The sequence below is a fragment of the Lygodium microphyllum genome, chromosome 23, assembly GCF_053477565.2.
Source record: "Lygodium microphyllum isolate KBCC chromosome 23, Lygodium_microphyllum_v1.1.10, whole genome shotgun sequence".
NCBI lineage: Eukaryota > Viridiplantae > Streptophyta > Polypodiopsida > Schizaeales > Lygodiaceae > Lygodium > Lygodium microphyllum.
In genome coordinates, this window is record NC_141157.1 from 37,751,527 (window position 1) to 37,823,615 (window position 72,089).

The 72,089-nt window shown below is 39.0% G+C and overlaps 1 protein-coding gene across 5 annotated transcripts; it reads right to left on the minus strand.

Moving 5' to 3' along the window:
* Window positions 1–2,674: 2,674 nt before the first annotated feature.
* LOC148016074 (bidirectional sugar transporter SWEET4-like) lies at window positions 2,675–30,910 on the minus strand. Of its 5 annotated transcripts, XM_087664243.1 has the most exons (8): window positions 30,784–30,910; window positions 5,981–6,158; window positions 5,828–5,864; window positions 4,713–4,769; window positions 4,553–4,619; window positions 4,062–4,223; window positions 3,761–3,880; window positions 2,675–3,456 (listed from the first exon to the last, which is right to left on the minus strand). In XM_087664243.1, the coding sequence occupies exons 1-8, from the start codon at window positions 30,829–30,831 to the stop codon at window positions 3,076–3,078; spliced, it is 1,050 nt and encodes a 349-aa protein (XP_087520369.1). In that variant the 5' UTR covers window positions 30,832–30,910; the 3' UTR covers window positions 2,675–3,075. The 5 variants fall into 5 exon arrangements, with proteins under 5 accessions (XP_087520369.1, XP_087520368.1, XP_087520373.1 ...); XM_087664242.1 differs by having other exon boundaries at window positions 4,553–4,769; window positions 30,784–30,909; XM_087664247.1 differs by lacking the exon at window positions 30,784–30,910 and having other exon boundaries at window positions 5,828–5,869; window positions 5,981–6,642.
* Between the last annotated feature and the right edge of the window lie 41,179 nt (window positions 30,911–72,089).

The window sequence follows — 72,089 nt, forward strand, 5'->3', positions numbered from 1 at the left end:
TGCGAGAAGTTGATGGGGACGCCTGTCCTTTTCGGGCGTTTCATTAATTTAGTGTGTACATGGGTGATTCCATAGCGGGTGATTCCGTAAAATGCATATTAAATTAATAAACGTTTATGAGTTTAGAGTGCACACTCGTAATAAATTAAGGTTAGGATTTATTTCTAACCAGTTGATTTATTTATGTAGCTGAAGACTGCTAGGTATTCACTTTTGTCGGTTTAATTGTATTATTTTACTAACGATTGTGAATGCTTCAGTTGATGTGTAGAGATAGCAGCAGTAGAGGAGGAAAGCATTGGAGTCTAGCGAGTATTCGACCTATGGATTATATTTTGATAGGCGCCACACCTATATTTTGTTATGTCTATTGAGGCATCGATTATTTATTATTATTTTGTATGCGCCTATGGGCACGGATATGTTATTTCTATTTGGGACATTGTGTTGGGTGTGCCAGACTCTATGGGCACCGTCCATTAGCTTTATTTCTATTTTTGTAAAAGCAAACTCAAAAGCTAAAAGCTTGTCATATTTTTGTAAATTGTGCTATTATTGAGCATGAAGATGGAAATATACATAAAATACATGCTTTGTGAAGCGCTCACACAAGGCATGGGGGGAGATTGAACCCAATTGGTCTCTTGCTCTTGTCATTCATGCTTTTTACATTGTATTTTGTGCAAAAAGGTAGAGTTCATTGTTCTTGGGGACCTTCCAGGATTCACTACGTGAGCATACTGCGACCGATCTGCGCACCAGCTTGGTAGATAGATGGGAAGGAGCTAATGCATTTTATGTTGTGGTGAGCTAATTATTGTGTTGAGTTAGGTAAATTAATATTTTTTAGTAGAGTGCATCATATGCATAAGTTTTACTTATTTTTAAGTGATTCATAACCAACATGAGAGTATTATATTTTTGTAGACACTTCTCAATGCAAGATCATTGCATATACACATGTATAAGTTATTTACTTGGTTTTAATTTGTTAAAATTAAATCTAAAAATTCTAAAATGTTAATCTTTTGGTAAAAATCTTAGAATAGATCTATATTTAAAATTTTTAGTGGTGTTATATAAATCTTAAAATAGGTTTGTAGTTAGATGTTTCTAAGCAAAAGTATGGCTCTCAAGGGGAAGAAAAGAAAGAGCCCAAAAGGGATGTCATTCAGTATATTTTTTAGCACAAAATATAATTAAAAATTCACAAATACATGAATGGGAGAGGTGCTCACCCATGCATGGTGAGAGATTGTACCCATTGATTGTATTGTGTAGTGTGTACTCTTTCTATATTATTTTCTTTCTTGCAATTTGTTAGTTGATTCAATTAATCTTTACTAGTGTATGATGAAGAACTACAACACATTCTTTTAGTGCAATGTGTTTGTATGCTTTACATTGTATGGTTGCTATTAACAGAAAATATTGTATGATTGTTGTTAACCAAAATCTATTATAATAATTGTTATTTAATAGCCTATGTAGATTGCTACTGATAGATATCATATTGATTTATTGAGTGTTCATCATCTATACTTTTTTCTTCTTATGTATCACATGAGAATACATTGTTTTGTCATTATTGTGGAACTTTCCCTATTAACTAGAAAGTAACATATAATGGCTTCCCAAGTTGCAACAATTGTGCGTGTGTGTGTGCATGCACGCGCGCATGTGTGTGTGTGTGTGTGTGTGTGTGTGTGTGTGTGTGTGTGTGTGTGTGTGTGTGTGTGTGTGTGTGTTCTCTATTGAATATGCATACATACATACATATATACTAGAGAGAGAGAGAGAGACACACAGAGAACATCTTGCATGTGGTAGTGGGACTATGTCTCTTTTTTGAAAATGATAAGAACAAATGGCTACTTTAAAAGAAGTTCTTTTGATGTTAGAATGCTTTATGTAGTCAAATGTCATTCTTGTACATATCGCTTGGGCTAAATGTCATGCTTGTACTTTTTGCATACACTCGAAATACACTCAAATGTCCTTTTTGCAAACTCTCATTGAGTATTTCTTCCATTTATGGTTTGATAGCTACATACTTAGATTGAAGCGATGCTCCTCCTCATGCCAACTTTTCATTGTGTTATCTAACATGGAGTTTTGGTAGCTTCATAAGAAAATGTAGTTTTCACATTATTGCTACAATTGTTATGACTATCAATTTTTAATAAATGGATTTACGTACATGACATGAAAATGTATGGAATCAAAGAATGCCTCGTAATCTATTTTGGTGCATGTGTATCAAACTTTCCAATGGTTGTTCATCTTTAGGGGTCTATATCATTTCCTTATGCTACCGAATGTGTGTGTGTGTGTGTGTGTGTGTGTGTGTGTGTGTGTGTGTGTGTGTGTGTGTGTGTGTGTGTGTGTGTGTGTGTGTGTGTGTGTGTGTGTGTGTGTGTGTGTGTGTGTGTGTGTGTGTGTGTGTGTGTGTGTGTGTGTGTGTGTGTGTGTGTGTGTGTGTGTGTGTGTGTGTGTGTGTGTGTGTGTGTGTGTGTGTGTGTGTGTGTGTGTGTGTGTGTGTGTGTGTGTGTGTGTGTGTGTGTGTGAGAGAGAGAGAGAGCTCTTTTGGTGCCGAAAGGTGGTCTTAACTGAAAGGCAGTTTCAATTGCAATGGACACTATTTGAATATGCATCAAAATGAAAATGACTCCTCTTAAATTGAACTTGCATAAGAAAATTATTTTTTCTCTTTCTATTCATGAGTGACTTACTACATAGGGAGGTGCACATGCACCATCATATTGCCAAAATTTTGGTATAGCCAAGAGCACATTGTGGACTTTTGTGTTTCAAAAGTAAGAGGCATATGTGTGCAAGCATGTCAACTATGCTCCGTGTGTGGTCTTTTTGGAAATTTAGTTGTCACAAAGTGGGATATGAGAACCAAAAGTGTTTGCTAATTACAGTAGGGTGAGTTATGGATTCATATAGTGTTAATATGTACAAATTTGAAACTAAAGAAAGGGCTTCAATGGAGAAGAGATATAAAGATCCCATTGGCCACTTGCAACATAGGCACAATGCTTCTACTTAATGATGAATTGAAGGTGATAGTCACCTAGGATTCACTTGATGTGCTTCTAGATCTGTGGATAATGATACGTTGAAGGATGAGGGTACTCTTGCATTAACTTGATGTGCTTCTAGATCAACATTAATCAACCCATTAGTGGCACGAGAATCAATCATGTCAATTGGAGCCACTTGACTAGAGTTTCTTCGAGAGCGAACTTTATCATCATGAGGATCGATTGTGTCGATTGGAGCCACTTGACTGGAGTTTCTTCGAGAGCGGACTTTAGGCCCTTCACAAAACCCATCATTTTGGCCACTGATGATGACTGATGGATCCTCTTTTCTCTTCTTATCTTTAATGAGAATAACCAACATTATAGCTTGAATCACTCCAATCAAGACACCAATTCCATTGGGTATCTGTAAAGGGAGTGGAAAATTTAAGAATGGATAGCCATTATTTTAAATCTATGGAAATTTTTGAAGGGTTTGTGAACTAGTCATAGAGAAACTGAGCATTGAAAGCTATTATCACATGTTTTTAGAAGAATATACTTTCTGATTCATACTATGTATCCATATTTACAATTTTTATTTGACTGACTTAAATATATAAAACACACTTTGTTTCATGGCTGATATTTTAATAGCATGTGTCCTAATATAAGAATCTCTTAACATCGAATTCTGCATCTTAAATCATTGGGAGTAGTAGCTTGATCACCACTATGAAGATGTCAAGGTTGACTAATCCATATGTTGTCCATACTGCTCCTTTCACAAATGCTGCAATCGATGATGTAGGTTGCAAGTAGAAAATCTCCTTAGATTGCAATGCTAGTCCCTATACATATCAAACTCAATCATCCATTAGAAAATTCACAAATTTATGCAATCAATCCATATTTTTACTAAGCTCAAAAAAGAAAAGCTTTTATGATTGAAAATAGTCAAGAAAAGGGACAAAAGCAAGCCCAAGTTCATTTAGTTGTTCATGCTATTTGAATGAAACATAAGAAACTTACACATTGTGATAGGAGAGTCATGTGCATGGCACTACTTATAATTGTGCACAGAATACCCACGACCAAAATCCTATTATGTTGAGAGTGATCGATAGTCAAAAGCAACACCACCATTATGATGAAAATAGATATAATGGTAAAAAGCCTCCAAAGCATGCTTAGCTGCACAATAACCACAAAGGAGTGTATTTATAACCTTTATCTTAACAAAACATAAATCTACAAATGGGAAATGCTAGGTGGTGCTATAGTAAGCCAAATTATCATTCTTATTCCTTGCACGTACATCATGGACCTTTATCATCCTAATTCCTTACCATTACATTTTGTACTAAAGTGAGAGGGACAAGATGATGAAAGTGTGCATGGTTGTGTTAGTCACTTGGGTTTTATGCTGTTAAAGGTTTCTTCATAATTATCAATGACTTGGGTTCTATGCTCATGCAACCCATGCTTGTAAAGATTTGAATTTCAGTCAAATAACTACTTACTCTCTCACTCCTTGTTGCATAGAAAAGGTAAGGTCCCATGTAGAGTAGAGCAAATCCACATCCAAAGCTATTGGTGAGGACCACCCAAAAGTCATGTGGGTGAACAAAGGGAAGACCATAGAATGCCCATAACAAGCAATTAAAAAGCTTGAAGACATACAAGTTTCCTGATAGTCCCCCACTCGACTTGAGCCTTACTATGTGAATGATAGTTGGCCTACACATTTAATGAAGTTGGATGAGTCAAAATATAATGTAAATGCAATAAGCTTAAAATTACATGAATGACCTAGCCAAGACTTGCCCTAGTTGTTTTATGGGACTAAAATAAACCAAAACCATAGGGATAGAGCTTTCATTCACTTTAGTGTTACTCTAGACGTTTTATTGAGTTGAAAAGAACTCGATGCATCTGATGAACTCCAAATAGGTTTTTCAAATTTGCTACTTGTTTGATATGTGTTGGATACATTCTTTAATATAATACAACTTCTTTAGGATTAACAAAGTGGTTATAGGTGAATCCAATGACTAGTAAGGCCACTAGTGGCCTATTATGCTTACTTTTCCATATTGCAAACCATAAGCAAAGGTGGGTGGCAAACTAATCAACACATGTTATAAGTTAAGCCAAAATATTATTTTCAAGTATAAAGAACACTTAGAATTACTTGGTGTATGCAGGCCCTTATGTTAAGTATGAATGCTTTAATAAAGTAAAGAACATATGCTATATCACCCTATGGTATAGAAGCTCTACGTAGAAACAAGCAATACTTATAGGATAAAGAGTATGTATATAAGCTCTAAGAACAATACTTATGAGCCATGCTTAAAAGATACAGGGAGTATATATATAAGCTCTAAGAACAATGTCTTGATAAGGAGTATAGAGGCTCTAAGAATTGCAACATCATCTCTAGTTTTATGAGTTCTAAGAGCAAGATCTATTTATAAGAGAGTTAAGATTGGCTCTTTTTTTAGGAACACGCTAAGTTAATAAGAGTTAAAGGCGTAAATAGAAGTGATTAAGTTCTGATGGCTTTCTCTCTAGTAGGGATGTAATAGATTAAGTTAATACTTGATGAGTAAAGACTTAAGTAGAAGTGATTAAGTTCTGATGACTTCCTCTTACAGGGATGTAAGAATAAGTTATGAGATGACTAGCTCTTGTGGGGATGCCAGCAATAGATAAGTTAATACTTGATTGAGTAACTTGAATAAGGAGCAAATGAGATTAATGAAGGAGGTGATAGCTGGAGAGAGATGACTTACGCGGAGGAGAGGAAGAAAAGGCAGGACGCCATGTTACCTGCACTGCACAAGGGGCATCCATGGGGTCAGATGTAGTCTCAGAGAGAGAGAGAGAGAGAGAGAGAGAGAGAGAGAGAGAGAGAGAGAGAGAGAGAGCATGCAATAGTATATCACCTAGTATGCCCAAGACTGATCGAGCTATCTCTGGAGCAGCTGGAGTCCCGCCAGCACCGTCCATGTCGTCTTCTTCTTCTTCTTCTTCTTCTTCTTCTTCTCTCTCTCTCTCTCTCTCTCTCTCTCTGTCTCTCTCTCTCTCTCTCTCTCTCAATGAATCAAAATTGGTAACTGATCCCTGCAGAGAAGATGATCAACCAGTGCACATCACCATGAATCAGGCGCATGAGCTGGTGTGTTAGGCTTCATCATCACAACCCATCATGCAGCCGCGATACTTAAAGGTTAAACTCTAAGCACCCATCAAATCCCAAATTCATATACATCAATTCCAAGAGTTCCTATTCATGGATGTGGAAAAGAGACTAAGAGACACACACATACAGCCACACACGAGAGAGAGAGAGAGAGAGAGAGAGAGAGAGAGAGAGAGAGAGAGAGAGAGAGAGAGAGAGAGAGAGAGAGAGAGTGTGTGTGTGTGTGTGTGTGTGTGTGAGAGAGAGAGAGAGAGAGTGTGTGTGTGTGTGTGTGTGTGTGAGAGAGAGAGAGAGAGAGTGTGTGTGTGTGTGTGTGTGTGTGATCACAAGGTTTTTTGCTAGGTTTTCATATTCCACATTTATGCTCTGGATTTTAATGAGCCTCTCTTGTGACTTTGATACTATATGGCCATCCTTCTTCTACTTAGAGGTCCTCACAAGCCCACACACACAACACACTATTCATTATGCTCATTCTTTTGTGATGTCTTTATTGATGGCCTTTTAACATATACCCACCTCACCTCCCCCCACCCCTCTTCCTACTAGTGTGTAGCTACCTCTCTTCATCACCACCGCATCCATAGCAAATACATTCAATGCATGTCTTTTCAAGGTGTACATGACAAAAGCTTCATAATTGCCCCACCACCCCCTCCTTTGCCCTCCTTTGAGATCAGTGTGTACATGTGGCCCCTTTTATGTGGAGCATTTTGCCCATATTGCATTTGTGGTTTCCAACATGTACACCCATGCTTATTTCTCCTCCACCTTATTGAGACTACATGTTCTAAATGTCATTATAGACCATCATTTCTCCACGATCACAATATCTTCATTTAAACATGCTTCATTTATTAAAAAGACGAAAGGAATTGGCATTTGATTTCTCATGACTATAGTGTACCATTGCGTCTTTGTGTTGCTAAGCTTGACTTAAAGACCATCTTTTTGTGCTTAAATCATGGAGAGGATTGATATGGAAAGTAAACACATTACTTTGTATCTCACCACTATAGATATGTTTGTTACTTTTGTGGCTTCGAAGATGACACTATCTAATCTAATCATCCACATGGCAACTCTCAACAAGCATAATACTTTGCCTTGGCCCCTCCTACTAAGGAGATAGTATTCTTTACATGACTTAAAACTCTTAGTTTAGCTTTTCATAAGTTTCCATGCTAAAAAGCATGCTAACACATGTGATAAGATATTTAATATGGAAGCCAACAAGCATAATGCTTGAGGCTTGTCTCATCAATCCCCAATCAATCACTATTAGGGAGGTAATATTTTCTACATGCGTTACTTTATCTTGTCATAAGTGTCTATCCCAAAAAACATGCCTATACATGTGATGAGATATTTAACTAGAAGGTACTACTAGCATTAAAATTTTCACCTAAGACATCTTGCATGCATGGCTAATTTGTATTCATGATGCTATGTGATTTGCACGCTAAGAAACAAAAGAACCTCACTTTAGGACTTACATTATTTATAATGTTTTCACAAAACTATAGCAAAAATTAAACTAATAACTACAAAGTTATTATTTAGTTCTTCGAACCATCTAACAACTTTATGCTTTAAGTATTGTTGATGCCACATAGAAATACAAGAAGAATGGAATGGTACCATTGAAGTTGACATTGAAGATTATAATGTTGGGAACTGTAGTTCACTAATGAATGCTTTCAACTCGATGGTAGACAAAAAGATTTCCTTAGGGATGCAATTCTGACACTCAAATAGGCATGGTAAGTTTTTTGAAACTTCGTGAACCATGGTAAGTTCCATGGTTGTGAAAGGGCTCTAAAGAAAGTGAAAATGCTCAATTGTTCTACATGTTTTACAATCAACACATTCCCAATAATGCATTTTTGTTTTACTCAAACTAGACTCGCATATATATGCTCACAACCTTTTTGTTTTTCATCCCTTATAACTTTGAAATGCCATGATTTTGTATGCACATTCAACACAACTTGTATTTTTGACAATGACTTGATGGTGATTTTACATATGAAGTCATGCTTTCATCATGATTACATCACATATGTAGATGATTGACATTCTCTATCTCACTTCTAATTATGAAGGAAATGAAGAGCAATCTTGTTGATGCCACTTAAGAAAAATAGCCAAACAATGCATCACTAGTTTATCAAGAGCTCCTTTTAAACATAATTTGTATCTTAATACCATTAGGGTTGCATATTTAAAAAATTCATACTCCTTTAAATGAAAATAAGTTCTCTTATATTTGGGAAGAAAAGATTTAGTACCTAGCATGCATAGTTGATCCCTTAAGTGAGGACTACTCTATCATAAGTTCTAAATACAACTTCTTAAGGGCTAGTCCAAAAGCTTAAGAAGGCTAGTGGATTTATTGTTATCCAAAGAAAATCCACTTATTCAATCACAAACAACAATAGTTAGTTTTCTTTTTAATGCATTTATCAATCTCGAGGTTCTATAAATGCTATAATTACTAAAAAGGATTATATAGATCAATAAGTTCACAACATGGTGCAAAGAATGATTTGCAAAATTGCCATAACATGGGCATGTTGGTTGAATAAGGAAGAATAGCTCATACATGTTGAGTACTTAAGACATGTAGACCCCTCAAAAAAACTGGAGCCCAACGAATGATTTTGTAGAGTTAAAAGGTATAATAGTTTGTGTTTTGAAAGTTAAAAGCCAAAAAACTCTATGCATATGTACATCCCTTTCAATTCAAATTTTGATACCCAATGTGCACTCCATTAAATAGATACCAATTGTCCTACTATTGGAGACATTCACAAAACTAGAGCCATAAGAGTATCTAAGAAATGCAATTTGGATCTTTTCTTTTCTATTTATTGAGAATCAATATCAAGGTATGTAGATGGGATAGCTTAGTCTTTGTATTACTAACTCATTGGATAGAATAGTGATCTAGTTCTAGATTTTTTTTTATAAGATTAGGGCCCTACAAAAGCACATCTAGATAAAAATAATATTGTTTGGACATTGGGGGTGTAGTTCCCTTGATTGTCATGCTTGGAAGGGCAAAAAGTGTGCTTCAATCATTGATTAATCCCACAAAATTTCAACCATCTATACCTTCGAAGTTTTCATACCAATGCAACTAAGGCTATGAACTACATCATCCTCTTATTTGGCAACATTATTGTCTTAGGACTTAAATTGAAGCTTCAACTTACATAACTTGATGTCCAATATCATGTCACAACTTTTCTTTGACTAGCCTACATTGTGATATTGTTTTATGTATCCATCCTTTTGGCCCTCATCTTGCTTTGTCTATTTCAATGCACACTATTGCTTATTGTAGTAGTAGCAAAACTCCAAATTGATCCCTTAATAAAAAATTGTTAGTGTGCCCTTTCTAGCTATACAGTATGTCTCACCTTCGAGCTCATCAAGCTAAGTTGTAGGTGACTTTTGAGTCTTCTAGGATCAATACAACTATCTAGGTTTGCTTGTTGTAGTGCTTACATCAATTATGAAAAAGCTTGTTGGTAATTACCCTAGCTTAGGGCTCAAATATTCATTATTTTTGTAGGCCAACATATATGGCCTTCATTTTCATGTGCACAATAGGCTTTTGCAAGAAAATTTGGAAGTCTTCTTGATGGAACATTATCTTGCAATACTTATGGCTTATTATGCTCTCAACTCATGCACACTACCTTGATTCGTAACTCATGGTCTCTCTTCATGCATCTCCCATGGTGTTACACTACACACCTTCCACATGAGGCTTAAATTATTGAAAAAAGCATAGTAAAGCCTCATATGTGCATTTTATCTTAGTTTAGATAGTTACAAAGTTGGTTTGAAGCATTACACTAGCTATGCATCACTTTAAAATATACTTTTATGCCTAAAGCTCAATGTGCTTTTAGGTTTGCAACATATAGCACTTTTAGACATGATGATTGTAGGTTGCCTACAGTCTAAAGTTACATGCCATATAAGTTCAAGTTAAAGTCATGTTTTATTTTTCTAATACAGTATTTCACACATGCTTATGATCATGGTTGGCTTCTACTTGGTATTTCATACATGTATATATGTAGGAACAAAATGAATGGTTGCTAGATGTCATGAAGTAGGTATGTGAAGTCTATTATGTACTCCCTAGCTATAATGCTCAATTTGGATCTTTAGTTCACTAAATCTTAGGATTAGAGAAACTCCATGTATCACAATCCTAAACTCTATACTATGAAGATCCAAATGCTTTGATGTTGATTTCAAATTGATGATGAGTATGCTTGGGATGTACATATCTAATGCCACCAAGTACTTTTGACATGACATCCCAAGATTTTGGAGCATGAGATAGGGGATAGATTGTATATTATATCAATCCAAGCACAATGTCATTTAAGAGTAATCCATAAGGCCTTAATTTGAACTACATGTGGAAGAAGATTCAAGAGCATATCAATAAGTGTTCAGGCTACTGCATATTTTGGAAACATAAGAGATGTCATACATGGATGCTTTTGTTAACCTTAAGATTATGATACTAAGGTGGGTTGGACAACATGGATCTCATCAATGAATGTTTGGTATGACAAGAAAGTACTTCAACAATCATATGGATAGCTAAAATCGAAGTACATGACGTGGACAACTTAGGTGAAGATGAGATGGGACTCTTGCTTGTGTTGGCTCAGCATGTGGTCATGTGAGTTGGTTGATCTTCTTCGAGAATAAGTGGTGGTAAGGGAGAGTTTAGAATTACGGATGTTTTAGAAGCTTTCTGTGAAGCTTCTCATCACAAGACATGGCATCCACCAACATGCTTTTTCTAAAGACCTAGTACTTTCTTGAGCATGTTTTTTCTAAAGAGAATATGAACTTCATAAGCACTCCGGTGTTTGAAGCCTTTGAGATGTATGTTATATATTTGATATATTTTATCCTTTTTACTTGAGTGTGTTTTTCCAAAGGACTAAATAGAGGCTTATTATCATATCTTGGGGATGGAAAACAATGCCTTAACATATGAGCCTCTATGAAAGCTTTAGCCATGGAGTGAGTTTAAAGACTTGAGGAGTTGTCATGTGAGAACCAAGCCTCCCCATATATGAGTGATGTCAAAATCATAATTTTGCAAGGTAGCCACCCACCTATGATTCTTAGGAGTGATATTTGAGTGGGTAAGGAAGTACTTTAGAACCCTATGATCACTTTGGACTCTAAACCGGATGTCATACAAATAGTGGTGCCACTTCTTTATCGCATGAAGAATAGCCATAATCTTTTGGTTATAGACATTCATAGCCATCTCTTTGTCCATGAGCTTATGACTCCCAAAGGCAATGACTCCATACTCCTTTAGCAATACAACCCCTATGCCTCTCCCACTAGCATCACATTAGATGGTAAACTTTCTAGAGAAATCTAGGCATACCAAGATAGGGGCAAAAGTGAGGAGTTCCTTCATTAAAAATTTGAAGCTTCTATCTGAAAGAGCGTCCCAAAAGAAAGCTATCCTCTTCAACCTATCAGTCAAAGCAGTTTCTATAGGCACATAATGTTTTATAAACCTATAGTAGAGTGACAATAGACCAAGAAATCCTCTAAGAGAAGTAGTAGCGGTAGGTGTTGGCCAATCTCTTACGCATTGCACCTTCTTAGGGTCAGCATGTATCCCTTTCTCACTAATAATGTGGCCTAAGTATTCCACCTCTATCTACATGAATGAATAATCTTTTTCCTTAGCAAAGAGTATGAGGTGCCTTAACATCAAAGATCTTCCTCATACATGAAAAACAGTTCTCAAATGTCTTACAATAAATCACTAATGTCATCGAAGAATACAAGAACAAACTTAAAAAGGAAAGGTTGTAAAATCTTACTCATCAAACTATGAAAGGTAGTTGGGGCATTAGTAAGCCCAAATAACATCACTAAGAAATGGTATAACCAACGATTAGTCCCAAAATGCGTTTTAATCTCATCACCCTCTCACATGCAGATCTGATGATATCTTGATCTCAAGTCAAACTTGGTAAAGAACTTAGCCCCCTTGAGCTCATCAAGAAAATCGTGCACTCTAAGAATTAGATACACATTCTTCACTATGACCTTGTATGCATTCCTATAGTCTATACACATCCTAAAGGATCCATCTTTATTCTTCACTAACAAGACTAATGAAGCATATGGTGAAGAACTAGGCTCAATGAAACCCATCTAAGCTCCTTTATTTGCTTGGCCAGTTCTTTATGCTCGCATTTAGACAATCTCTAGGGTGGCTTATTAACAGGCTTGGAGTGTGTCTCTAGGCCTATAGGGTGATCCACTACTCTCTTGGGAGGTAATGACATAGGCACCTTTTAAAAATCCATGTACTCCTCAACTAGAGCTTTTAATGGTGGATTATCAATTGAATCCTTAAACTGATCCTCAACCTATTTAATCAAGTGTAAAACAAAAAGCTAAGAGTGCTTTTTATACTCTTTCTTAAGTTGCTTAATGGTGATAAGTTGAAATTTTGATTTACTATGGATTCCATGTAGATGGATAGGCTACCCATCAATGGTAAATTCCATGTAGAACTACGAAAAATCCATAGAAATCTCCCTAAGATCATCAATCAATCACACCCAAGTACTACATCTATGGGTCCCAATTCCGAGGTAATCAGGTTCACCTTTACTTTATGCTTTTCAACCAACTGTATGGGAACCTATGTACACGTTTAGGTTTTGATTTCCTCTTCACCATTGGCTACTTGAACTCTTATGAGCTATTGTAAATCAGTGAAAAAATAGTTCATCCTATCAACAACTGACTTATTTACAAAACTATGTGTACTACCACTATCTATTAGGATAAACACATCCTTTCCATGTTGGTACCCTTCATATAGACTGTATTATGGCTCCTAGAACCAACCTTCCATGGAAATAAACAAAGGGTAGTGATAGTGTTATGCCCTTGGATTTAATGGAACATGTCCACTGGGGTCAAATGGAAATCCATCTACTAGCTCATGAGTTTGATCCTACTCAAGATCCTCATCATGATCTTCAAATTCATCTTATGCACCCACAGTTGGTTCTTCAATTACTTCCTCCTCAACATCCTCAAATACAATCATGTTATAGTTCCTAGCTTTGGCATTCTTATAGGTGCACTAAGATGCATGGTTAGCCATGTAATTTTCACTGCACTTGAAGTATAGACCCTTCTCTTTGTGCTCCCTAAAAAGATCCATGGGTATAAATTTTTCACCATTTGGTGAACTATTTTAGGGTTTATTGTCACCTTGTTTAGGCTCAATTTTATGCCCGAGTGTTGATGGCTTTGAAGCACATTGCTTCCTTGAAACATTAAAAGTGGAATATGTGGGGACTCTAGGGCTACCAAATAAAGTACTAAACCCGCCATAATTGCCACCAAAGTTGGGCTGCCTATTAGCAACCCTTTGTGGTCCAAAAGAAGCCTGCATAGGGATATCCTTTCTATACTTGCAAGCATACCTCTTAGCTAGATCAATAGCCTAGGATAGTGTGGTGGGTTTTTGGGCCATAACATTAGCTAATACATTAAGATCTAGACCATAAATATACTTATCCAATTTTGTATCATTGCTCACACTCTCTACATACATAGTAAGGTTTAGGAATTGGTTGGTATACTCTATAACAAATGGGCTTCTTTGGTCCTACTGATACCATATATTGGCCAATTTTGCTTTCTCAATGGAAAAGACGAAGACTTGAGCCCTCTTTGCTTTGAAATCCTCCCAATTGTCAAACTACTGGTTTTCTCTTTTTATGTATCACCACCATGTGGGAGAAAAGCCCTCAAGGTGAAACATAGCAAAGTGTATCCTTTGGTCGTCAAATTTAGGGAATATGTCAAACTAAGACTCTAACTTTGAAGTCCTCTCCAAATCTGCTGGGTGATGATGAATGGTCTCTATATTTTTTCAACACATTTATCTCAAAGAGTTCCCTCTCTATAAAGCCTTGCTACCCATTTGATGCTTGGGGATGTGTGTCCATATAGCTACCAATGGGATCTGAAATATTAGAAGCACTCTTATGATAATTTGTTTGAAATTTTCCTGGAGAAATAGGTGACTAACTTCCAGCTCCTAGAGGAGGGTTGGATGCATGAATACTCAAAATTGGCTCATCAACCCCAAACAAAGTCTCCCCAATCTCATAAATGGTATGTGGTATACCCTTCTTTCCAATTATACCAAGTTGTGGATTAGGATTGAAGGGCTAGAATGAATGCTTCTCTCTACTCTCTTTGTTTGCCATTTCTGCTACCACAAGCATGGAAATCTGATCGCTAAGCTTATCTAGAGATTATTTAGTGGAAGATGCATTTTTCTCCAAGGAGTCCTTAGTAGATTGGGCCATCTACTCCATGGCTTCCTTGCTTTGGATGTTTGATTGAACCACTTTCTCCACCACTTTATCCAAATTCGCAACATTATTATGCCTAATGGAATGCCTAGTTTAATGCTGACAAAGTGTGGCATTCAACATACTATACACACCATATTCATGTGATTCTTTTTCATCACGATGTGTTTTAGGTATTTTTTTGTGTGTTTCTTTGATAAGTTGCTAGACATCATCATTGGCTTTGTTCTTTCCTTGTTTCCAACCATTTATGCTCACTATCATAATGCAGTCCTAGTAGACCTCTTGCCATTAAAATAGCTATAACTTTTTACCACAATATTAGAATGAGAAAAAAAATTATTTTAAAAAATCTAACAAAAATCTCTTTAGTATAAGCTTTAAGATTTCACTTTAGAATTGAAAATGAACATTCTAGGTATATTTTTTTCATGTTTTCTTTTCATATTGTACAGAATAGTCCAACATCTTGTAAATTCCATGTTTTGATCTTTTAGTACCCGTAGGTCCAAACCAACGTCTTAAAACCCTATAAAACCTTGGATAGGACCTATAGGTATTGAGTACCACCTACAATACCTTATATAAGCCCTATGAAAACTTTGAAATACCTTGCAGCACCTATAACCAAGTGAATAATACTCAAAAATGGCTTATACTACCCTATTTGTTTGTAATACCCTATAAGCAATCTATAAATGGCTTGGAACAACCTATACCACATATAAATGGTTGAATATTTTCCCTAATAAATGCTCAAGTGTCATGTTACTCTTGCAAGTACCTGTATCCTACTATTAAAGGCCAAAGTGACTTAGAAACAACGTGTAATCCTTCTAATCTTATCAAATATGGCCCTATTTGAATGCTCTTTAGCTTGAAATCTTCAAGTCTTCAATTTCTCCACTCATGATACATGTGTGAGGTATAAAACGGAAAGATGGGCTCCAAATCACCAAGAGGTGGGCAAAGTTTCCCACAAGTTGGTTGGTCGCACCCCTTCAAGATCTTCGACAATGAGGGAGGGTTGCCTTCATTTGTCCCACTATCTCCCCTGACATCCACTTTTTTCCTTTGTAGGAATTGCGTTATACTCTACAGAAACATGGATGCTATGTATTACTGAAATAATTCTTTTATCCTTCAATGATATGCATAGATTGATTGATCAAAAGAGAATGGAAAAATGGGGATTGGCTGAGGGTCTTACCGCTGTAAATTTGTGGCTCATTAATTGTAATACTTCCCCTTTACAATTTACTTCTTGGTATAATAGAATCAAAAGTTCAAATCAGAGTTATGCATAAAGAATGCAAAAAAGGGAACCATGATTGAATTCAAATACAATCAATGTTGAAATTCAATTTAGAATATTTGATTTGCCTAAAGAGGTATTAATCTCTAATCTATGGTTAATTCAAGGGCTCAATAAACCATTATCTCTCATCAGCACAAGCGGATTAAGAGAGATTTGAGAGAGTAATAGTGATTGAAATACCTCTTGTAAGTTTGAAGAATATCTAAGATTCAAATAGAATCAAGCTTCAGCCACCCATTAGAGGGAGAAGAATGTTCCATTCAATCCGTAGCTTCATGCTCCATAATCCATATGAATCGGCATGTACTTTGTTTGAAGACCATAAAGCCTTGAAGAATAAGTGCCCTAAGCCTCTTTAAATGCTTGAATACAAGAAATTCAAGCTCTTTAACCAAAAGCCCCAAAATAGAACTCCATTTTGCTTGATAGGCTGAAATCTCATTCAATGTCTATAATCTTGATGGTATTCCATCTCAATTTCCTTCTGAATAATGCCATTTACCTATGTATGCAAGCTTTCTTGGTGATTCTTGATGGCTTTAAAAGAAATTCAACAATACCTTGTTGTCTATGAACATTGAGAGAAAAAAAAACCTTATGGAAGAGAGAAAATGAATCAGTCTTGACATCATGGATAGCCCTTGGCTAATAAGAAAGTCTTAAGGGTAAGAAAACGAGTAATCTCATCATATTCTTCAAGATTCTTTACCATGAACTATTGCCCCATTTTACCATAGCTAGGGGTTGAGGAGGTCAAAGAGGGAACTCAAAAGTTGAAAGGGAAGCTACCCTGCTTCTCAAGAATGCTTGACTTGATCATTGATCACCATAGAAGAGAGTATTGCTTGCTATTGAGGAAGACTTTTCCTACTATATTTAGCACAAATGTCCTTAAAAATGCACTAAACTTACTGGTGGTAATGCTTGATTAATCCAAGCTCCACTAAGGTTGATATGTTGCTCATAACTCATCGACCAATTGCCACAAGGTTGCTTGAAGAGATGAAGTGCTACTGAGAAAGAGAGAGGATTCTTTGTCTTTGCTATCCACCATGAAAACTTCCACAAAATCTTGAAGGAAAGAGAAAAGAGAAAGCTTGTTTGTAAAAAGTAATTAGACTTCTAACCTTGACTAACTCTATTTCCTCTTTCCTTAACCATTTTACCTCTAGAATGGCCTATTTCTTAACCAGGATCTGCCATTTTCTCCATTGCACCTCCAACTTGGCCTCCATCTCCTCCATTTAGCTCTAACTAGGATGGAAAGCTCCTTCATCTCTGTATTTGTCCACCTCAAGACACCCTATCCTTGAGTAATTGGAATGTAACTAGTCTGTGAACAAATTCTAAGGTAAGATTATGACCAAATGGATCAAAGACCAATGCTCTAATAGCAGTTGTTAACAAGACGACTAAGAGATGAGAGAAGAGAGTGCAGAAGAGAGAGAAAAGAGGCGAGAGAATGAGTGACAAGGAGAAAGAAATACTAGAAAGATAGGAGAGAAGAGAGAGAAACCATGAATGTTGTAAACAAGAAGTAAGATGAAGAGACTATAATTGTATTATTTTCAAGTGATCAAAATTACATCTCTCAACACCTTTTATACCTATGTTAGTGTGACAATGCACTATTAATAAAACCCTCTCAAACAATATGTATTCCCAACTTCTTACAGATTCTCAATACATTAAAATATCATATCTTACAAATTCCCACCTTCTTACAAATTCTCAATATATTAAAATATCATATCTCTTAAATAGTACTAATGAGGGAGATTTGATTAAATATAAGAAACAAAGGAGGGAGGAGGAGGTGTCAATTTTTATCGAGTACATTGATACAAGCTTTTAGCTTTTGACTCAAGGAAATTTTCCTTTAGTGGGTAGTGAATAGGAAGTTCATTTTTTTCTCATGAGTTCTTTAAGTTCGTTGCATATAGAGACCCAAGAGTAGAGAGACCTTCTTTTGAAGTCAATAAAGGCAACGGTTATAAGCTTGTGGTAGATATCAAGCACCCCTACTTGTTGTTTGCCCAAAGAGGGTGGCGAGGCAAGTAAGGGGGTGATTTGGGGGAGACTAATGGCATTAGAGATTTTATAGTGTTTTTTCCATTTGGAAAGAAATGCATATCTTAAAAGTTGGTTGACTAAGCAATTTTCCACGGTAACAAAAGAACATTAGATAAAACAATTTTTGAGATATTTATATGAGAAAAATATAAGTCTAACACAAAGTTAACATGTATGCATATAAATTTAGATGTTTCTAGTCATATTATAGGTGTATATTGTCATAATTAAAAGTGAAAAAATATATTATTTTAAATAATATATACATAGAAAATTATTCTTTATATATTTTCATAATTGCAATGTTCCAAAATGACACTTGGTCCAATTACAAATTTTAGCCTTGGGCTAGCAAGTCCAACTCAGATCAACACATGTTTTTAGCAACACAACAAATAGGGTGCTTGATGATGGTAAGACTTGGAATTTATTTGTTGTTCTCCTCTCTATTACTTTCAAATCCAAGGCTTTGGATTGTTTAAGAACATGCACAAGAAAGAAACTATAACATGACGAAAATTGCAAACAAATTGAACTTGTTGAGGTGAGCTAAGAGTTTTTTTTTGTGCTTCTTTGTTTTCCAAGATCAGCTTGGTATAGAGAGAGAGAGAGAGAGAGAGAGAGAGAGAGAGAGAGAGAGAGAGAGAGAGAGAGAGAGAGAGAGAGAGAGAGAGAGAGAGAGAGAGAGAGAGAGAGAGAGTGTGTGTGTGTGTGTGTGTGTGTGTGTGTGTGTGTGTGTGTGTGTGTGTGTTGGTGGTATTCCTTCATGTGCCCACACATACGTGTACCTACCATGATAGTTTAGAGGGACTTTATGTGGCGAGTCTCAAACTGCATCTCAAACTACAACATGATTTGTAGATGATTATTCTCACACAAGAAATGATATTAGAGTAGCTAAATGTAGCAAATGAATACAACAAAAGATTGGCAAAGTTTGTGACCTTTTCCACTTTGCGAAAGTTTTCAAATGCACAAAAGAGTCTCGAAAATGAAGGATCTACTTTATTTTTAGCCCGCAAGTGCCTCCCATGCATTTTAAATAGATATGTAGTAAAGCTCTTGGTATACTAATCTAATACCACAATTGTGAATAGATAAGAGGAAACAGAGGTAGAGGTGAAGTAACCAAGAGCACACACACAATGGAGACTTGAGCACATAGAGTAATGTGGCTAAAAATATTTTTCGTCTTTTTCTTCTTCCACACAAAAAAAACTTAGTCTACAATATGATAAAAGACTAAATGAAAGTACTATAATATATATACATGCAATCACCAAGTATGAACTCACTAAGGATAGATGAAGCATAATAATGTGCCATAACCAAGAGTGGACTATGTGGGTGTAGTCCATCTCTAGATCATTAACATATCCTCCATGTCACTCACCTAACATGCTAGTGAGTAAAGCCCTACCACATCACCAAGGCATATAATGGATGCTAGCTCATGTGGAGCTTGACATCTTAATACTCTCCCTCAAGCTCAGCATGAGCTCATGTACTCCAAGCTTGGTCTTGAAGTGGTGAAGCTTCTAAGCTCCCAAGGCCTTGGTAAAAATATATGTAGCACAATCCTCATTACTAACATACACCAAGTCAATATCACCTGCTAAAACATGCTCTTGAATGAAATGGTAATGGACTTCTATGTGTTTGGTTCTTGCATGATGCATTGAATCCTTGTCTAGCTCAATGCTACTAAGGTTATCATAGTAGATGATAATCTTCTTATCTCCAAATCACCAAGTGATTTGCATAGACAAGCCACCTCACATGCTGCAACTAGTACCCATGTACTCTACCTTGGTACTAAATAGTACAACTGCAAGTTGTTTCTTGCTCCTCCAAGTAACAATACCATAAACCCATCAGTAGACCTCATGTTTGAAGTAGTAGCAGTCTAAATTTTCATTTCTATAACCATGTATGTTCAATGGTACAACTGCAATATAAAAGAAGGCATAGTCAAGTGACATAGTGCAATGTGCACAGCAATACATCCAAATGTGGCTTTTGTGGAAGTTACATAAAGTGACTCTCCAAACCAATTATGTAGTTGCATAAAGTGACCACAATCTTTCTATAGATAGTGACATCCTCAATCACGTCATCCTTATGTGCACTAAGCTTAGCATTGACATCCAAACATATCGAGATTGGCTTGCAATTAGCCACACCATACTTTTTCAACATATCCAAAGCATACTTGATAATCTAGTCATCTACATATATAGTAATGACCACAATACCTGCATCACTCTCATATAGATAGAGTGACTGATCAGCTTTTACTCCATAGACTCCAATGCTAACAAGATATTCCACAATCTTGTCATGCCATGCTAGTTGCTTCAACCCATACAAGACCGAGACAAGACTTTACAAAGCCTGCATGAATATTAAGGATAACGGTCATCCACACAGTTGCTCTAGATAAGCTTCTTCTTCCAACTCCACATGCAAGAAGGCATTTTAAATATCTGTTTGATGCATGATCCAACCCTTTGATGCAACCAGTACTATGACTACCCTTACAATAGAAGTTTTAGCCACATGATCAAAAGTCTCCTCTTAATCAATGCCATTAGCTTGGGCATACCCTTTGGCAATCAATATTGCCTTATAGTGCTCAATAGATCCCTCAAATTTATCATTCACCTTGTAAACCCTTTTCAACTAGTAGCTTTCTTGCCTTTTAGTAAAGGCACCAAATCCCATGTGTCATTTGCCTTAAGTGAATCCATTTTCTTATCCATAGCATTATCAAAATGCTCATTACCCATTACATCCTTAAAACTAGTGGGCTCTACATCTTGCACAACCTTAGTCATGTATACATAGTGATAAGCTACATAGCTATGATATGTCAATTGCTACATTGGCTTTCTTACTTTGGTTGACCTATGTGGACTTGGATCACTATACTAGATACCTTAGTATCCTCTTGTATGTCCCTCCAACCATGTGTTTTAATAGATGGAATCCCAACTTCTTCATCTAAGCTCTTCTTGAAACCATCTAGATCCACATCATTATGAGAGAAACCTGATGATACATTAGTAATAATAGGCAAGTCCCCAACATTGTCCTTTCCTTTTCTTGACATGTGTGATGTAGTTGGTGGAGGGAATTGTGACCATAATCTACCACTCCATGGTCTATCAACAAATCCATGACTAGGAGACCCTTGTGGCCTACTCAATGTTTGTGACTATTGACTTGATTTTTGCATAGCCACACTCTCATGCACATCAACCCAATTGTATCCTATATCAGCTCCTCATTTCATCAAAGATAATATCCCTCCTAACTCTTGTCATGTGTAATAGGGTTATAGGATGTCTATACCCTTTGCTCAAGAGAATATCACACAAATATATATTTTTCTACTTTGGGATCCAATTTATTGAGCAACTCATTAGGAATATACACATAAGAAATACATCCAAACACTTTCAAGTGGCATAGATTTGGCTTTTTAGGTAGCAAACACTTTAGCCCAATTATAATGAGGTAAGTCTCTTTCATACGCCAAGGCTCTATCTACTCTTGCAATATACCATTCTTCTATTCGACAACTCCATTTTACTAACAGAGCATAACTATATGTGCATTGCCTTCGAATATCATTTTTTTGAAAATTTAGAAAACTCATTGGAGGAGTATTATCCCCATCCATCCAAAATTTGGCATTCATATGCAACCTTGTCTCCTTCTTCTCAACTAAAGCTTAAAACTTCACAATAGACTAGAAAACTGGAATTTGATGTAAATAACAAGTCCACAAGTATGAGGTTTCATGTCATGAAGTTGAATGCCTGTGAGTGCTTGTTAGGAATGAATTGGTTAATCCCCAATGATGCCCACATTCATTTTGAGAAAAACCAAGTCTCATTCCGAAACTTGAAAGGAAATCAAGTGGCTACACAAGTTAAAGTTGATAAATCAAAAAATTAGTTAGGTAAAGCTTCACGCATCACATAAGGCTTAAAAAAAGGATTGCCCATCTATCTAATTAAGCTCAACAAAACCAATCAATACAAGGAATTAGAATAAGAACCTTATTGGATGAAGGAATACGTGATCATGAGAGTAAGCTTGTGCCAAGAGTTGGTCCCCTAGTGGCAAAAATGCCTTATCAAATGTGAATTCCTGAGGCAATTGATTTGAAAGAGCAACTCATATTGGATCAAGGCTACATTCAGCCAAGTAGCTCACCATTGGGAACTCCAATCTTATTCCAAAAGATAAAAGACAAAACCCTTCATCTTTGCATCGATTATCTTGGGCTAAATCAAGTGACACTAAAGAACAAATGCCCAATTTCTAGGATTGATGAGTTTCTTGAAAGGCTTCAAGGAGCAAAGATCTTCTCTAAATTGTGTTTGTCGAGTTACTATAACAAATCAAGAAATAAGGATCAAGGAAGTAGATATCATAAAGGATGCCTTCAATACAAGGTACGGGCACTATGAATTTATTGTAATCCTTTGGATTGACTAATTCTCTAACTACCTTTAATAGGCTAGTACAAGATATCTTCAAGTCTTACCTTGATGAGTTTGTTCATGTCTTCTTCAATGCCATCCTAACCTACTCTAAAGAAAAAGAAGAACATGAAGGGAAACTCCAAATTGTGCTTGAAAAACAAAGGATGCACAAGATTTATACTAAGAAGAGTAAGCAAGAAGTAAATAGAATACCTTGGATTCATAGTATCCGAGAAAGGAATTGTAGTAGATACATCCAAGGTCAAAGATGTGCAAGAGTGGCTGCCCCCAAGTTCAATCAAGAAGTGCATAGCTTTTTGGTATTGATGGGATGATATTAAGTCCTTTATGAAGGATCATGCCTTGATTGTCATCCAACCCTCACTAACTTGCTCAAGGAAGAAACCTACATTGTATGGACCCCAATTGAGAAATATAGCTTTGAAATGCTCAAGCAAAGTTTAGTAACAACTAGGATTCTAAAGCTTCTCAATTTGAACCAAGAATTTGAGGTTATGAGTGATACAAGTCTCATGTACTAGGCTATATACTTATGCAAGAGGAACATCTAGAGGCCTACTCCTCAAGGAAGCTAAAGACACATGAAAGAAACTGTGTTACTCATGATTTGGAACTGTTAGCAATGATCCATGCTCTCAAGCTATGGGACACTACTTTCTTAGAAGGAGACTCATTTTATTAACAAATCACAAGAGTCTCAAATGGATCTTTACTCAACCAGCATACCTAGACATGAGACAATAAAGGTGGATCAAAGTTTTATTTTGAAAAAAGACTTCGAGATCAAATATAAACTAGGCAAGGAAAACATAGTTACATATGTAGTAAGTCGTATAAGGAGTTCCTCAATGCTCTCATCTTGGAGGAACCTTCAAGAGCCAAATCATTAGCTACTATAGTATCAATGCTAAGTAACCCTATCATCCAAATGGTGAAGGAAAAAGCAAGCAAGGACCCAAAAAGAGATCTTCAATTTAAGGAGCAAGATCCTAAGTTACGGTTTAGATAGTAAGAATTTCCTATTGAGGAAGAACTTGTGAACTTCAAGACAAGACTGTGCATTCCCACCAACCAAAAAGAGATGTTCAATTTAAGGAGCAAGATCCTAAGTTACGGTTTAGATAGTAAGAATTTTCTATTGAGGAAGAACTTGTGAACTTCAAGACAAGACTGTGCATTCCCACCAACCAAGAACTCAAGAAGAAGATACTTTAGAAAGCCCATGACTCCCCATTCTGAAGACGCCTTGGCTATGCTAAGAGACCCAATGCAAAGAGAAAGATCTATCATTAGGAAAGCCTAAGGGGTTATGTACTTAAGTACATCACAATCGAATATCTAAGCTATCAAAAAGCCCATAATATTCACTCTTTATAAAGGAGACATGTCACCAATGAGCAAAGAATTTAAAAGGTGGAGCAAGAGTGGAAGCACAAGTGGAAGCAAAAGAGATGGAAAAGCTATGGAGGTTCAAGTAAGAGAGAGCAAGATGGTATATGGAAACATTGTCACAATGTGTAACATGCCTTATCTTATCTAGTTGTCATGTAATGAATAAAGAATAAAGTGACAGTGATGGGCGGCCGCCACCTATAGTATATAGGTGTGCTGATAGTAAGTGCAAGTAAATGTAAGTGGCTAGGCAGATGCAGCCTTTAATCCCCAACAACCTCCCACTTAAAGATGAATATACTTGAGTGTGGAGAAAATAATAAAAAAGTGACAAAGTACAATATGTACATATAAGGACAACAAGATGAGGAATAGAAGTCATCTCATCATATGCCCATCATCTTCTTAAGGAAGGCATAATGTTCCACTAAGAGACTTTTACTGACCAAATCTGTAGGATTCTCATTAGTTATATGCTTGTCCCCAATCATCACTCTAATTATGTGATTGCAAACCTCAATGTGCTTGGTCTTTATATGAAAGACCAGATTACGTGCCAATTGAATGGCACTCATAGAGTCCAAATGCAATGTAGGAGTCATAGTCATAGTAAGGTCAACAACCAGATGGCCTAACCATAGGGCTTCCTTGAAAGTCTTAATGGCTGCAATGTACTCAGCCTTGATAGACAAGGCTATATACTTATGTACCCTAGACATCCAAGAAAAAACACCTCCAGCAAAGGTAAAGATGTAGTTAGAGGTAGACTTCCTACTATATCTGCATATCATGCATAATCAGGGTCTATGTAGCTGACAACTAGTATCCTAGACACCATAACAAATGCACATATCTACAATGCTCTTAAGGTATCTCATGATACCTTTCACGGCATCCCAATGTCATCTGCCAGATGTTGCCATATAACGAGCCACAATCCCCATTGCAAATGCCATGTTAGGTCAAGTGGCTACTATGTATCCATGGAATACATCAAGCTTCCCACCATGGATACGAGATCTTGGCTATCTCATCCTTCTCATCATTTGACTGGGGACTTGACTGGGGACCAATCTAGCGAATTGAGCTTCATATGAGAAGGCAATGGGTAGCCAATAGGCTTACCACCCTAGATATGGAATCACTCAAGGACTTTATGAATGTACTTGTTTTGTGTGGCAGGTAGAGGAGTCCTTTAGAGTACCAAGTATAGAGAGGCATGCTCCATGTCCCTCATTTCAAAGCTCTTGCTGAGTTGAGTCTTGAAATTATCTGGATCAAGATAAACTAAAATCAATTCCTCCAATAGAGATAGACTTGATGCACATATTTGTAATCTTAGACCTTCAAATTTTTTCAAATTAGTAAAGATCCATTTGCAAACTCTTAGCAGTTCAACTATTGGCACCTTTTCCACACTCATTCTCTTATCATGCACTCTTGTCTCCATTTTCTCTCTTGTGCAATCATTTTTCATAAGTGTGATATTTTTTATGCTTGAGTTATTTATATTAATTGAGATTGTTTGACTTTATTTTAAAAAGTGGAGAAAGTACATTGAAAATGAAAATTTACATTAACACCAACTGTTATGAGGTATTTTGTATTGTACATGAGACTAATCTCATATAAATGATAATACATTCAGATTGGGCATTTTCCTCATTGGAAAATTCATGGTTCAATCCATCTATTACTATTATTAACAGAAGGTTTTTGGAGGTTGAACATGCACATGAGATTAATCTCATATAAATTATAATACATTTAGATTGGGCATTTTCCTTATTGACAAATTCATGATTCAATCCATCTCTTACTATTATTAACAGAAGGTTTTTGGGGGGTGCCACATGTCAACCTCCTACACCCCCCACAAAAACTCTAAGGGGGTGCTCTATAAGTGCCACATGGTATCATTAGAGCTCTCCCTCCCTCCCTCCCTCCCTCCCTCCCTCCCTCCCTCCCTCCCTCCCTCCCTCTCTCTCTCTCTCTCTCTCTCTCTCTCTCTCTCTCTCTCTCTCTCTCTCTCTCTCTCTCTCTCTCTCTCTCTCTCTCTCTCTCTCTCTCTCTCTCTCTCTCTCTCTCTCTCTCTCTCTCTCTCTCTCTCCCAAACCAACAAGATGGTGTGCAACTTTGGGCCAAATGGTGAGCACACCAATGGGCCAAATGGTGAGCACACCAGTGAAGACAATGGCGAATGAGGTGGCAAGCAATAATTTAGGAGCACAATAAGCGAGAGAGAGAGAGAGAGAGAGAGCTAACATTTTTATTAATTTAGATAATAACATCTTAAAATTAATAAATTCTATACTTATTAATATTTTTTAGGGATATATATATATGAGAAGAAAATAAAAATAAAAATTGAGAGAGAATAAAAGGAAAATAAGAAAAATGAAAGAGAGATGAGAGAAAGAGAAAGGGGAGGGAGAGAGAGAGAAGCTTACAAAGAGAGATAAATGAGAGAGAGGAAGGAGAAGAGACCTTTATAACACTAAGCATCATGATCTCAACACCCTATGGAATTTCTTTGTAGAGAGAGAGAGAGAGAGAGAGAGAGAGAGAGAGAGAGAGAGAGAGAGAGAGAGAGAGAGAGAGAGAGAGAGAGAGAGAGAGAGAGAGAGAGAGAGAGAGCTCTCAATGCAAGTCTCCTTGAGCTCAAATACTACATTTGCCCCTACCTTGAGCATTGTTTGGCTCTTTGTCCTTGCCCTCCACCCTAGATGAAACATAAGCCCCATACATACATACATACATACATATAGAGAGAGAGAGAGAGAAAGAGAGAGAGAATGCAAAATCCATGTAATTAGTTTTTGGAGATATATATAGAATATAAAGCTATATATATACAAATACACACAAAATATAAGGCGAGGTTGGGGGTGGGGCATATGGCATGTGTGGAGCACCTCCCACGTTCTTTCTTTATGATGCCATGTGGTTCTAGCATCACATCCCCCACCTTGCACCTACTCAAACACCCTGCATGTGTGCTCCCGTACAATCAAATCTATGCTCCCACAAATTTTGTGCATGCACATCCACATGCTTTCAACTTTCGCACTCACCCTCTTGACCGATTTTTGAAAAGACAAATTATTAGAGAGTCCCCCCCCCAACCCACACATACACACACATCTATGTGTGTGCATGCGTGCACACACACACACACGTAAAGACCCTCCCACACAAAAAGAAAATATTAGAGAACACCCCCCCCAAAAAAACAATATTAGAGAATAATGTCCCCTTAAAAATATTAGAGAATAATACAAAATAAAAAACTAACTTTTATATATATTTTTAGAGAAATCCCTTAACGATAAATTTCTTGTCAATAATTATAAAAAATAAACAAATTTAAGAAAAATAAACTAATTTTTTCTATTGAGAGAGAGAGAGAGAGAGAGAGAGAATGTGGTAACCAATAGTAAGAGTGGTACTTCAAAGTTTGGAACAAATTGCCAAACTTAAGATGGTGTGTAGCGTGGAGCGCCTAATGTTAGTCTAATGAAACCTTTCAAGGAAATACTACTTTCTCTCTATCATCTTTAGTCTCTTTTTTTAAAGAAGAACTTTTAAGTGTCTTTTTTTGTGAGAAGAGCTTTGAATTCTGAAAAGTTTTTTTTTTAAGAGAAGCTATAAATATTGTATTAAGATGAGTGAAAGTTACATATGCACATATATCCAAAAAGTGGCTTTAAGGAGTAGCCACATGAGAGCCAAAGATTCTTTAGGACTACCTAAGCTACATGCTTGGATGGAAGTTGAAAGAGGAAAAGCCCACTGTATGGAACCAATTAGAGGGCTCCTTCCAATTTAACTATGATGGATGGAAGGGCTTCATAATCTCTTGCAGTAAACTCAAGATATCCCTATTATACTTGCATTGTGTGAATAGATAAGTTAACATTTCAACCTCACTTTTACACCTAACACATTTACCTTCCCCTAGATGCAATTTCACAACCCATTCTCCTATCCACACTCCTTTATGCAAAATGAGCCAATGCAATGTAGATTTTTTAGTAGGGATATTGGGTGACCATATTTGTTGAAACCTAAATTCCCGTTGCCACTTATCCTAGTTTAAATGCCATTTTTCATTGAGTTTTTTAATCAAAATTTGGTTAGATATTATGAGGTTGAGTAAGGGTAGGAGATTTTTCCTAGACTCCCATGTGATGGCTTTGGCTAAGAATTGGCCACGGATTTGAATTCATTTTTCATAGGGCTAGGGTTCCAAAGAATTATTCATTGTTAAAGTACAGCTACCTCTTCTCTCTTAAGTTTGTATTTGTTTCTAATTGTTTCCAAATATCCCCATCTATAGTTATCAAAGTCCCATATGTATTCCCACCATTGTATCCCTTTCTTGTACATTCTTCACCCCTTGCCCAAGCTCTGTGCAAGTGTTATTCCACAACAAAGATTGAACCAGATGGTCAAAGGCAAACCGCATGAGGGTTTTGTTGGGACTGGTCATGTTTTTATGTATAAACCATACTGTCCACATACTTTTAGCTAGGGGGTGAGGCCTTACACACTATTATTAAGACCTTGACAAATGTGGCCAAAATGATTGAAAGTTGTTTCCATCTAAGGAAATCCTATAGGGAAAATTGTGGCACACTTCAGTGTAGCAACAATGCCCAAACTTTTGAAGCATGTTCTATGCTTTTATTGATCCATTTGGAAGCCTATTTATCTACCATTTTCCCAGATCTAGTAGACCTAGACCCCCTTTGCTCTTAGGAAGTCTACAAGTAGCCCACCCAAGACACTTTGGGAATCTTATGATTATTCTCATTGGATCCTCAAAGAAACTATTGAAAAATTGTTTTGAGCTTCTTAAGAGCCGTGCTAGGGGGTCTAAATTATATTCAAAGAGGCAATTAGTATGCGTTTCAGAACGACTATTCTTCCTACAAGGTTGCCTTGGAAACCTTTCTAGAAATCAAGCTTCTTCTTGAGATGGGGCATAATCCATTGCCATCTCTGATTGAAGGAGACCATAAAACCCATAGAGATCCCTAGGAGACAAAAGATTTTCCCATGAAGAATAATCAAGAAACCTTTTTGTAAAACCCAGTTTGGAGGGGGAGTAATAGTGGATTTGGTACCAGTTTTTACTGGGTTGACTAGAGATCCTAAGGCCAGAAAAAATTAAGTTCCAGAAGAATGAGAGTGGTGTATTATCATTACGGATTATGTCATTAGTGTCATCTACAAAAAGGTTGAGAGACATCTATCTATTTGAGTTTGGCAAGTTAATACCCTCGATATTCTCAACCTTTACTTCTACTTGAACTAACTAGGTACCATGTATTTTTTTATCTTCCTGATATATAATAGTACATGTTTGCTAGTATCTATCCTCGATATTTTCAACCATGTTAAAATCTCCTACAAGAATGATGGGACACCTAAATATTTGGAGGGAGGTCCATATATTAGGTCTATTAACCATAGAAGAATAGGCATAGACAAAGATAGTAGCAAATCCTTGCGATAGCTACACCATCACTACCATTTCTATGATTTGTAAAATACCACTCATGATTAATCATTTTTGCTCTTATTGGATCTGAGAGACCCTTAGTATTGTATGATATAATTTTGAGATTCCTCATGTTCATTACTTCTTTTTGTTGATTTTACAAGTGGGACCATTAACTTTAGACTAGGAGGAGGGGGAGGGGGAGGGGGAGGCAACTCCTACCTTCGAATACCTTCACTTAACAATAGCACGTGATTTCCCCAAGCACAGTTGTTTTGTCCTTGTTGGGAGGATGAGGGGGTAATGATTCTTCTTCTTTATGTATAATGAAAATTTCCTTGGGAGCAAAGTTTAAGTCATAATCATTCCCCTCCCTTTCAAAATCTAAGTTAAAATTTTTGACAAATTGGGAACTATCTACAAATTCTTCCTCGTCGTCAGAGGATAAATTGACTGGCATTTTGGCCAAATCAAAGACATCAATAGAAGATTTCCCTTTCTCCTTGTCCTAGATATCATGCTTGGATATGAAGTCCTTGGGGTTGACTAAATCTGAGAGAAGGGGAGTGAACTTGTTACTATTCTTGCTTTTATTGTGTTTAGGACCTACTGGTTTAGGGTTCATCAACTTACAATTTTCCACTATTTGAAAACCATCCCCAGGTGATTCTAGAGTTGCTTCATTAACAAGCTCTGGAGGTTTGAGCTCAAGGCAATCTTTCATGAAATGTCCTTGTTTGTGGCATTTGAAGCAAGAGTTAGGTAGGTTTTTGTAAACCACCACCTAATCCATTACATATTCCCCTAAGTAATCAATGATTACTAGCATGTTTATGAGCTCTTTCACTAGGTCTACTTCGATTAGCACATGCAGATGCCACCTAGGGTTGACAGTATCTACCGGTCTCTACCCTAACATACGATCGATGGGGGCGGCTATTTCTCTGAGACAAGGATTAAGCCACATAGGCAAGTCTAGCAATTCTACCCACATAGGGATTTTGTTAGGTTTAGGACCATGTGGGATAAAGGTGAGGGACCACTTAAATAGCTTGAGTGGAGAGTTCATAACCATCCACTATCCCTAACCCAAGAGTGCCGAGGCTTTTGAGTCGAATAGAAAAATAAAGTAGTTAGTGGGGAGGTAGTGAGGAGATAGGATGTTCCCTCCCAATGTCTCCTAGTTGTTCTTTAGCCAAAGCCTGAAAAGGCTAGACAGGTGGACGAGGGTTATGATAGAGGCCAATAAGGGCATGTATCTCGAAGACATGTTGCCAATGAAACATGCGATCATGAAATAAGGGGTGACAAGGCGCTTACCTTTCGGGTAGACCTTTTGTCCATCGACCTTGTGATTGGCGGCGCCATCCAGGGCAATGTGTAGCTACTAGCCACCCTCACGCACGCACACGCGCGCGCACGTGCGTGTGTGCATCTCTCTCTCTCTCTCTCTCATCTCTCTCTCTCTCTCTCGCCACCCCGTCTGTGGGTTGCGTATGGCTACCTGCACCTTCTTTCCGCTGATTGAGGTTGCGACCCAACGCCTTACGCCTGCCACTCCTATCCTCGCGCCCTAGCTGTGCTAGCGGCCCACGGTCACCTTTATCGCCATCCATTGTCCGTGCCCTCTATCTATCAGCTACCTTTTCTTTCCCTCGTGCACTCTGTCTATCATCTTGCTCTTCCATTCGCCGAGCCGTTTCTGCCACCCGCCCTTTTTTTCTCCTAGCACACATACTTTTGTGTGTGCCAGGCATCTCTCTCTCTCTCTCTCTACCCACCCGGCCGGCGTGCTCCATCTACCCACCTGCTGGGTCTTAACTACTTTGTTTGGCATTCACCAATCGCACGCCAGCAAGTGGGGTGAATAGTAGATGGGTTGGTGAACGCCAAACAAAGTAGTTAAAACCCAGCAGGTGGGTAGATGGAGCACACAGGCCGGGTGGGTAGAAATCAGAGGAGCGGCGAGGACAACGTGCAGCCAAGGAGAGAAAGAGAGAGACAGAGAGAGAGAGCTCTCTTCCAACATCCACTACTGTTTCCCATGTTTGCATACAAACAGACAGAGAGATAGAGAGAGTGTGTTCTGAGGAGTTTGGGCTACGTGTCCTATATTTTTACACCCACTTTGGGAGAGTAAGCGAGCTTTGTGGCCATGCCCCTGGTGTTCGAGCTACATGCACAGAGACAGAGACACAGAGAGCGAGAGAGAGAGAGAGAGAGAGAGAGAGAGAGAGAGAGAGTGTGTGTGTGTGTGTGTGTGTGTGTGTGTGTGTGTGACCCTTTTGAAGATGCAAAGTGAGAGGGGAGAGTTGGGACAGCTCTCTCTATCAAAGAGAAAGGGAGGGAATTCCAAGTTTGAACTTGGTTTAGGCTATGCTGTAGGTAATATGGTATAAATTTGGAAAACTTTATCTTATAACCATTGAAAAAAACTTCAGCATAATTAGCATGTCTAATTTTGTATATTATTTATTAGACATAAAGGTAACCTAGTGACATTTTTGAAGCATTTGACATGTAATTGGCCATATAATTTACATAACAAGAAAAATGATTATAATAGGTCAAGTAATGACAATGTAGATTATTATCATTTATAGACATCTTTAAAAATGAAAGCATGCACATACTTGATAGATGGGATATTCATTCATGATAAAGGTTTTATTATCGTCCTAATAATTAGTGTTGACACCCATAGTTCCATTTGCATTTATTTCATAGTATCCAATAACAAAAGAGACCAAGCATGCACATACTTGTAAGATGGGATATCACACATGATCAAGGTTTTATTATCATCCTCATCATCAGTGTTAACACCCATAGTTCCAAGTGCATTTGTTTCATAGTATCCATTAACAAAAGAGGCCGAGCATTTGTCACTTATTTCATTATCATGCTCAATTACAATGCATAGGTATCCACTATGCATGCAAGCTTTCAACGAGATGACGTTCATGACCTCCAAGCTCAAACATACGTGAAGGGCTCAAAGCCTCCATAAAGAACAACATGTGTGAGGCACACTTTTCTAATTGGTCACACCAACCACCACTCTACTAATTGCATTCTCCTTTTTGGAATGAAGATGAATAATGATGTATGGCATCTTGTGTTAGATCTTTTTGTAATACCTCCCTAAGCTATGTGTGAAATACATGTGATTACTTAGTTAATAATATTTGCTAACTTCAGAATACATAAACAAATAGTGCTATTGTATCATGATGTATTCTCAAAGATTCTACCTTTGGAGTATCTTCTACATTATACTTTGGGCTCTTTACAACTTTATCAAAAGCTAGAATGTTCAACACTCAACTCTATGCAAACACAAATAATATGAAGTTCCAAAAATAAGAGTCCACAATATAAGGAGAAACATAAAGAATAGGTACCTCAAACAAGGCCTTATATTTTACAATGATGGAATAAGGATTGAACACTCTAATGACCATTGAGAACCTAACTCTAAAGCACATAATGCAATGTTCTCTATGCCTCCTAACCATGAAGAGAGACAAATAACAAGCACCCAACCCCATATCATCCATGATTGCACTAGCCATTGTCTAATGATGATATGATTTGCACACTCAAAAGCCTACTCTAGGGAAGTATATAACCTAAACCTCTCGTAAGTTCACTTATAGGGTGATCAATAACATAATAGTCCACAATCCAAGTACTTGCTTGAATTTATTAACTTATTTCCATCATCTACATGCATGTAGAACTTTTCCACCATCTAGAAGCATATAGAACTTTCTCCTCACTTCAAAATCATACTGGAAATTTCTAGCGTAGCAACTCTTCTCCCAATAAAATATGATCACATGGCCACACTCCTATGAACTCATAAGGGATTTTGTGAGACTAAGATCTGAAAATGCTAAAGGATAACATGGTGCATCTCCAAATTCTTCTTATAATAAAGCACCACTGTAATATTCCCGCCACAACGCTTCATATCAAGAAACGAATTTGGGCTTGAGGCATTTTAAAAATTACTGGTCGAGCTATCACATAAGTGACCACACATAATTTTATTGATATCAAGTCTTGCATTAAATCAATTCCGCAATCTGACACGAGAAGATGCCTCAATGTTCCTAGCCAACAAAAAGCAAAGACGCCTCGTAAATAATATTATGACGGCTTGATCATATAATTTTTCCCGCATTATATTTTATTTGGTATTCCCGATTCCATTTAATGCATCAATAAGGATTGCATTGATTTCATAATTGCAAGACAATTCGCAAAAGCCTCAATCAGTAGGACGAAGAATGCGCAAAAACGAGCATGATATTGAGTAAGTTAAGTATCAAAGACTATGACTTGACTTTATATACTAGATAAGTCACGAAGTAACTTGGCCAAAATTAACCACCAGAAGAAGTCATTTTGAAGGAAAAAAAGATGTTTAAATTGAAAAAATAGGCCAAAATACATGATGTTTTTTACGCCGCCTAGAGGGAGAGAAAGTATTTAAAAATCATCCCCATGCCACCATCCAACATGTAGACAATCAAAATGAATATTTAACAAAGCTCAATTGGCTCTTGACAAGTATCTGAAAGAATCAATCAACTGCATACTTCCCATCATGCCTATGAATACACCCCCTCTCCTTCACAAAAAAAGCAAGAAGGAAGACCTCCTAATGATGGAAAATTTTCTCTACTTCTCTTATCCATTGAATCTTGAGCCTTGAAAGAGGAAAATACCTCCCTTCTATCTCATTTCAATTTTCTCTACCCCTTGCTACTCCTTCATCCCATACAACCATACCGCTACGCCAAATGCTGGCAAAAAAATTTTGAGCAATCATCAACTCTCCCTGAACTACCACATCAATTTCATCTAACATCTAATGGCTTCACGAGGTCGTAGAAATTCAAAAAGCCCATTTGAAGCAAGGGAAGCAAGGAACACAACCGATGGAGAAAATGACACGGTAGGAATTGGCAAGTCCCCATTACATCAAACCTGAGAGAGGTAACATCTAACCTGTTTGAAAAAATTAATATTTTATAAGCTTATCGCTTTATTTGGCTTTAAACAATTATAAACATCGCTTAGGAAAATAACCTAAGTAATATAATAATTAGTTATTCGGTGAAAAGACTCGTTCACTTGGAAAATGATTATATGTCTATCATTAAAAAATATCTTAATTATAGTTTATTTTGTGATATTTATTGTTATTTCATTAATTATGCATATGAATAGCAAAAAAATGGTAGATGTTGTTAGGGAAGGAAATATTTTATTTAAAAAATTTAAAAGTGATTAACTCTATTTTATTTTTCTAATGATAAATAGATACATATGAATTTTATACTAATTTATGGAAAATCATTTAGATAATATCATGAAATAATCAATGCATTAAATCAACAAAAAATTGTATAAGAAAATATATACTAGACGTGCATAAATGAGGTGCGTGGAAATGTAATTCGATGTCTGAAAGATGAAAGTAAATTTGCACTTAATGATTTTTGCATTTCTTGGAATAAAGTTTTCGAAAAAACAATCAACATTTCACTTAGGACATAGCTAAAAGAAAATTGATCTTTCTAGATAATGTTGAAAGTTTGGCAAACGATCAAACATTGTCGATTAAACCATAGAATACGAGTAGAATAAAATAAAAAAGAAAGTTCAAAAAGTTGAGTCCAAGATATTGTGAACCATACAAGGTTCTCAAACGCCTAGGACATAATGCCTACAAACTGCAACTTCCTGATCATGTGAAAGTCCACAATGTATTTCACGTTAGTCTTCTAAAAGCTTATGTAGCAAATCAAGATCATATTCTTGATTACCAACAAATTGTAATGCCTAGTCAAGGAGCCCTTAAACTCCATCCTGATAAGATTCTAGATGTAAAAGAGAAACCTCTAAGAAACAGAACTGTTAGAGAGTATCTTATCTAGTGGAAAGACTGTCCTAGGAAGGATGCCACCTAGATAGAAGAGATAGCTCTAGAAAAACAGTTTCCTGAGTTCTTTTCAAGATGAGAACATCTCGATTCCTCGAAGGAGGAGAGGATGCAATATTCCCACCACAAGGTTTCATATCAAGAAACGAATTCGGGATCAAGGCATTTTAAAAATTGCTCGTCAAGCTATCACATAAGTAATTGCACATAATTTTATTGATATCGAGTCTCACATTAAATCAATTCCACAATCCGACACGAGAACATGCATCAATGTTCCCATGCAACAAAAAGTAAAGACACCTCGTAAATAATATTATGATGGCTTGATCATATAATTTTTTCCACATTGTATTTGATTTGGCATTCTCGATTCCATTTAATTCATTGAGGATCACATTGATTTTATAACCGCAAGACAATTTGCAAAAGCCTCAATCGGTAGGATGAAGAACGCGCAAGAACAAGCATGATATTGAGTAAGTTCAGTATCAAAGAGTATGACATGAATTTATATACTAGATAAGTCATTTGGCCAAAAACCACTAGAAGAAGTCATTTTGAAGAAAAAAATATTACATGACGTTTTTAATGCCTAGAGGGAGAGGAAGCATTTAAAAATCATCCCCATGCCACTATCCAACACGTAGGCAATCAAAATGAATATTTAACAAAGCTCAATTGGCTCTAAACAAGTAGCTAAAAGAATCAACCGACTACATACTCCCCCTCATGCCTATAAATACACCCCCTTTCCACAGCCAAGAAGTTTCAAGGCAATCAGCCACTTTGGAAGAATATGTCTGATCCTTCACAAAAAAAGCAAGAAGAAATACCTCCTGATGATGGAAAACTTTCTCTACTTCTCTAATCCTTTGAAGCTTGAGCCTTGAAAGAGGAAAATACCCCCCCTCTACCTCATTTTCATTTTCTCTATACCCTGCTACACCTTCGTCCCATACGACCATAGCGCTAAGAAAAATGCTGACAAAATTTTTCTGGATGAACTACCATGCTGATTTCGCCTAACATTCGATGGCTTCGAGAGGTCACAAAAATTCAAAAAACCCATTTGAAGCCAGGAAAGCAAGGAATGCGACCAATGGAGAAAATAACATGGTAGAAATTTGTGAGACCCCAGTTACAACAAATATGAGAGAGGTAACATCTCGTTAGTTTGGAAAAAATTAATGTATCTTTTTTGAGTTTTTTATTATGAAAGACTAAAACCAACAGCAAACAACATGTCCATTAATTTTCAGCCCATATGAACATTGCTAACCTCATCAAATGCGAAAAAAGAGCCATTTTCTTTATAAAAATGTCATTTTCATGTTTTTTTTTATTATTTCCGGTTTGGGTCTGCAAACCAAGCCCCATTTGATGCTCAGCCCGCCTCCACACTGCCATCCTCAACCCACCTTTAGTTTGGAAGCAATCTGGTACCACGCCGGACAAGCATTCACCAACCGGGCTTCATTCTTCTTCACATGCAGGAACTGCCCCTTGCAGAAGAGAGAGGGGGGAGAGAGAAAGACTAAAATATTATCTCCACAACTGGGCAACCATTTGAGAAGCGGACTGGAGCAATGGAGAGAGAAGATCAAGAGTAGAACAAGCATGTAATCAGTTGGGGGGGTTACTTGCAACCCCCATAATCCATCTCAATGATTGGCAAGAGGATGGCTCCTTCCTGCACGCTCGCAAAAAAAAACGGTGCCCCTCCCCCCTCAAAATCTTTTTTTTTTAAGGGGCCCCCTAAAGGGATCCCCCAAGGGTCATGCCTTTTGGCTCCCTTAAAGTCCTTTCACACTTGGTCCTGGCCTTGGCCTCCCGGGCGCTCCCATTTCCTCGTCCAATGTCCGTTTCGAAGTCTGAAAAATCCTGGGTGTCCGTCTTGAATCCCTCCACTGCTGGGAATCTCCCAAGGTCTCATCTCACATACCAAATAATTATGAAAATTTATCAACTATCATCCAATGGGTCTTTTAAGCCTTTTTTGGGCATTGTCGCTTAAAATCGTACTGATTGCCACCGTTGCCTTCGACGAAGTCTATTTTTCCCCTGAAATTCAAAATTTTTGGCTATTTATAAGCACTTCTCGACATCAAAAATCATCTGTCATTGGTGACCACGGGAGGGCGACTCAGCCTGCCAAATCCCATGAACAAATCTACACACAACCATAACCATAAAGAGCATCAAGCTGATACAAAAAAGATACACAACAAAAAACAACTCACATCTCTCACCCTACCCCCTGTCAAAACCAAGGCATGAAATCCATGAGGAGTAGGCCTAGCATAATCTGACAGAAAGTCAAAAGTTAGTCACTAACCAACTACTCCAATAGAGTCAAGCCAAAAAGAACCATCAAAGAGGTCATCCTAAGTGGTGGTCTGAACTACCTACCTAACCATTCCAAGTGGTTTCACCCTTTTTTTCGAGTCTTTTCCCTTAACCAATTAATGATCTATGTGCGTGTACGGGTTACTTTCTTTTGTTTGGTGGGGACCGAAAATCGAGGCATGAAGTCCCAGGTTTAGGCTCTGTATGTCTAGGGAAGGTCTGAGTGGTCGTTGCCTCCTGCAAGGCATTGTCAAGCATTGTAAGAACTGTTTAGATGGGAGTTCTAGTGACCCTATTCTGCTGACTTGCTAGGCGACCGTTCTAGGAGTTCCTATTGGTTGTGCGGCAATTAGAGAAGCCTACTAAAATAATGATGAAAAGAGACAAAACCCTAAATATCTGAATGACAATATATGAATATAAAGAGGTGTGTAAAAAGGGGTTCTAACCATTATAAAAACAAAAATGGAAAGAAAGAAAAATCTTTGAGCAGTTGTTCATTGCCTTGCAAAGGCCTGGTATGTTCCTAGGGACGAGACAAGACCCAAGGCTGATGCCTTGTCTTCCTAGGGGTGGCTTCTAGCTAGAAAAATACGAATATAAGAAGGTTGGAGAGAAAATAAAAGTGAGCGTTAGAAAAGGATTACGTGTTGCCTTGCGAGGGCTTGGTAGGTTCTTGGGTACCGAGACAGGACCTAAGGCTGATGCCTTGCTCTCCTTGGGTCACTACTCTCAGCTCACTCCTTTTTACACGCCCGAGTATGGTAAATAAGAGGCTAAATACCCAATGTGCTAAAAGATAATATTTGTTAATCAGGCTATAGGAGTCCTCACCTCGTAGGAGCTCCTAGTGGAGTAGGGTTATAGCAGTTCGATGATACATACGAAGGATAGAATTCCGGACTGTATATGTCCCATTAAGTTGATTTAGTGTCAGCTGGGAATCCCCGTTTACTAACAACCGCCTAATGCCACCTTTCTTGGAAATATTCAATCCCATAATCTCGGCATCATACTCTGCCATGTTGTTAGTGAATCCCACCCCGAGATAAGCAGCCAATTTCATTGTAACTCTACGTCGGGGATCTTGAATAACTACTCCAACACTCCCTTTTCTATGAGGCCCCCTAGATGCTCCATCAAAGTATAACGTGTACATCCAGAACAGGTTTACACAGCCAGCCATCAGGAACTCCTCTATTCATAAGTATGATAATCAAAATTCAACATATTTAGAGGATGAACTGACGGCTCCATCCCACCTTCTTCAATAAACTCAACAAGGATGCTTGTCAAGATTTGTAAATAGTGATGGCAAAAAACTTTAATCTCCCACACAAAGGTACCGTCTTCTTGCTCAACCACTTTGTATCCCTTGCTCCACCAGATAAGTCTCCCCTGATGATAAGTTTGCTCTAGATATGGGTGCTCCAAATAAGGGATTAACCGCCCCATCAACCAGTTTAAGCTCTCCTGCATGTCTCAAATCAGCCCTAGCGTGGACCTGCAATGCATTCAATGCGTTAGCATATTTAGAAATAATAAGGTCTAATCTTATTAAGATTAACCTTATTCTTTAATTCCACCCCTTGTAGATCAGCTAATAAAACCATGGACTTATTTTTACCTAGCCAAACTATCTTGTATAAGTGCCATCCTAGCGAGGTTCCAACTTTCCTCGAAATAGCTCCCTACGCGCATCGTAATATAGAACTAATTTCCATTTTTTAAAGGTATACTTCTTTGCCTTAGATCATGCAACCGCTTCATCCGACATTTAGCTACCTCCTGGTGCAACAAACTCTACAATTTGAGCTCGTCCAAGTGGGCTATAGTCGTAAACTGCTCAAATAAGGCATCTTCATCACCCAAAGAATGATTGATTGCGAATCTTATGGTCGGCAACTCAATTTCTAAGGGCAAGTCACACTCCTCCCCATAAACAAATTTGAATGGGGTGTGGCCAGTGGCTCGTTTAAACGTCGTATTATGCACCCAAACCACCACATATAATTTTATATCCCAGTCCCGTTTCTTTTCAAAGACTATCTTGGATAGGGTGCCCACAAGCTGCTTATTGGTACTTTCAGCCTGTCCATTGGCTTGCGGATTATAGGGGGTCATCTTGTTATGCTTAATGCTCCATGCTTTAGTCAGGCTTCTTATTACCTTATTCAAAAAATGAGTTCCACAGTCCGATATTATCTCCTTTGGGGGACCAAAACGGTAGATGATCTACTCAAGTGAGAAGCTAGCAGTCTCTTTTGCATTGTCCTACCTAATCGCACGTGCTTCTGGCCACTTTGTAAAGTAATCAGTAGCTACTATAATGTATCTTTTCTAAGTAGTAGACGATGGGGTAATAGGTCCCACAAAATCGATGCCCCACTTCTCAAATGGAAGGATAGCCATAATAGGCGTAAGTGGACGCTTCCTATTCTCTCGACTGTCATGTCTTTGACACATATCACATCTCTTAACATAGTCAAATGAATCTTGGAAGATGGATGGCCACCAGCTCGTAAAGTCTTTTGTGCCGTCAACTGCCCAGCAAAGTGCCCTCCACAAGCAGAATCATGGCACTCTTCCAAAATAAAGGGAACCTCATCAGGCATCACACATCAGCGATAGATATCATCAACACCTTGCCGATATAATGTCCCTATGACCAAGGAAAATTTCAATGCATGTTGTTTAATCTTCCTCTTCTCGGGTTTTGATAGAGTAGCTCCAATCTCTCCCATAGAAAGATAATGCATTATAACAGCATACCAAAAGGGAATAGGCGACGTATCAATCTTAAGCAATGTTTCCATATCACTTCCTTCAGCCATGATCTCTTTTGGCTCTCCGAAATCCACCAGACACTCGACAATGCCCTGAAGCTTCGGCGGCTTGCTCTTAATCTCATAATCAAAATCCTGCAAAGTGATTAACCACTTTGTTAAACGATCAAGCGGCTATAACTTATTCAACAACAATCGAAGCCCTTCCGCCTTCGTATAAAAAACCACCCTCTCATAAAGAATGTAGTGCCTAAACTTCTTGGTCACAAATACCATCGCAAGGCACAAATTCTCCATATAGGTGGAGTTAATTCCCGATATGCCCAACTTGTGACTAGCAAAAGCTATCGTATGGTACCACTTTTCCTTCCAAATTTGGGCCAAACAGTAGCTGATACTATACATAGTTGCTCCTGAAAATATATAGAACATTTCACCCCTTTTTGGTGCTTTTAAAATAGGTGCTTTGGCAAGCTCCTACTTTACATCGTCAAAAGATACTTTGCAAGCATCACTCCATGAAAACTGACAATTAAAGGACAATAGGTTCGTTAGTGGCAATGTTCTTTCTACCAAGGCATTGATAAACCTCCGATAATACCCTACTGATGACAGAAAGCTATGCACTTCCTTTGGAGTACGCGGTGGACTCATGGCGACTATGACCTTGATCTTTTCAGGATCAGTCGCAATCCCTACGAAACTAACCACATGGCCTAACAAGAGCCCATAAGGAACTCCGAAGATGCACTTCCATGGGTTAAGAGCTATGCAGAATTGTCTAAAACGCTCAAAGCACTTCCGTAAGATAATTAACTATCTATCCCTTTACGGTGGCTACCCCTAGGTTGTCAATGAATGCTTTCAACTCCTCAAGGGAAATGTCACCAAAGGTCTTGTCGGATGTTCTGTGCCATGAACCTAGTGCATTACATAACCCAAATGCCATCACGTCGTTTTTAGCTTGTCTTGCTCAGCAATCGCCATTTGGTTATACCCTGCAAAGCAATCCATGAACGAATAGATTTCCCTATCTACTAGTTGATCCAAAATTTGGTCAATAAACGGCAGCGGGCAGTAATCTTTAATAGTTTGCTTGTTCACTCTCCAAAATCTACAAAAAGCCAGATCTGATTATTCTTCTTCTTCTTGATTACAACTGGTGAGCACCATTCAGTATGCTAAACAGGGAATATTAAACCTGTTTTTCGTAACTTTTGTAGTTCTTCGAACAACCCTTCCCTTAATTCAAAAGGCATACGCCTTACTTTGTGATGTACAGGGCGGGTACCTTCCTTTACAGGAATAGTATGCACAACTAGACTGGGAAGAATACCCCTAAGTTCATCATAGCTCCAAGAAAAGATGTCACAGAACTCCTGAATCACGGACACTTAGTCCTCTTTCTCTTCCCAACTGAGAATAGAACCCAATTTGATTGGCCGCGAATCATTAGGCATACCAAGGTCCAACTCAATAACATCCACATCTCTTATTCAATCATGAAGCTCTATCGGCTCATTCAAGGTTATCTGATAAATATCTTTTATGTAGTGGACCCTTTCTTAGATCCATCACTCGATGACGTCTCACTATTAGATGGATCGTCTACTATTTCTAGTTCAGTGGATGATAAAGGATCTCTCTCACTCTGAGGAGACTCGAGATAAGCATCCACTATTACACGATGGGCCCCTCGACCTAGAATCACTCGACTAGCGAGTATATCGACTTGACAGTCTGTTCGTAAAATCCAGCTTCCTAGCAAAACTCAATAGCTAGGACATCCTGCAAACCTTATCACCCTAAAGTCCAGATAGCATTCCACACTTGCAATAGTAATGTGGACTTCAATGATACAACCTTCCGGTTTTCTTAGACTATCATCGTCATCCTAAGAAGTGTGGAGCTGTCTTTTTTGAATTTCGAGACCTCGCCGCTCCATCAAGTCTGAACTTATGATATTGACGGAGGATCTAGTGTTCACGATAGCGTACTCCAATAATATTCCATCCACATATGCTGGAACCCTAGGGCAATACTTTTTAGCATGATCGAACCAATCTTCTCCCACTCTAGCTATGCCCAAAGGTTCTACTATATACCCGATACATAGGATTTTCTTGAATTTCTTGCGTACTCCTAGAGAAAGTTTAATCAATTGCAAGAGATTGGCATCTGGTTTGACTTCGCAAGAGAACTTGCTAGGTCAAAGTCATGGTAGCTAGCCAAAGTTCTCTTCTCGCGCCAAACCATTCTTTCTTTTGGTTGTTGGACCACCGGCTTTAGTACCTCTTTTTTGAATTTTGCCTTCTTTCTTGGCACCTCTCTATCCTTCTCGGGATCCACTTTACCGTCAACAGGCCTTAGAGGTCCACCTTTCATATCCGAATTCAGGACTCGCTTTTCCCTAGCATCCTGCTTAGGGTTTCCCTCGACAGGTTTTACAGTTACTTTATCACCCTCTTTAATCTTTTGCCCTCTTGTTACGGCTCGTAGATTAGAAGTTTCAGCATCATTGGCACGTACATCCTCAATAAGGCTGACTCCACTGCCATGAGGCAACTCCTCTACAATAGCCTTTCCTCGTTGCAGTATTTGTCTTGGTCCCTCATTTTGCTGGAGATTATTCCCTTGAGCGCGATGATTAACTGGACCAGGTTGTTTACTTCCTTATTGAAGAGAACTAATCTTACTCCAATAGGTAGCAGCTAAGTGGCCAGACTTTTCGCAAATATCACATTTGACATTCGGGCAATTCCTAGGGAAATGTTGGCCACCACACCACTTACAACTCAATCTTGAGGGGCCACCCTCTTTAGGGCGTCGACTCCCTATTAAATTCTATTGCTTCTTAAGGAAATTGACATCCACAGCTATTTGTCGATACTGTTCAGAGATCATATCGGTGTAGTGTTTCATCATGTCCTTAACTTTACCAAGGACATTAGAGGCACTCGACTCGTAGCCGTGATCGTCAGTTTGTCGTCCCATGGGCCTAACCACTTGATTAGGGATTGGCCATTGACCTACTAGGACAACATTAGGATTCATTGTTTGGCCCCCACTATTTAGTGAGGCCGCCTGACTAGCCATGGGCATAGTCATGCTAGGAGGAGCTAGTAACATAGGCAAATTCGGTATGATCCCTCCTCTCCCATTCGTGCCTGACATGGGATCCCCTTGACTCCCATTAGTCAATGCCAAGTAATTACCATTCCAATTTATCCTTGCTATATAAGCTGCTTGCAAGCACGACTCTACTCCTTCTGCTTGGGTAATAACAGTATCAATGTCGACCAAAGCAACACTACTCAGCTGCACCTGAATATTAAAATCCAATCCATGTAGGAAATATTGTAACTAGGCAGCCGCTAGAATGGGGATATAAGTATTCAGTTTACAAAGAACTTGCTTTAATTTCTTGGCATAGGCCCGGACATTCTCATTTGGCTCTTGGTGTGTTACATTCAAGACATGCAACCAATATTGTCCACCCTTCTCTCAGGGGAAAACTCTTTACGAAAAGCTGTAAAGAATTGGGCACTGCTAGTTATGGTTCCGGCTTCGAGACCGTGGTACCATACCGCCGCTCTTCCTTTTAACGTCATGTTAAAGAACATCATTAGGTGTCCTTCATCTTGGATTCGATAATTGAACATGAGTGTTTAAAACTCCTTAATGTGGAGTTCTCCATCTTCTGCCAACCCATGGAAAATGGGCAACAATGCTCCTAGTGCCGGCAAATCCGGTGTCCCTACTGGAATTGCAATAGGTTGTGCCATGGCTACAATCGGATTGACAACAAGAGTTTGTGTAGGTAAAACTACATCCCCACTTGTTGTGGGTTGATTAACTAGAAGTAGGGAAGTACTAGGACTTCCACTTGCACTCAAAGAGCTCCTTGTAACACTTAGGTTACTGGAACCACTGCCACTTATGTGCAACGGGCTGCTCCTTTGAGGAGAATAACGACTTACGATCTCCAACCACGGTCTACCCCTCTCAGCACATTCTGCTTTTTGTATTTCAACTTGACGGTCCTTGTTAGATGACATAAACCAACTACTTAGTCCCTAGAAACCCTAAATTCAAGAACCACCATTTGTTGGCAGCTCCCGGCAATAGACGCACCACTGATGGGACCTAAAATGGGTCAACATTGGCTAAGGCACTAGCCGGACCTCATGCCCTCAACAAACAACCCCACCTCACGGGCCAGGAGCATCTATCGAGGGATACACTATCCTAAACACTAATCACTGTGCGTTTATAGTCTGTAATCCAATGGATATTCCCTTTCCCTGTCTCCTCAGTGGGAGATTATACATATATCGACATTAAATGCCACACATCACAGACACAAGGGCACCCCACCGGCTGATGCCATGGCCCTATTGTAACTCTCCTACATCTTGGGGATTGGCCCCTCAATGCATTGCTTCCACACATAGACACATTTGAAACAAACTCCCCTCTTAGTGCCAATATATTTAGCGTTCCAGGAATTCACTTATCCATCCCCTTTTGACCCACCGTCTAGGCCTACAACCAGGTTGCTCACTCTCTCTACGTGGATCAAGTCCTAAAGAAACCAAGTGCTATGCATCCAGGAGCTTGTAATTCATACCATTTAATGATGCTTGATGCAAATGTATATATGATTAAGTTCACAAACAATTGAAAAATAGCCTCGTGCATTGTGGAAATCCATTCTTTTCATGTTTCCATACACTAACGCATAATTGTTGCAATGAGAGAAGACATCGAGCCTTACACTCGTGTTGTACTTCCCTTTATTTAACTTAACGTCATCCTATATGAATAATGCAGCAAATACATCAGATTTTATAACATATTTCAACGCTCAAACTCCCCTCTCTCCCTACCATTTAAGGTTTTGCCTCGTTGCATAGGTAAAGGGTTGATTTCATGTGTATTTCGCACGAAATAAGTAGTAAATACTCACAAAAATATATAAATGTGGATAACTTGAGGCAAACCCTCATGCTTTATCCTCGTTATACACTCATAGACACATCCATAATTTTTCTCGTCCATTCCCTATTTTTTCCCCTTTTAACAAGTGTTTTTTTCTATTTTTCCTTATTTATTATCATTAAAAATGGAAGAAAGCTAGAATTATTTCAAAGTTGTGGCTCTTGAGTCTTTAAATAGCAAACATGTAGATTTTATTGGTGTTATGTTCCATGCTTTTTTGATTTTAAGCCCAAAAATCCCATTTTTACTCTAAAAACCATGCTTTTCGAGTTTTTCACATTTATTTTCCACACTTTAAGTATATATTTTCTGAGTTTTTTATTGTGAAAGACTAAAACCAGCAACAAACAACATGTCCATCAATTTTTAGCCCATATGAACATTGTTAACCTCATCAAATGCAAAAAAAAAAAACCATTTTCTTTGTAAAAATATCATTACCGTGTATTTTTTATTATTTCGGATTTTGAAACTTATTGTGGGTCTGCAAAAAAGGCCTTGTTTGATGCTCAGCCCACCTCCACAGTGCCATCTTTAGCCCACCTTCAATTTGAAAGCAATCCGGTACCACACCGGACGAGCATTCACCAACTGGGCTTCATTCTTCTTCACACGCAAGAAACTGCCCCTTGCAAAGACAGAACCTTCTCCATGCCGCTTGAGTGCGTTTGTGTCATATCTGTCATCCACAAATATTGCATGAATGTACTACATGCAATCTAATGCTCGAGTGCACTCATGTTGTATTTGCTATTCAAATCTTTGATTCACAAATACAGCGCAAATGAATCACCTTCCGTCTTGGGCTTCCCTCCCTTCGCGTTGTATCTGATGTTTTAAGTCTTTTATTAGGGTTTAAGGTTTTTGATCTATGTTTAAGGTTTCTGATTTTTGTTTAAGGTTTTGAAATTGAGTTTAAATGTTCTAACTTGTCTCATTTTCCAGCAGATCATGGCTAGGACAAAGCAGGCTGCAAGGCAGGTATATATAGATAGCAAAGATAGTGAGGAATAGATAAGGCCATCAATGGTTCCTCAATCTTTCCCTCCTGAGATCTCTCCTACCCCTGGTTTCCCTTAGTCTCATGCCTTGCAATCTAAGCAATCTAGTGCAGAGATAGTGTCTCCTCCTGCCCATAATAAGCTTCATTATGTACAGTCCTCCCCTACAACTGCCAAGTTTCCAACCTCCCCTAGAGCCCCTATTCAACAAATAGAGTAACCCAGACCCTCTTATACCCATGGAGAAGAGCCTTCCAAGTCCAAGAGAAAGAGAAATTCTAGACTTTATTATGTTTAGAAATGTTTCAATGAGATAAGGAAGGCACAAAGAGCTACACAGCATGTGATTCCAAAGATAGCATTTATCAGAGTTGTCAAAGACATTTCTTATAGATTATCAAGGGTGTCCACTGAAGTTGGCATGCAAAAGAAATGGCAGCTTGTAGCCATTCTTTGCCTTCAGGAGGCTGTTGAAGACTTTGTTATTGATTTTATGAACGATGCTTACATTATTACTGCTCATGCTCATAGAGTGACTTTGATGAACAAAGACTTTAGTATGGTCAGCAAAATCAGGTATAGGTTCGACAAGGTATCGAGGCACTTTCCCACTACTGATAAAAAAGCTTTTGAGATCCTTAACGTTCCTCCAAAATTGTCTAGGAGAGCGAAAGGGCCAGTGATCGAGGAGGTGACACATTTATACCCAACAAAGACCGCATCCCAACAAGTGTCCCAACAAGAATAACCACAAGAGGTTATAGAGTCGGAGGATGAAGTTTGCAAGAGGAAAATCATTGTCCTTGGCCGTGTTGATCTGAAGAGAATGGGAAAGGTATATGGGCAAATGGTTGTGAATGTCTCTTGCACTTCTTCAGAAGAGGACTATCTAAGTATTTCCCCAGAGAGGACAAATCCATGCTTGTTAAGAAAGATATGCAATTGTCAAATTTTGTAGTCTTTTGTTGCATAAGGTAAGGCATTTTGACTCAAAATTTTTACTATATGGAATGATGGTGTTGTTCATTGCAAATGACATTCCTTTGTTTCTACTATTGGTTTTTGGGGCATTGATTGCTTCTCTCAACTGAGAAATCTCTAAAACTATATTTATTATTGATCCACTATTATCAGTGGAATTGTTTTCAAGATCTCATTCAAACATAGAAATATTTTTCAAAACGTTTGATCCAATCACAAACTACCATATTTTTTTCCTTATGTCAAAATGTATGCACTTTTGCAAAGGGCTTAATGTATGCTTCTTTATAATATGCATTTCTTACTAACATTTCACTTTGCAAAGGACATTACAGCCTAATATATATTGATATTCTCACTAGAGAAATTATCCTTATGAACTCTCTTAGTGGTATCCACAGTCAAGCAAAATGATACGCATTCTTATGGATGGAGAGTGATTTCAAATGTTTGTAGGACAATAGATTCAAAGATTCTCAAGATAGATGGGGTTAATGTAAGTATCTTTCACATTGTTTTCTGAGCAACATGTCTTTGAGTTTTCACAACAACTGTTGCATTATCATCAAATTTTATAATCATTCCATTTCTTCATTTTAACTCCCTACAAGTACAAACTATCACTACCCTAACAACTTCTGATTTTTTAAGAGACATGTTGGGTACAATTTCCAACTTATTACAATTTTCCTCGCAATGAAAAGATTACCCCGATGCATACACATGATGGATAAGAGAGAGATGTATTGAGTTGATGTTAGATAGGGCAATCACGCCAGTTGCCCCCAACTCCCCTCCACTAAAATCCTCAACTAGGAGTAAGGGTAAGGCGAAGGGCAAGTCATCTGGAAAGACAAGGTAAACTCCAAAAAGACAAAAATGCCAACACTTTCTCATCCATCTCCTCATCAGCGCTGAAGAGAATAGGCCACCTGTCCAAGTCAAATTCTACAAGCAACCAAAGAAAAAAGCCATTGTAAGGAGATTAGATATCTTTGGAAAAATCAATGAAGAAGTTACAAATCTAAAAGAAGACAAATAGATGCAAACGAAGCAAGATCCTTGTATATTTATACTTCAATTTTGTTACTCTTGATTCAATGAAAAGATTTTTGTCAAATGTAAATGTCATCAATGCTTTCATATTTATGGCTCAAAGCTTACAATTGTAGGAGGCAAGCAACTCATGCAAGAGAAAGAACGTTTAGCTCTTTTCCCAATTTTTTTACCATTTACTTTGAACTGATATTCAAGGGATGTACAGTCTAGCATCTTCAAGGTATCACTTACATCTTTAAGACTCCAATTGGAAGTAATATTTACCTTCTTTTCTATAACTTGCACCTTAAGTTTGAAGGGCATGCAATCTGTATTAGAATCCAAGGGAATCCAGATGCATATTTTAAGCTTGTATCTCCTATAATCAAAGCCCAAAGTAAGAGTTTGTCGTGCTATACTATAACACAAAGACAAGGATTGGGGGCATACAATACACCTTATGGTGTCACCCTTATGGTGAACCTCTCTAGATTTCCAAAGTCTTCCCATAATTTTATCTAGTTCTACTTTTTTGCAAATTTTCTACTTAGCCAAGATACTTTTGTTCTTTATAAGTTTGCTATATGACAGGCATATTCTTCTTGAGATCCTTCCAGCTATCATGGACTTTTGAATATCTTGACATATTTTGAATTTAAAACTATGCATCGTTGCCTTATAAGGAACCTCCCAAATTAGAGATGAGAGACTTAGCAATGGAAAATCCTCGATATATCCATATGTACCCTCTCTAGACAAAACCACATATTGTGCATAATATATAAAAATTCTTCTCTCACGAAAAGAACCGATGGTCTCATCAGCATAGATAATGTCTGCAAATGCCTTATGAATCGCATTGAAAGTTCCACTCAAACTCTCCACAAGTTTCCATTCACTACTTGTTGACGGAAATATATCTACAACCAAGAATTAGATATTAATACTTGCTTAAATGAAAAAAAAAATCACATGTATTATCAACTTAAGACTTACAATGTGTCTGTTGGCAAACACATTCATTAGGAGACAAGTGCATATCCTTGGCCATGTAAACATATTGCACTTTGACTAAGCACCCTTCATGTGCAATTTTGAAAGCAATGATACTCCCCTTCCAGTGATGTTTTATATCCTCTATTTTTCTTCTTTTCATCTTGTGAGAGCCTTTGCAAGAGGGCAATATGGTAACCCAATCATTTATGCAAAAGGTTTTGGGCTCCCAATTTATGTCTACTCCTTGGCTATAGACAGTGCTAGAGTTTATTAAATGAGAACGGTGCCTTTTAGATGCCATACTTAGACTGAATTTGCAGAGAAAAGAGCTCATTGAAAAAGGAAAATGAGCAAAGAAGGAAGCTCATAGAGAAAGGTGAATGAACTAAAAAGGAATATTAAGAAGACTAATGAAAATATATTGGGGACGCCAAAAGCTCTCGACTTTCAAAAAAGTCATTATTAACTTCACAACATCTTTATCATGTCCTTTGTCAGATTTTATAAGTAAATAAGGACTTCGGGACTACCAAAACATGTCAGACTTTGGAGATTTTGGCTAAAAGAGAGGAGAGAATCATGAAGTGGACTCTACTATCTCCAAAAAGGAGGAGACAAGAATACCATATTCTTGCACACGTGGCAAACTCTCTTTGACACTTTCCCTTATCCTGTGATTAACAAAAGTGCATTTTTTGAAGTGTTTTTGGCCCCAATGCACAAGATATCATGTGCACCTCTAGGAAAAGTCGTTTGCCAGATTGTAATGAAGGATAAAAGGTTTGAGATTAGACCAGGAAAGGGTGATAAGGGAGATTAAAATCTATGAAAAAGGTTGGATGCACAAGCAAGAAATTTAGGTGTGAGATTAATACATTGTGAAGGAAAAGCCATTGTTTTCCCCAAAGTTGTGATCAAGACACTGAGTGCAATGATGAGATCTCCTTCTCAAATGTAGAGTGTTATACATAGCAAGCAAGCTACTAAGAGAGATGAACTTCTAGAGTTTATTTTTTATTTTGAAGGATGCTTAAAAATAGGAGAGACATATAGGGTGTTCATATCACGATTCTCATTATATAGCTGTAAGGACTTTTGAATTTGCACTAAATGAGGGAAAAAGTATTTGTCATGCAAATATGTATGTGACACATTCGCAAAGACATTAGCTTTGGGTGTGAGAGTGCACAAGTTTGTACATTTGGCTATATTGGCCAAAAGGAAAGTTCATCAATCTCTTTAGTAGCTATTTTCTCATTAGGATTTTTCTTGAGTTGGACACTTTGTCAAACACATGGTGTGATTTATTTTTCCAAGTGTGATACATAACCAAAGAGCAATTCCACCAAACTATTGCTATTACAAAACTCTCTCTCAAATCCTCTACCTATGATTTCATTATGAAGTCATCCACATGTACAATATCTAGCTACATTTGGTTGAAACAACTCAATACTTCCTCATCATGACCACGAAACAATTAGTGTAGCCCATAACACTACACCTTGACTTGGTATCCTATTGAACACTTGTTATGCTTCTAAAAGCAATCTACATAGCCCGTACATATCCACAAGTGTGCTTCCCACATAAAGAGCTCCTATCATGGCACATGTTTCAAGCATTAGATAAAAATGGGAAAATCCATGTATACACCTTTCGATTGTATTTGTTTGAGATAGCCCAAAACTTCCTTGGTAAATTTACTTCAACACATTTAATGAATTACCTGAGACCATGAGTTTGTACTTTGGCCTAACACTTTGTCAAATATATGGTGTGATTTACAAGTGCACCAGATTTAACATACATAAACACTAGAGCAATTCCCACCAAAGTATTGCTATTACAACTGAAAGCAATCTGCATGGCCCGTACATATCCACAAGTGTGGTTCCCACATAAATAGCTCCTATCATGGCACATCCTTTAGAGAATTAGATAAATATGGGAAAATCCATGTATACACCTTCTAATTATATCTATTTGAAACAATTCAAAACTTCATTGGTAAGTCAAGTTCAACTTGGTTAGCAAATCAGTTTTGAGACCATGGGTTTGTACTTTGATCTAACACTCTAGCCCCCTTTTCATATCTAAAAAACCTAGCTACTCAAGCAACAGGTATAGATATAGTAAGAGGACTATAATTAGTGATAGCTTTCTTAAGGCAAGTAGGAGCCATGGTTGGAGCCTCTTACATATTTCGAGGTATAAAGGTTAACTTAGCAAGTTGTCACTCTTTTTCATGCAACTTTTAGGGGTTCCAGGACAAAGTTGGAGTCTGAGGAGTTAGAAGGTGGCAAAATCCTAGTTACTTTTTTCTCTAGTCTGTTTCTCTTTCTTCCCCTACAAGCTGCCATGGTTGCCAAGCCCAAGAACCTTCAAGATCTTCACTCCCACCTCTCCAAAACATCAGCCGCACCACTTACACTTGGGCTTGGCATCCCCATCTTGAGATTGAACAGTGTGTTGGCTGGTATTATCCCTATGTGGCTGCAGTACAGCCCTCGAAATTTTTTATGCATTTCATGATGCCTGGGACCATCCTCTTCTTGCTCCCCCTCAGTTGAATCCTTCTTGGTTGTTTCTCCCTTGGCCTTTAAGCTCCTATTTGAGGTCCATTCCATTATGATTGCACCTCTCCTTTCCCTTTTGCTGGTCCCTCCTCCTCTAAGGTATGCAAACCCTATTGTACCCTATTTCGATTAGCCCCATTAAAGCTCAATTCAAGCTCCCCAACCTCTAAAATCTCATCCCTCAAAAGCTCCTTCAACCATTCTTGGCCACACTTACCCCTAGATCAAAGACATAGAGCTCAACGTGCAAGTATTTCTTATGGGTAGCCATGAAAACTCCACTTAAATCTTTCATTTACTAAAGAGCAAGCTTGGGATCAAGCAAGGAGCCCCCACCATCAGAGAGAGCACCAAGCTCTTGAAGATTGTACCCATTGGAGTGCTTTGATTACTTGGGCTAACTTAATGGAGAACTTGAATCATTGTGAGGTCATACTTCATCCATCTACTTCAAGCACTGAAGAGGTGTGTTAGTTTAATCTTAATCTCTCCAAGCACTGAAGAGGTGTGTTAGTTTAATCTTAATCTCTCATTTTAATCCAAAGAGGAGGAGAGAAAAGGAATGGAGAGAAGTAGAGAGATAGGGGAGAAAGAGAAACAATGAGAGAGAAGGAGGAGATAAAAACAAAGAGAAATGAAGGGAGGCAAACAAAGAAAGGGAAAGAGAGAGAGAAAGAGGGGTGGGGAGAGAAATAAAGAGGGGGAGAGAAAAGGAATGGAGGAAAATATAAGAATAGAGAGTGAGAAAGATAAGTAGAGACTAAAATGGAGGAAGAGAAATAATGAGAGAAACAAAAACATATTGTTTGCTATAATGTAGACCAAATGGACAACAATGATCGTTTTGTGACCTTCAAGATCATGAGGCATATTTTAATCGGTGTGTCCCTTGTTGTTGAGCTTAGTCCTTTTTGTTGGAGAGATTAAGCATATTGCCCACATTTAAGAGTCGTTAAACAAATGCATGCTACCCACATGAAATTAGTAGCTTTGGTGACCCTCTCAAGCCCATGAAATGTGTAAAGTATACCACTTGCATAAGAAATTGGACTAAGACTCGACTAATCATTGGAGTTCAAAAAGTTCATGTGGTTGCACGAAAATTTTGCTCTTCTTGTAAAAGGTGATTAAACATTGTCATAAGACCTCTTCTCGCAAAATTTCACTGCCAATCATTTTATCTACAATAGTGGAGGTCTTAATAAAAATGAATTCGTATTCTTTCCAATAACATTGCAAGAAACGTACCTCATTTGCTATGGGTTCGTCAAGTAGGCCTAGGTCCAAATGTGCACCCTTCCTTTTGGTTGTTCTCCTCTCCCCTGTTTTGGTTGACTTTTCTGGGCCTTGGTTTTTGGGGCATGAGATTGAGGACTATACATGGCATTGGAGAGTTTGGGTAGCCACATCAAGGTATTACCTTCATAGTAGCCTTGGGCTTGCAGCAAGGCCTTTGGAACCCAGTGCTACTCAATCCACAGGTGAACTATAGGAGCACCAACTCTGCCATTTAGGCCTAGAGTTTGAGGCACGAAGACTATGCATTCCCAATGATTGATGTTTGTGAGACTATGGTCTATGCTTTGGGACCCACTTGAGCATTTGGATCATAGCTTTGGGTGTGGTTTCTAGAGGGTGGTGGTACTTTGCAATGGACGTACATTGTGGTGTACTACCCCCCTCCGTAGGGTTGACATGAGGTTTAGCTACTAGTGGCACTACAGGCTTTTGAGTGGTTGTGGTGCTCTTGCTAAAAGTTGTTACTATTCTAACATTACCAATGGCAAGGTGGATGCACTGTGAGTCATAGTCAACATTGCAATGAGCTTGTTTTTTGAACATGCATCCTAGCAATGATTCCTTACCAACACTTTGCTTGTTAGGCAGCATATAAAAGATGATGGGTAGGCTCTCATTCTCAATAGAAACCATTAGTTTGCATTTTCCCAAGAGTGGATAGGACTACCCCCCAAACGGGCTAAGTTTCACATTGGTTGGTTGCAATTGGGGTTCGGTCCATGAAGGGAGGTGAGCCCTGAAGTGGAAGCACAAGTGGGAGCAAGAGCTATGGTGGAAGGAGTAAGAGCAAGAGAGAGACAGGCACACACAATGTGGGAATTCCAACCATCACAATGTGTGACCGACCTTCCCTTCATTCAAATGTCACTTAAAGAATATAGAATGAAGTGACAATGATGGGCGCCTACTGCCTACAGTGTGCATGTGCAGGTACTATCAGTATAGTGATACATGGGCGGCTAGGCAAAGGTGCCTTTACCCCCAACAACCTCCCACTTAAGGAAAATCTACCTCAATGAGGAGTGAAAAGAAAAAAGAAAAGAAAGTACAACATATACATTGATACAATAGGATGAGAAAAGATGTCATCTCATCCACCTCCCATCAACCTCCTAAGGAAGGCAAAGGCTCTGTAGAGAGGCTTTTCATGAGCAAGTCTACAGGATTTTGATCAATTGAGATCTTAACAAGGTCAACAGACCTGTCTTCAATGACCTCACGAATGAAGTGATACATCACCTCAATGTGTTTCATCATCTTTGCATGGAAGATTGGATTCTTGGCTAACTTGATAGGACTCATAGAATACAAATGTAGTGTAGGGATAGCATCTACAATACCAAGGTCAGCAACCAAACAACCCAACCAAATGGCCTCCTTGCAAGCCTTAGTGGCTACAACATACTCGGCCTCTGTAGTAGTAGAAAGGGCTGTGCATTTTTGCACCCTAGACATTCATGAAACAGCACCTCCAGCAAAAGTGAACACATAGCCAGAAGTGGACTTCCTACTATCTGCATGTCCTGCATAGTCAAAGTCAATGTATCCCACGACTCCTATATCACGATTGCCATAATAGATGCACATATCAATGCCCTTCAAGTACCTCATGATACCCTTCATGGCATGCCTCTTGCTAAGTGTAACCATATAACATGCCATAACACCAACTCTATAAATGCAATATCTAGACAGGTGGCTATCATGGTATACATAAGACTACCCACTGCAAATGCATAGGGAATCTTGGCCATCTCGGCCCTCTACTCATCTATCTGCGGACAATCCGCCTATGAGACCTTCACATGAGAAGGCAATGGACAACCAATAGGCTTCACATCCTGCAGACGAAAGCGCTCAAGGACTTTATGGATATACTCCTATGAGACAGATAGAGTCATCATGCAAACGAAAGCTCTTAAGGACTTTATGGATATACTCCTATGAGACAAATAGAGTAGTCCCTAAAAGACCTGTCACACAGGTAATGCACATACCAAGTATATGAGAGTCCTATCCTAGATTTTTCATCTCAAAGCTCTTCTTGAGTTGAGCCTTAAGAGCATCTAGCTCATCATGAGCTTTCCTTGCTAAAAGCATGTCATCCACATAGAGTACCAAAATCAGTAATGAACCATTACAGGCTTTCTTCATATACAAGCATGGATCCATAGCACTACGGCTGTAGCCCTGTGACTATATGAATGCATCAAATTTGTGGTACCATTCCCTGGGTACCTGCTTCAAGCCATAAAGACTCTTCCTCAATTTGCACACTAAGTGTTTTCTGTTAGGCTCTGCAAAGCCCTTAGGTTGTTCCATGTATATCTCATCATGCAAGTTCCTGCATAAGAAAACTATCTTAACATCCAACTAATACAAGTCCAAGTCAAGCTATGTAGCAAAAGCCAAGACTAAGTATAGGGTGGTCATCTTAACCACATGAGAGAAGATCTCATCAAAGTCAACACCATGCTCTTACTTAAAACCCTTTGCTACAAATCTAGCCTTCTATGCCACTCTGGGGTGTTCAGGGGTACTTTTCAACTTGTACACCCACTTGCAAGGCAAAGCTCTCTTACCACTAGGTAAGGAAACCAAATCCCATGTATGATTCTTATGCAACGAGTTAATCTTAGACCGCATAGCCCTTTCCTAGGAGTGACTGTCACCCCTATGCATAGCCTCATCATAGGTGAGAGGCTCTCCTACATTTGTAACCAAGACATAATTTATGGAGGGCTCATAATGGTCACGAGGTCGTCTATCTCTAGTAGAATGCCTCAATGTAGGCTATGTTGCCTGTCCAACATCCTGTCTAACATCCTATCTAACATCCTATCTAAAATCCTAGCCATGAGCATCAGTTGTTGGTGCAAGCTGTCTAGCTAACTGTTGTGCAGGAGTGGGGGCTTCTCCTAAAAGATAACCTTATGTATCTCAACAACTTTCTCAGGTTGCATATGCATTTTGTCCTCATGGAACACAACATCATGTGGCTACAAATCACTTTCCGTGCCTATAGATCCCAAAGACGATATCCCATCTCACCTGCATCTCCATAGCCAATAAAAATGCATTTCACACTTTTAGGATCTAGCTTATTGCATTTGTCCTTGGGCACATGGTAGAAGGCCTCACAACCAAAGACACACAAATGAGCATATGAGGGATTCTTTCCTGTCCATACCTCCTCTGCAACCTGGAAGTCAATACCACTACAAGGTGACCTATTAATGAGATGCATGGCAGTAGAGACTGCCTCAATCTAAAAATGTTGTGGTAAGCCTATATGGCTAAGGATACCATGGATCCTCTCCTGGATAGTCCTATTCATACGCTTAGCCATACCATCCTAGGGAGGGGTGTAAGGGGTGGTACACTGATGCTTAATACCCTACTCATCACAAAATTGCTCAAAGTCACATGAGGCGTACTCACCCCCATTATCTATCCTTAGGCATTTCAGCCTATGCCCAAACTGATTCTCTACAAGAGCAAGCCAATGTTGAAAGATGGCCAAGTCATCAGATTTTTGCTTTATGGGATAAGCCTAAACCTTATGTGAATAATCACATCAATAAATGTGACAAAGTACTTCTCACCCCTTGATGACTAACAGGGCATGGGTCCACATACATCTAAATGCATAAGAGCTAAAGGCTCACCCATGCATGGAATACCAGACTTTTTATGTGTTTTGCCAATCTATTTGCCATATAAACAATGATCACACTACTCAAAATGTGAGTAGTCAAGGTGAAAGATATTGCAAAGCACTAAGCATTTTCATTCCTTTGAGAGACATATGCCCTAAACGAGCATGCCAAAGAGATCCATGTGGGATAGAACCCACTAACAAAACATGGTTAATAGTACCAGATACAACTAGGGGTAGAGGCTGCCAAACTTGGCACCTCTTACAAGAACAAGCTTGCCACAAGTTATCTTCCATGCAAAATCACCAAAGCATACATGATAACTTGCATCATCAAGCTGCCCAACAAACATAAGCCTTTTAGTCACTATGGGTATAGGACGTACATTATGCAGAACAAAAGTGCTACCAAAGGGAAAATGTAGAGTGATATCACCAATGCCAACAATAGCAAGAGACCGATCATCACCTAAGCACACAGAACCGAATATATTGTGATAGATACGAAACCACTCACGGTAGGGAGTCACATGAAAATATGCACCTGAATCCAAGAGCCAACACTATGCATGCATAGACTGAGTCTTGGTCAGCTGAGAGGCATCACATGAAGAGGCTGCTAAGCTGTAGTCACCATTGGACTCCTTAAATTGCATGACATTTATCTCCACAATCTTTAGGTTGGACTTTGCAAGTATAGTACTGCGATCATTGGATTTCTCCTACACTTTACTTTCCCCTTTTCTTTACACTTGTCATCGCATAGTGGAGGGTTTTTGCCTAGGGAAATCGGCAAAAGGTATGTGACTCACGCAATCGGGGCACCTCAAGTCGGCCTTCTCTCTATTTGCTTGCTCCTTTTCAAGGCATCAAGATGAGATATGCCCTAGATGGCCACACATCCAACATGCCATGGGCTCTTGGTTCTGAGCTCCTCCTAGGCCTCTAGCTCTCCCTCTCCCTAAGGCCATGAACTACACATGTCTATAGTCCATCAATATGGAAGTATCCTCTTCATCATAAGAGACATAAGGGTTCACGTATGAGTCTTCCTCCAGTGGTTCCTCCACAAAGTGCACTGGAACATCGCTTGGTGGATGGGTCAAGATAGGTCCTGGCAGTCTAGGGACTCCCATTGGGTTGATATCTATCCTTGAAGCGGTTGGCTTTGAATCATTAGGTGCAGGTAGAGTTAAAAGGGCTCCCCTTCCGAAGTATGGCTTCCTCATTCCTGGATAGTATGGCTAAGTGTAAGGTTGCCAGTGTAAGGCAATCATCTTGGCAATTGGTAGTGCACGGTGTCATGCCTGAATCTTTTGCAATTGGCACAAGGCCTTGATCTGGGATCAAGACATTCAGATGGCAGGTGGTTCCCTCCATAGTATACACACTACACATGAGGTTGTACTAGCCTTCACATTGACTCTTGTAGTCTTGCTAGCTCCAATTTTAAGTTAGCTATAGCTTGGATCTAGTCAACACTCTTTCCTTTTCTTGTTCACTACTACTCTCAATAGCTCTCTCAATCTCACTGAGTATAAATGAGCTCTCTCTTTCCCTTTTTCACCTTTTGTGTCCTCTCTTTCTCCCCTCACACTCTGTTTTCATTCTTGTACATAAAAAATCTATTTCCTTTCATCCCATATTCCCCTGTTTTCCAATTATATAGAGAGTTATCTTTTTCTTCTTTTTTCTTTTTTCTAAAACCTTAATGTCTCAAATCTAATCAAAATACACTTCTCCTACTCTACCAATGCATAGAAAGCTTCATACACCTAAACTAATCTACAAAAGAGATCGAACGGCCTCTGACTCCCTTACTTCTTGCCTAAACCCAAGTGCCATTTCAAATATGAACTCTTACTTTGTCACTCAATTTGGAGCACGCAAGCACTCAAGCTTGAATCTATCGATCTCTGCACACAATGGAACCAAAATGTTGTCGCTCTTGCGAGAAAACCACCAAGACCCACGGACCACTTATTGCTTCAAGTGTTTCAAGCCAAGAGCTATGGCTACCTCTCACATAGTCGTGCGCATGCTCTTCCACACACCAATGTAGTGAGCTTACCTTCGAATCCAATCGAGTACCTCCTCCCATGAATTCGCCGATAGGTCTAGGATTCAAGATGTGCTGTCACAAGCAAGCTCCATCTCTAAGCTCCAAGATTCGACCTCAATAAGGAATGGCTGGTCATATATTGTGATTGTTGGAGCTCCTACATATTCTCTCTCTCTCTCTCTCTCTCTCTCTCTCTCTCTCTCTCTCTCTCTCTCTCTCTCTCTCTCTCTCTCTCTCTCTCTCTCTCTCTCTCTCTCTCTCTCTCTCTCTCCACCATAACTATTGTTTTGCTCTTCCTTCCACTTGTGTGCTTCCACTTGGGCTCTACCTTTCAACTGGTATCAAAGCCAACCATTTGAGGAGCTTCTTCATCCTTTACTTCAGCTCAGATTCAAAGCTTTAACTCAAGGTTTCGTGGCAGCCATTTCTTCTTCCTCTCGAGGTATGCATTGAGTCTTTCCTTCTTTCAACTTATTCCAACTTGCTCCCCGCTTATTGAGGAGCTTCTCAAGGCTTACCGAAGCCTTGTTGAGTTCTTATTGAGCTAAGAAGCAGTCATTTTATCCATTATGAGTGGATGCAGAGCATGTTGTAGAAGTCATGTGTAGTTATGGCAGTTTGAGAGCATTGTTGTATTTTGACCATAACTTTTGCATATGGTATCAAATTTAGACATTCTATAGCTAGTAACGAAGAGTGCAACAAGAGCTACAATGTTGAGCCTCACATAGTTGATTCTATGCAATTTTCTCTTATTTGTTTCACATAGAACAAAATATTTCTAGTTTGGATAGCAAATAGTAAGTTCTATAATGCATGTTTGATGGTTTGGGATGTTGTTTTGGTGCGTGGATGGTATGGTCATGCTTTTGGATCGATTTGAGTTTGGGATAGCTCAGATTTCACTACCATTTCAATATTGTAATAATAAGGTAGCAAGCATTTATTGGCAAAAAGCTTATGCCTAATGCTCATTGATGATTTATAGAATTCTCAGTGGATGTATTGTTACTTCCATTATTATGTATACTTCCTAATATGCAAGGACATGCTTTTGAGTTGAGCCATTGCATTGATCTTGGTTGTGGTTACATACCTTGGTTACTTCAGTGGCTTATGTACTTACGAGCTTGAAGAATCTATTGGATTTTATGATCTCGGCTTATACTTCATGGATCTTAGATACTCAGATGGCATGTACTTGTTTTGAGTTTGTGTTGCTCATTTGACATTCGACTTTGTTCTAGTGGAAGTTACCTGCGTTACTTTGGATATTCCATAGAGCTTTGGATTTATGCAATTGAGCTTGAGTGTACTTTCACCGAGACCGTGGAACACTTACTTCATGTACATGATCTCTTGATATATATTGGATGTAGTTACCCTACAGTCAACTGATTTGATCACTTACTTTGGACTTGGCACTTATGTCTGTCAATGTGTTGTCAGTGATATTTATGTGCTTTTGGGTTATGCATTGATATTTGCTCAATGGGTTATGCATTTTGCTGTTCTTTTCTCTTTACCCTAAGATCTCCTATATATATGATGTCTATGTGTACAGTGTATATGGTTACTGACCCATTGCAGTTGTGATAACTTTCAGTGCTATCGGGTATTCCTAGTTCTTCTTTCTTGGTTGATCACAATTGGTTGTTGGCATATTGCTGCAATTTATTACAGTAGCTTGTCATTTTAGTTTTATGTATTCTATATGAGGAGAATCACTTGGATTTGACAGTTACTTGATTATGGTTAGTGGATAGCTCATCCTTCTAGCTGTTTCTCTTGCTCAGTCCTTGATTTGGCTATGATTTTGGGGCTATTTTGTTGTCATTTATAATAGTATGTTTGTCTTGGATTGTGCTTTCATCTCTTGCATTATGGTTGGTGGGTTGAATGATGTGCTATCTTTAAAATTGAGAAGTTGTATGGCACAAATTATAGCTATTAGAAGGCACAAATCTAGCAGGTTTTAGTGCAAAAATTGCAAACTAAGCCATTGAGACATGAGGGCGTAAAGCCCTAACACTTTGATGTACATGATTGGACTGAACTGGATGAGTTATATAGATCTATAATCATTTTGTCACTCTCTAAGAAGATCTACTATAATGTTGTCTCCAATGGATAGACTACCTGTGTAATGTGTATGATAAAGCAAAGAAGTGTCTCTCAAATGTATTAGCTAAAGCAACTCATGGACCTTCACATGAAGGATGAGACCTTCATGTCCACCACTTAAATGAGTTTCATTCTATTTTTAGTCACTTCATAAGGACTTGAATTTAAGGACAATCTTCCTTCCTTGTGCTTGTTGGCTACATTGCCTGAGTCATGGGATATATTTCGTATTGCTACGTGTGTAAATATGTCTAATGATGGGCTAAAACTGCAAGGTATAGAGGGTGTGCTCCTGAATGAAGAGGTTAACAAAAAGAATGTTGATGCTTCTCATGGTCTTAAGTCCGCATTGACCTGTCACTATTTGTGGGAAACCAAGTCATATTCGGCCACAATGCCATAAAATGTGTGATGATAAGTGCAAGGAAAAGGGAAAGAATAAAGCGCAGGAAAAGAATGATGATCGCAACATTGTCGCTAGAAAGACAAGTGTCAAGATTGAAGAGATTAATATCGTGAAAACTAATTCTAACAAAAACTATATACTTACAGATTTTTCTCTTGATGTTTCATAGTTGATTGATGCATCGTCTACCTATGCTTAGTATTGGCTGCTTGATTCAGGGGCTTCATTTCATATCACCCCTCATCGAGAGTGATTCCACTCCTATCATAGCATAACAGGATGTGTTAGATTGGATAATGGTCTGGCATTGGATATTGTTGGTATTAGAGATGTTCAACTACAATTTTTTTTCATGCAATATGTTTACTTTGCATGATGTATGCCATGTTCCTGACCTAGACTAAAAGCATACTTTTAGCTAGACAGTTGGATGATACATGTTATGTTGTCTCCTTTGGTGATTCCCCATAAAAGCTTACCCATGGGAATATTGTCTTAGCATGAGGTGCCAAGTCTGGCCCTCTTTACCTCTTACTTGTATTTGGATCTATCAACCATGTTTTGGTAGTGGCTGCAGTACCATATGTATCATTATGGTATCACCCCCTTGGGCACATGCCATTAAAGGGAATGAAAATGCTTACCCATTCGCAATATCTTTTGCCCCTTGATTATAAGTGTTTTGATTCTTGTGATCATTGTCTTTATGGCAGGCAAAATCATAATTTGCATAAGAAGTCTAGTATTATGCACATGGGTGAGCCTCTAGCTCCTCTTGTTCATTTTGATGTTTGTGGAGCTATGCCTTGCAAGTCTATAGGTGGTGCAAGGTATTTCATTACTTTCATTGATGATTGCTTGCATAAGGTATGGGCATACCCCATAAAGTAGAAATCAAAAGTCTTGCCTACATTTCAGCGTTGGCTTACTTTTGTTGAGAACTAGTCTAGGTATAGATTGAAATTCCTACATTCTGACAATGGGAATGTCTCTATCAGCCACTATCTTATCATTGCCCCGAGGGTGAGAGATATCAAAATCATAATTTTGCAAAATTTCCACCTATCTCCTCTGCTCATGAGTCAAAGTAGGTTGAATCAAGAAGTATTGGAGGTCTTGATGGTTACTCTTCACTCTAAATCGACTTCCATTGAGGTAATGGTGCCATTTCTTAATAGCATGGAGTATGGCCAACATTTCTTGATCATAAACATTCATTTGCATCTACCTTTCATCAAGCTTATGGCTCTCAAAAGCAATCACACCATGCTCTTGCAACAATACAGCACCAATACCTTGGCCACCACTAGCATCACACTTTGAATGATAAACTCCTTTGAGAAGTCAAGGCATATGAAGATGGGGGCTGAAGTAAGAATTTCCTTCAACTTTTAAAGCTATTAGTAATAGCATCCCAAAAGAACGATTCCTTCTTTAATTGATCAGTCAAAGAGACTGCAATGGTGGGACAATGCTTGATGAAGAATCTATCAAATGAAGAGAGACCAAGGAAACTGCGTAATGAGGTAGTGGTGGATAGTGTGTACCAATCCTTCACACATTGCATATTTTTAGGGTCAGTGTGTATACCATTCTTGCTAAACAATGTGCCCTAAGTACTCCATTGATGTCTACATGAATATACACTTACTTTTCTTAGCAAATAGCCTATGCTCTCTAAAGACATCAAACACCCTTTTGAGATGTGCCAAGTGCTCCTCTTATGATTTGCTGCAAATGAGAATGTCACTAAAGAAATTGAGCATAAACTTGAAAAGGAAGGGGTGTAAGATTTTATTCATGAGGCTTCGAAATGTAGTGGGGCATTAGTTAATCCAAAAGGCATCATTAGAAAATGATAAAGCCCATGATTAGTCTTGAAAGCTATTTTGATCTCATCACCCTTCCTCATGCATATTTGATGATAGCTAGAGTGCAAATCAATCTTAGTGAAAAACCGTGCCCCTTATAACTCACCCAACAAGTCATTAATCCATAGGATGGGATACCAATTCTTAATTGTGATCTTATTCAAGTCCCTGTAGTCAACGCATATGCGAAAAGAGCCATGTTTCTTCTTAACTAGTAGGACTTGAGATACATAAAGTGAGGAACTCAATTCAATAAACCCCATCTCAAGTAACTCTTTGACTTGCTTTGCAACTTCTTCATGTTCACACTTCGAGAGTCTATAAGGTGGCATTGGCTTGGAATGGGGCTCTAGATCAAGTGGGTGGTCCAATTGCCTCTTGGGGGGAGGGTTGTAGGCATTTGAAATAAATCATTATGCTCTTGAAGTAAAGCCTTCAAGTCTAAATTCTTAGATACTTTGGAGGGCTAATTTGAATTTTCTATATTCAAGCCCAAGACAAAGATATGTGAGCATTTCTTAAACTCCTATAATTAATCAAAAATCAACATTATCATGAACTCCCTCTAAGCGGATGAGTTGTCCATGCATCCTAAACTCCATGTAGAGCTGAGAAAAGTCTATAGTAATTTATCCAAATGTTTTGGCTAGTCAGAACCCAAGAAAATAGCAATAGGGCCCATGTCTAATGCAATTAGATCAACTAATGCCACATAATTTTCAGCCAAGCATATGGAAACTTGGGATCATACATGTGTGTTGATTTTTTCTTCAATATTTGCTACCTAAACTTTCAAGGGATGTTGTATTTCCATAGTGGTGCATTTCAACTAATTAATGGCTAATTTATTGATAAAATTATGCATACTACCACTATCTACAAGGATAAATACATGCTTTCCATTAATACTATATTGAATGCATAGAGTGATAGGGCTCCTAGAGCCAATCCATGCATCCATAAAGATGGAGCAAAGGAAAGTCGTAGTCAGGTGGGATATAGCCGAGGTAATCAAATTAAGAGCATGAGATGGGCAACTGCCTGGGTCAAAGGAAATCCCATCCTTCGAATCATAGAACTACTCTTAATCCAAATCCTCGACAAACTCCTCATTTTCAATATATGTAATTCCTCCTCATCATTATTCTAATCTTCCATTACATACATGCTATGAACATTGACCTTGCCTATCTTGTAATGGCATTTTGAGACATGGTTAGTCGTGTAGTTATCAACCACATTTAAAAAATAAGTGTTATACCCTCAAAAGACCAAGACGAAAAATTCAAAAATTTGAAAATGGAAGATAGTCCCAAGGTAAGAGAAAAATGGAGGAGAAAGGCACACTTAGAAAAAATCTGAAGACATGAAGTGCAAGAGAATGTCTCAAATGTAAAAGGAAGCACAAAATAATAAGCAAACCATGATATTATTGTGAGAAAAGCACTGGGCACATTGCAATTCATTTTGTAAAAGAGTGTCAAGCTCTCTCCTATTCAATTTGTAAAGAATGAGAGGCACAGATTGAGGCCTACACTAATAGGAAGGAGAAGAAAAGAGAGTAGAGGAATGGACAAAGGCTAGACCAAAAAGGGGATGGCCACCCAAGGAGGGGATAAGGTCATGTATAAAAATCAAGAAATGAATGAAGAAGCTCATTCTTGTGTGTGACTAAACTTGCTCTCTTCTTCCTTCTTGCTTTTACTATGAGAGAGGGAGTATGAGAGGGAGAGAGTGTGTGTGTGAGAGTGAGGGACCACGGATATACTCTTCTTCTCCTCTCTTCATCTTTTTCTTCTCTCTCCCCCCTTCTTGTACGTGCAAAATGGGAGAAAGGTTTTGTTCCCCTTTTAGCCTCAATGAAGTCCTAATTTCCAAGATGAGATCTCTACTAGCCGAGGCTATTGAAGAATGGTTTTCTAGATGTCATAATTACTGTATCAAGCATATTTGGACTTTGTATTCAAAAATATAAGACGATTGACTCCTTTGAGAAAGTTTAAAATTTTATTCGTTCAATTTTGGCATCAATGAAGTCTCAATGTCCAATTTGAGATCTCTACCAAGCAAGGCTTATCAATCACTACTGGAGTATCTGCCAACCGAACATGGCATAAAGGCCAAAATTGACATATGTGCCAAGAAGAGACTACGAATCTGTCAAATTTCAATAGATACATCTCTGTAAAAAAAGCAACCATATCATTCCACCCTCCAAAAAACACATCTATGTATGCATCCCTACAAAAAAGCAATACACCTTATTGCATCTTCTAAAGCACGTCCTTGTATACAATGTTTGTCGTAACATTCACAATCTCCCATTTTCATCTAGCAAGACTCTCACATCACATGAGGATTTTACCCTTGAAAATGCAACATACAACTATCCATGTGGAAATACCAGTGTCTTTAAGTAAAGACCAAGTCTAACCCTTTGACTTATTGATCATCATTGCAAATGCCAGTCAAACACAAAATTGCCTCCGCCTCATAGTAAATGGAAATTGCAAAATGCTAGGAATAAAAGTGATCTTAGGAATGAAAACTTGTTCCCTTACATTTGTTCTCGTTATTATCTCAACATCTATCACCTTTTTATTGAATGTCTTACATATCAACCGTGTACTATTACACAAACCTTTTCCTAGATTTAAGTTCCTAAGTAGAATAATACGTGCATTCATCTTTAGCAGCAATAGATGGGGAGGGAACCCACCTCCAAGATCTAATGTATTTAAATACTCTACAGAGTACATAAATGAGCTATCATTCATCTTTGCAATCAAATCTGCACTTGTGGGAGCTTTCACTCAACCGCCAAGACCTACGGACCGCTTATTGCTCAAGCGTTCCAAGCCGAGCACTAATGGCTACCTCTCACATAGCTGACGCGCCATCCATATCTATGGGTGTAGTGAGCTTACCTCCATGCCGATCGAGTTACCTCCTCTCCCGTGCACTCCAGTAGCTCCACGATCCAAGTGCAAGCTTCAAGAAAGCTCCATCCCCAAGCTCCACGCTCCAAGCTCCATTGCCGCGAGCAAGACAAGAGAATAGAAGAGAAGAGAAGAAGAGAGGAGAAGATGGAGAGCTTCTCCTCCCTGGTCCCTCACCCTCACACACTCACACTCTCACACTCCCTCTCTCAAGCACAAGCTCAAGCAAGCAAGAAGAAGAAGAGGAGAGCTACTTTTGGCCACACACAAGAATGAGCTTCTCATTCACTTTTCAACTTTATATACAAAACCCTAAATCCCTTTTGGGCGGTCATCCCCTTTTCCCCTTTTTTACATGGCCGGCCATAGCCTAGGCCCTTTTTCCCATTGTTCTTCTATCTTCCTAGCTCCCTTTCCACCGCCCGTCTACATTTACAAATTGCACGGGTGAGAACCTAGTGCTCCTTGAATTAAATCATGATGCGCTTGCACTCTTTTACAAAAGTTTTGACTTACGCTTTTCCTTGTGCGCCTTTCTCCCTTATTTAGGACTCTTCTCCTTGTGCGTCTTTGTCTTCCGTTTCTCTTTGCCTTGGCCTTTGTCTTTGTCTTCTGCTTTAGCTTTTCTGAATTTTCCACCTTCATTCGTTTGAGGGTTAACATTATCCCCCTCCTAGACGAGTGCCAGTCCCATGGCACTCACCGTCGTAGGTAGCAAGCGTTTAGCATGCACCGAAGACGTGGGTGACAAGGACGCCTGTGGTTTCCATGGAGGAGTGTTGGTGGTGGTGTGAAAGAAGGTCCTGGGGGCCTGTTGGTGGCCAAGGTGGCTGGTGGAAGGGTTGTTGGAGTTGGTAGTAGGGCTGTTTTGTGTTGCGGATTGCATTGATGGCCAGCACAAGTGTAGGTTTGTTGGGGATTCTGCACATGACGATTCTTTGCAGGCTTGTCGGATGATAAGGGATAAGCATTCAGAGTTGGATGTCGCTAAAGAGTGATTGAAATTTCATTGGAGGATTCAATACCTGCAATTTGAAAACCTCTCGTATGGTCTCTCCCTAAGGGGTAGTGCTAGTCTTTTTATCGTGCACAAGACATATTTTGATTAGTTTGGGAGACAGGTCGAACTCTAAGCAAGCTAAGAGTATTGTCCTGCACTTGAGGACCCAAACTGTGTATATACTTTGGTGCAAATATTATGTGAGTGCTCGTGCATACTTAGATATTATGTAGTTAGAAGACCATCGGCCTGGTTCCTTGTATAGCAATGGGTCAGTGAAGCAAGGGGCTAAGTTGATGGAAAATTTTGTCGATGAAGACGGGGAGTACACTTGAAGATTGCTTGAGACATCATTATGGTCTTGTCAAGGCCATGTAGCATAATTGAGCTCCTTGATGTCTAGCTCTTGGTAGCTAGTGACTACTTGTAGTGCTTGAAAAGTATGGTGTACTTTTCCATTGTCTTTCATGCCTTGCTTACCACTGTTGATTGTAATGGCATTGAGATGGAGTGCAAAAGAAATGGCAAGTGGTTCAGGGTGACAGTTCTAACCATAGGCGAGGCGAGCTCCCTAGGTATGTCCTGCCCTTGATGTGCCCTGAACAATTGTGGGGGATGTACAAAGGGCTAGGGAATTAGGGACTGAGCCAGCCGACCAAGGTCACTAGGTGTACCTAATTTGAAGACCCCTAGGTGTGGTGCTGTGATCATGTGTTTTTTCTTTTTCTTCTTCTTTCTTTCTTTCTTTCTTTTTTTCTTTTCTTCTTTTCTTTTCTTTTCTTTTTTCCTTTTTTTGTGTGGAAAAAGTGAATACAATCAATGCCATACATTGAGATTGTTAGCCTTTCATTTGGATTGAGAAATGTTGGGATTCAAAGGCTATGAAGAATTGATATTACAGAGATGATTGTGTCACCAGCCTTGATGCTAGAGGAACTATTGTTGAGATGAAGAGATACACTTGAGATTTTGCAAACCTCTTTGTAACATGTGAGACATCGAACAATTGAGGTAGCACTTGGAGTGAGCTATGCATGGACAAGGGCAGAGCATCTTGCGAATTGAATCATGGATGATGAAGAGACGTTCGCCCTTGTTGAGAGCATGGCTCCTGCCCAAACATAGAGTTTGGCCAAGAAGGAGGAGGTAATCAATGATTATGCTTTGGCCATGCTCAATTGCAATATGTGCTTTTTCTGCAGAGGTGTCCTTGGGTTCTCATCCAGTGGCGTTTCAGTCATGGCTTTTGTTTCTCGGTATTCCTGTCACTTCCTCCATAATGGTTCTTTGTGGGGTTGGTGGTCTTGTGGTGACTTGGATATTAAACGCTTCTAGACATTAACTTGTGTCATTCTGCATCCACTTGTCACTTCATGAGAGTATATGCTCACTTGCGCTAAGTACATCAAACCAATGCAATCCTGTTAAGACATAATTTTTCAGAATGATATGATGTCTATCTCATTACTTGTTAAGATGGCATACATTAACGGTAGGTGAAGGAAGTGTGTACAAGTGGGGATGTTGACCCTTTACTCATCAAGAACAAAAAGTTATGGCATGATGACTTGTCAAGCTTCTTGTACATCATAGTGGCTTAGTCAATAGGTACTAGGCGGGGTGAGACCAGTTGGCTAGGCAACCGGGGTGGTGCTGGTGCGGGGCTCCCGTGAGGTTGGGCAGGAAACATGTCAGCTGGGACATGAATGGTGTAGTCCCGGGCTGCGACTGTTTCCAAAATGTCCTTAAACAGTTCATTAAAGTCTTCCCTGTCCCAGGCCGCCTTTTCTGCCCTTGAGCATCTGGTGCCCGATCGTACGTTGGGGGTTTGTGCCACTGGTGTTGCCACATTGTGTGCGCCTCCTTGAGCGTCCGCTCCCCTGGCCCATGGATTCTTCGGCCTTCGTCCGGGGCTATGTCGCTTGGGGCCACATTTTTTGGCATACCTTTTAAGAGTGGGCACGTAGCGTATTGGCAGAGGGGCATGTGCTGCATGTTCCCGTCGACTATGGAGAGTGTCCTTGCAAGCTAGCTGCCCTTGGTTCTCCATGTTTGTCTCGCAGGGGGCCTGTAAGATGCGAATCAAGGATTATGATTTGTCATATGATAAGACCATTCATATGTAAGGGATTGTAATGCAGGTTATCAAGCGCATAGGACGAGAAGGGGAGGGGTGGAGCATGCAGTGTTGTTGTAGAGGGATGGCCCCCGTGATATATGTTTAGCCTCCTGCCATTAGCAGATCTTGGTTCACACTGAGTTACGTCGGCTGGCGGTCATGGATTTAGGCAGGGCTCCTCCTCGGAAGGATAGACCGGAAAGGGAAGAAGGTGTATAGAAAAGGGACTACACCCTGTCTACACCATCAAAGTTGTTTGTCAAGGCTTCCTATGGCGGTAATGTGGGTTGCATGCCCTTCACTTGGAGGTGGGGATGATCACATGGCTTTTAAATGCATGATGAGAGGAGGACTTGAGGAGCTTATCCTGTCAGACCCAACTCTTCTCCCTGTGCTTGACTATCATTGCTTGTGTGTGTTGATATTGTTTATACATGGTGACACAAAAATCAGTGTTTATTTATATACATATTTATGAATCCATGTCACGTCACGAGGATAAGAACCAATTGTAGAACTCAGGGTTGTACTGGAGCGTGGCACACGCATCGAGCACTCGTGGCAGTTTACTTAGTACCGATAGATATTTTGCCACATCGAGCAGCATGGACCCTTGTCCGAGTCTACTGGCAACATGTAACTCCTCCTCAGTGAGAACCTTATCAAACAGAGAGTTTTCTTGGCTAGGTTCAGCCAAGTCCATACCCCAAATGGCAGTCAGCACTTGAAGGGAAGTAAGTGCCACATAGGTTGGGTCCCTTTGGGATCGCCATTTGGCCAATCGCTCCTCAGAGACTATCATGATCTGAGCCCCTAGTTCGGCCATTACAACATGGCGTTCACACCAACGCTGCTCAAATTGACTCTGGCCTGCTGATAGTTGCTTTAGTTGCTCTATGTCTACGAGATTTGGTCGGCATAGCACTTCATTGAATGTGACAGTTAAGCGCAGTTCGTCAGCCTCCTCATCAGAGATGAGTCGCATGTGTTCATGTAAGAGCTTGTTATAGTGCTCGTCAAGATGTTCTTGCTCTTCCCAAAGATAAGGGGAATGGCAAGTATTCTTTGAGCTGCTCCTTAGGGAATGCGCCCATGTCCGCAAGGACGTAGACACGTGCAAACACTTTGAGCTTAGCATCCAACTCAGTTAAGATTCCATGACACTTCTATGTTCAACGAGGGCTTGCTTGGTTGCTATCTCATGCAAAGTTCTAAGAGTTTCCTTAGGATTTAGCGTAGCTGGGGGCTCATGCCTAGATGAGCAAGATTGGTCAACGCTAGGATTGCTTATGCTCTCAGGGATTGTGCATTTTTCCTGAGGTTTTGCTGCTATTTTGTCATGATTCTTCTCGGATGTGACTGGTATAGATTTGTCACCCTGTTGTGACAACGTTGTATCCACTCTTGATTGGTCGATGTGAGTCCTATTGTCGGTGGATTGAGTGTTGAAAACAACTGTTGATGGCAACGGCTGCTTTGATTTTTTAGAGCACACGGATGTGACTGAGGTTTCACCGCTATTAAGAGAGACATCAATGGGTTCATTAGTGGATGGACTTGATGCTTTATTCCCCATCTCTCCATCGCTCTTGGTCTCAATGCTCTTGGGGTCCACAACCACCTGTGATTGCTATTGTCTTCCTTGTTTTCTCATCTTTTTCCTAGTCAATGAAGGTGCATCTCTCAACGACTCAGGACCCTGGACTAGGTCAACCGTTGATGTGCTTGGTTGGCCTCAGCATTCTCTTTCTCTAGTGTGTCCTTATGGGAGATGGCCATGGCCTACTGAATAGCCTCGCTAGGTTGTGAGAGCATAACTACCTCCCTTTTCGGAGAGTCTAGCTCTTCAGCCAACTCCCTTGAGTTTAACTCCTCCAGCCTAGGCTTTAGGCACTTTGAAAGTGCTGGAGTTGTCGAGGAAGTTGGTTGCGACACCTCCTCCACAGGTAAACTACTAAAGACACGTTCCACAAGGGGCATCGTCACGGCCAAGGGTTGTGACTGCTGTGTTCCATGATTGGAAGTAGTAGCAGCTAGTTTAGTGGGCTAGCTACCCTTGGTGGATTGCGATGTCAAGTCCCTAGGGCGATCAGAAGTGGTCGCATCCCTTGTTGCCCTTTGAGCATTCATCTGTATAGATCGAGCATGAGTTGATCTGGTCACATTGGGTTGCACAGGCATATCCTTGGGCCGAGGGCTGTGGCTAGTGTCATGTCCCCCCTCTTGGATATTTGGAAGCCTCGATGGAGATAGAGATTGGGAGTGAGCAGCCGCCATTGACGGCCGCTGTTGTGCTTCCTGTGTCCGTTTGGAAAAAGAGGATGTAGGAGATCTAGGACTCTTGGGTGGACTTGGCACTGGCTGAATGATTTGCTCATGGCTATTAGATGATTTTGCTATTTGCTCTGTTGAGCATTTACCCTTGCCATGAGCAATGTTGTGCCTATGATGCCTACTATCC

What these genes read in the sequence shown, in the direction of transcription:
- LOC148016074 (XM_087664242.1), bottom strand. Translation starts at nt 30,831, where the DNA reads ATGGCGCCGCCAATCACAAGGTCGATGGACAAAAGGTCTACCCGAAAG. An exon ending in ATGCAACAAGGAGTGAGAGA is followed by an intron (nt 4,224 to 4,552) that starts GTAAGTAGTTAT and finishes GTTATTGTGCAG; the next exon opens with CTAAGCATGCTTTGGAGGCT. An exon ending in ACCTTGACATCTTCATAGTG is followed by an intron (nt 3,457 to 3,760) that starts GTGATCAAGCTA and finishes CTCCCTTTACAG; the next exon opens with ATACCCAATGGAATTGGTGT.